This window comes from Prionailurus viverrinus, chromosome A1 (genome assembly GCF_022837055.1).
Source record: "Prionailurus viverrinus isolate Anna chromosome A1, UM_Priviv_1.0, whole genome shotgun sequence".
Lineage (NCBI taxonomy): Eukaryota > Metazoa > Chordata > Mammalia > Carnivora > Felidae > Prionailurus > Prionailurus viverrinus.
This window is the reverse complement of record NC_062561.1, coordinates 76379846-76451934: the sequence shown is the minus strand read 5'-3', so window position 1 is coordinate 76451934 and position 72089 is coordinate 76379846.

The window sequence follows — 72089 nt, the reverse complement described above, 5'->3', positions numbered from 1 at the left end:
TTTTTTTAATGTCTTGGGGTGCTTGGGTGGCTCAGTCAGCTGAGCATCTGACTCTTGGTTTCAACTCAGGTCATGATCTCATGGTTTGTGAGTTCAACCCCTGTGTCAGGCTCTACAATGACTGCAGAGAGCCTGCTTGGGATTCTCTCTCTCTCCCTCTGTCTGCCTCTCCCCTGCTTGTGAGCTCTCTTTCTCTCTCTCTCTCAAAATAAATAAATAAACTTTAAAAAAGTAATTAAAAAACTGTCTTAATTAGTTGACTAGGGGTATAAAAAGTCATTTAAGAAATGTCACTGAGAACTTACAGCTTTATGTCATTCTTCAACAAATATTGCCATGATAATGCTGCATAATCATCTATCAAACAACTGCATGACTCAAAATAACAAGCGTTTATTCTCAAGCTCTCTCCATTCTGTGGTTGGCTGAGTTTTGGCTACTGTTGACTTGGCTCGGCTCCGTGGGTGAATTCGCTTCAGGCTGCAAGTTGGCTGAGTTTGGCTCATCATGTTTGGGACACAATCTGAACTGATGGGAGCAACCCAGCCCGTGGTTTGTTCTCAGACAGTGACGGAAGCTCAGGGCAAATGGACGATGTGCACACTTGACTGAGTCCGAAGGGGAGGATGGAGGAAATCAACACCACCCGTCATGAAGCTAGAACAAGGCTGTTGATGTATAATACTACTGTAGGGGGATGGAGTATCGGAAACTGTTGTTATTCATATGGAATCATACATACAAAGGTCTACCTAAAACGTAAACTAGGTCATTGGAAAAGTGTCTTCCAGTTAAAAGAGAATAAAAGAACAGTGATTCCAAGCTGGACCCATATCTCCCAAGAGAGGCTGGTGAGAGAAAATTCTACTAACAGAAAACACAGAGCACTGTGACTTGAGATAGGGACACTGGCCTGGCTCCTCCTGGCTGAGAGCTTTTCTGATCTCCAGTGGAAATACAACCACTGATCATCACAGAGACCACGCACTCTGAATTCATTGGGATTTGATATACGATTCATTCGTAACTGTTCTGTGTTTATCTAGCACTTTGTTTAGATCGTATCACTTCTCTGCATGTATCATAGGCCTTGTTAAATGATCGGTTTTCTCACTAATTTAGAAAGAGTAGGGTTTGTTGTTGTTGTTCTTAGGCAGAGTCAATATTTAGTGTTTATTTGGTGATGAAATCATGTTTGGTTTACTGTTAGTGCCTTAGGAAGTACTAAGCTAAAAGATTCCCTTTATGTTTTGCCACGATGTCTTTGTTGACATAATAGGATCGACTGGCATTTTTCTTAAATGGCTGACAAAGAGCTCCACTCGCTGATGGCACCGGGCTATAAGAAATTTAGAAAACCATTTACTTTTGGAAAGATGGGACAAAACTTGTAAGAAATTTAGATAACTCTTTACTTTTATACAGATGGCAGAATCTTGAGCTATATTTTCCCAGATTGTGAATTCGACTATTTAAATAGCATAAAAGTGTGTAAATTGTATTTTTTCTCAATATTGTTATTTTTGCAACATTAGAATATTTCCCCCCTTCTTTAGACTCTTCAATTCCATTGTAAATAATTAATCTTCAACTCATGAAATACTTTTTATAAATATTAGATTCTTATACCCATTTCCTTGTCTGGAAAACTGAGCCCTTATTTATAGAATCCGGGTGTTCCCAATAGCTGGTTCAAAAGAATGATTCAGTAATAATAATCACATCTTTTGCATAATTAACATGTGAGGCCGACTCACTGAAGAGTTAGGTTACTTGGTTTGTCCAATCTAGTTTATAAAGTTATCATCAAAGGGTTCTATCTTTAGAAAGCATGTCAAAGGGATTCCATTGCAACCCAACATTCCCATTAGGTATGTAGATTAGAAAGCAGTCTTTGAATGACATTTGTAAGGAACAATGTTAAATGTGAAAAAGGATGTGACTTAACATAGGAAAAGAAAGTTATGTAATGGAAAGTGCAAAACAGTTCCGAGGAGAAATTTACCAGAGCAAAAGTCACAAGTAAAATGAAGAGTAAATATGGCACAAAACAGAACAAATAAATGCAATAAGAGAGGGTGATGCTAACAATGGTGGGAGAATTAAGCCCAGACAGTTTTATTAGTTTGTTCCTAAATTTGATAATAATCATTGATTATCTGAGTAGTATGATCAGTTAAATAATTCTAGGTTAAAAAAAAATTCAGTGACTTAACGCAGAAAAGGGCATAAGGTATATATGAAATGCACGTGTAACTTCTATTATCAAGGAGCCATTAAATAAAATTGTCAGGAAGGGTAATTCAGTTGTTCATGGAAAGCATAGATGTATCCTGGGCACTCGACTTCTCAACTTCTGGTTTCTTTTTGTTTTTACCAGATCTTAAATTGAGAGAAAATGATTTATTATTTACTATTTTTTTCTGAGATGTCAATATAAAACTGTGATCTTTAAAAAAATATATGTATGTGTTTATTCATTCATTTTTAATTTTATATAGAGTATGAGCAGGGGAGAGGGACAGAGGTGGAGAGAGAGAGAGAGAGAGAGAGAGAGAGAGAGAGAGAGAGTTTTTTTAAATTCTTTAATGTTTGATTTTTAGAGAGAGAGAGAGCATGAGCAGGGGAGGGGCAGAGAGAGAGGGAGACACAGAATCCCAATAAGGCTCTGGGGTGTGAGCTGTCAGCACAGAGCTCCATGTGGGGCTCGAACCCATGAGCTATGAGATCATGACCTGAACCAAAGTTGGACACTTAACCAGCTGAGCGACCCAGGTGCCTCAAGAGAGAGAATCTTAAGCAGGCACCATACTCAGTGCAGAGCCTGACACAGGGCTCAATCCCATGACCCTGGGATTATGACCTGAGCTGAAATCAAGAGTTAGACATTCAACCAACTGAGCCACCCCAGTGCCCCAAAACTGTGATTTTATTAAACAATAAGTAAATTTTGCTTTGATTTATGCAACTACAATGCTTGGTCAAATTACCTTAATGACGGAATTGAGTTTTTTTGATCTGGTGGGGTTCTCTTACTAAGAAAGATATTTGCCTTTTCGGTATTCATTCTAACCACTGTTACTCTGATTATTTTCATATTGCCTTGTTCCCACCAGTAGAACACTTATATAATGAGAAACAGGATTCAAGGGAAATGTAATATTCTGTAGTTTTCTTGTGTAAATTTCCTCTTCAGGCAGTGCATGCTCAGCTGGAAGAAATAATTTGTCAAGGATTCTTCCCCACCAAACAGTGGTGATATGCCTTCAAAGAATTTTCACACTAAAAACATCCATTAGTTTTGTGTTGACAGCACAAGTCAATCCCATTGTCATTGGACCCTGAATTACTCTAAGGACTACAGTCAGAAGGAACAAGACAAACTTAGTTTTGCAATGTCATCCATCAATCTAATGGTAAAGCAGGTGTATCAGTTTTAATGCATACTTTCTGTCCACCTATCTGCTCTCTTTTTGATATTGGTATTGTAGTGAGACTGGCTTTCCTCATGCATCTGAAATGGTTGCGAGCACCTTCTAAGGGAATGTGCTTCTTCACTGGCATCTACTCTGAGAGCATGAATATATATTTTTTTTTAAATTTTTTTTTCAATGTTTTTTATTTATTTTTGGAACAGAGAGAGACAGAGCATGAATGGGGGAGGGGCAGAGAGAGAGGGAGACACAGAATCGGAAACAGGCTCCAGGCTCTGAGCCATCAGCCCAGAGCCCGACGCGGGGCTCGAACTCACGGACCGCGAGATCGTGACCTGGCTGAAGTCGGACGCTGAACCGACTGCGCCACCCAGGCGCCCCTATTTTTTCTTAATGTTGTTAACTCTGAAGATTTCTGACTGGACAGCTTAGGTCAGAGGCACACCCCTGAACCAATCACTGTGGCCGAGGGAAAACAGTATGATGATTGGCTCACCTAGAATCCCATGATTGGCTCACCTAGAATCCCATGATTGGAGATAGTTTCACCTAAGACACAAAGATTTCAAGTGAATATTTGTTCTCTGAGCAAAATTAACCCAGTGCTGCTACAGGATTGGGGGAGGCATGCTGAAAGGCAAACGACGGAAACATCGTGATTACAAACCAGATCTGCTCACCCCAGATAGTCTACTTGTTGTTTCATTGTATCAGAAAGTCTGCTGCGATTCAGAGCTCATCCTTTCCATGAAAGTAATGGGCGACATAACTGACATAGCAGCCATAGTCAAGTTGTTCTCCTTTGAGCCTTTAGCCATAATTTTTCTAAAGCTAAAGAGTTAGCGTTGTATATATATTTCTTTGCCTCGCTATGTGTCATCACAGTCGAACATGTTCCGAGAGCCTGCCATGTGTTACAAAATACAGACATGAACATATTTGTAGAATGTGGTTCCCATAGTGCATTAATATCCTCACTAACTCTTGAAGGATGAATGGGAATCATCCCTGCAGACAATGGGAGAAAGCTTCAAAGGAGGGCGAGAAGCAATGCCAACAAGAAAAATAAAACATCATGACACTTTCAAAGAAATGCAAGTCACTGGACCGCTTAACTCAAGAGCGTGGGAGTGTGAGAGGTCATCGTTGTTAGGAATGAGATCTTGGAGGGTCTTGTGTAACACAAGTAAAAGCTGGAGGTATATTTTATCATGAGTGGAGTACTACTAAAATAATTTTCGTAGGTGACCAGCATTATTGTTTTCACCTATATGAGACTCATTTTGGCAACAGTGTGGAGCATCCCTTGGGAATAGAAGGAACATCAGTGAGACAGTATGGAGGCCATTTCTGAGTTCCAAATGACAAAGTTCAAATCAAGTAGGCAAAGTTAGATAGGGTGAGGTGTGAAAGGATGCAGGGGCTCTACTAGATTGTAGGGGAGAAAATTAAAAATAATGGACAAGTAAGTGAGAAGCAGGAGATCATGTCATTTTCTCATTTAGTATGTTGATTAGGTAGTGTAGTGCATTAAGAGAAGCATTATACTTGAAGGAAAAAGCTTGGCAAGGGAATGAGTTTCATTTTAAATACACTGAGTTTGAAGTATGTGAAGCATTTATGTTGGGATGTCTAAAAAGGAGCTTAATACATTTGCCTAGAACCCCACAGAAAAATCTACATGTAATGTCTCTACATGGATGTGATCAGTATGTATGTGGCAGTCAAAGCAATGAGAATGAGTGAGGTCATCAAGGGGAGGGCACATTTTGAATGAGAAGTAAGCCAATAGAAGACATTTGGATCATACTCAATATTTGAGGAATGAATCAAAGATCAGGAGCAGGGTAGGGAGCTGGAGAATAAAACGATGTCAGGAAAAGAGGAGAGAAAGAAGGAGAGAAATATAGGTGGAAGCTAAAAGAAGAGCATATTTGAGGAGAAGGAAGTGGTCAGCAGTAGAATAGCTTAATAGACATCAAAGAACATAAGCAATCATATATTTGCTAGATTTGACCATTCCCAGTCATTACATAGAACAGCTCCGTATTTGGAGTTAGGATTTCTTTTGAAAGTAGATCTCTTAACATTTTCTTTCTTTTTTTTTTCTTTGAAGGCGATTTGTTGATTCTTAGAATCACACAATGTTGCAACTGAGATGTCTTCAGAGATCTCTAAGCCTCATGCGGACCTATTCCAGGTTACACAGGGAGCTGACTGCTGGGTCAGGACTAGAAACCCATTCTTTTGATTTCAGTTTATTTCTTGAATCTTGAGTAACTTACCCTCCAAGCATAAACTGTAATATTTTTTTTTTTTGAGCAGATACACTCTTTTATATCAAGTTCTCCATGTTTTGGATCCTTTCATTGCTAGGAGCTATCAATTCTTCCAGATAGCCTTCCTTTGTTCTCAGCCTTTATACCAGGAATTCCAGTCACTTCTCTCTTGCCAGTATAATTGATCCCATCACCTTTGTCCTTCACCTCCACCTGACCCTGAAGCCTGCACCTCAAGAATGATCCTAGGGTTCTCTCCTTTTGATCTCCACCCCTATGTTGCTGCGCACAGTGCTGAAATGAACATAAATCAATTCTAATTTGAATTCTCACCCTTCTAAGCCTTTCTTGAGTACACAGTGCTGTGCAGAAAATGTTTTGCTATGATTTTCCTATGGGATCATACGTTCCCTAATTTTGAAAGTCTATTTCCAAACTCACCTTCCTTGAGATTTAGAATAAATTTCGCTGGCTACTTCACAGAGATAGTTAAACACATGTGGGTAGAAATACTTTCAACTGTGTTCCTGTCACCTACAAACTTGCCTAGAATTACACCAATTTATATCTTTTCCCCTTTTTTCCTTTTGATTGCCCTTTGCATTGTCAATGTCAATCCATGTCAACTTCTCCCACTTCTTTAAGAATCTTGCTTCATCAACCATTGTTCTGCCCTCCTCCATCACCATCATCTTATACTCTACTGGGTCTTGTCCCTTGGTAACCATAATCAAGTTTTTTTTATATATATAATATAAATTTCTACAATTTTATCTTGTCTCTGGTGTATCACTCTTTCCTTCTTCTTCTTCTCTCCTTCTTCTTTTCAAAGGCAACACTTTTCAAAGGCATCTTTTTTCATTGCCTCAGTGTTCTCACTTCCAGGTCATTCCTCAATTCATTAAAATCCACTATAAATGACTTTCCATGAAAGTAATGGGTGACATAACTGACATAAATTGTTCAGCCAAAATTGACATAAATTCACATATGCTGTCTTGGAAATGTGGTTTTGATCTGTGGCTATCAGATAATATTATGATAGCAGTGACATCAGGCAAAATCAGTAGTTCTTAATTCTGTACATTAAAATGATGTGGGAGTTAGAAATATTTACTTATGCTTAGGCCCAGCAAGACCAATTCAATGGTTATTTGGGAGGGGGTAGAGTCCAAGCTTTAGTGTTTTTAGAAATCTCTCCCTATGCCATTCTACTGTGTAATAAAGTCAATGATCCTATGATCTAAACATTGACACAGGATAAAGAAAGGAGAGAAAATATAACCTTTTTTTAAAGTTTATTTTACTTAGAGAGAGAGAATAGGAAGGGCAGAGGGAGAGAGAGAGAGAAAGAGAGAATCCCAAGCAGGCTTCACGCTGTCAGTGCAGAGACTGATGTGGGGCTCAAACTCACCAACCAGGAGATCATGACCTGAGCCGAAACCAAGAGTCAGACACTTAAAACTGACTGGGCCACCCAGGTGCTCCAAACTGTAACCATTCTTAAGGAAAAGATTACACGAGATTCAATAAATGACCCCAGTGAGATAAGGGATGACAACTCAAAGAGAAAGGGTAGTGCATCAAAATACACTGACACGGAATTTGGAAGTAAGAATGGGGAGAAGAGACCGTATAATATTTTCTTCTGGCTCAAAAATGATGGGACTCTACAGGAACTAAAATGTTCTTGAAGAACCACATCTCAGTCAGTGTAGAGTGGTAGGGATATTTCTGTAAAATTTGAAAGTGCAAAACAGTTCCTTCACAGTGGGACAGATTCTAGAAGTCACAAATAAAAGTAGTGGTCGGAAGCTAACCTGTAGTGGAAAGATTGTCACAAAAGAGAAAACATAGGTGAATATGGTGATCCAAGTAGCAAAGCACAGATAAGTGATGCGTAGAGACCGTTTTGACCTTCACATTTTTGTTCTGTGGGGCACTGTTGCTTAGATTCTAACCCAGAGACCACTCTATCATGGAAGTTTAAAGACATGGAGATGTCCTCTTCCATCAGGGAAAAAAGATCCCCAAAGGGAAAGTGGGGATGGTCTGGGGCACTCCAGCGAAAGTGGGAAAGAGAACAATGAAGGCTATGAATAATTGACTGTGGAAATCTCATATTCCTTATCAAGAGGAAACCTCCGTAAAAAAAATAATTTGGGCAGATGCCCGCTACAAAAAATAGAATTTAGGCACCTATGTAAGTATGAACTAAGAATTTTGAGCAAACCACACTGATATTTCAATGTGTGTGTGCACACCAGTTTTTGACAAGAATGGAAGGTCAAAGATAAAGTGTAGGCAGAATTTGGAATGCACTAGTTGGAATCAGTTTAGAATGCACCAGTGTAGGGCTTTTCTTCCCTGTACCTTCCAAAGTGTTTTTCCAGAGTTCTTGGTGAGATATCCCTCAAGGTTGTGGGCATAAGTGTACCAGGAAGTGTTCACCATGCATGTACATAGATTTGGCCTAAATAATAATAGCAGCTGGTATTTATAGAGTCTTTACAGCAGGTAATGTGCTAAGGGCTTTATGAGGAATTGTTCATAAATTAGTATTATAATAATATGCTTCAGGCTTTCATTTCACAGTAAGATAACTCATTCTTATTTAATGTCTTTATTCTTTTAGTTAATCCTGAATTAAAGACACTTTTGAGAAGTCATGACTGATACTTATTTTTACTGAGGATCATTAACCGCCGGAGCCTCTCAGTCAAAAGGCTTATGCTCAAAATTGGCTAAAACCCGTTAGTAACACGGTTTTCTGACTGTTATTTTAACAGCATTTATTTTGGGACAAGATGTGCTGTATATTACAGTGGTGTTTTGAAAAGTGACGAGGGTGACAAGAATTAATTGGCAACAAGCCTCCAAATGGAATTTTTTATGTTGGAGATTAAGAAATCAAAATTCATGAAACACAACTGTAGGTCCAAAGGCACAGTATCACTTCACACTGAAATTCTCCAGGAAGCTTCATGATAGAGTGAGGTTTTTGAGCTGTATCTTAATAGATCAGTAATTTTATTTTATTTTGTTTTATTATTTTTTTAACATTTTTACTTACTTGTGAGAGACAGAGAGAGAGCGTGAGCAGGAGAGGGGCAGAGAGCGAAGGAGACACAGAATCTGAAGCAGGCTCCGAGCTCTGAGCTACTAGCACAGACCCCTACGTGGGGCTTGAATCCACCAATTGTGAGATCAGGGCCTGAGCCCAAGTCGGACGCTCAACAGACTGAGCCACCCAGGCGCCCCACAATGGGAATAATAAGAGGAAAGAAATCTTAGGTGGAGTCTAAGAATTAACACATATTTACGATAGCCCCATAAGCTTGGATTTGTTGGCATGGGGCAAGGGTGAACATTAAGTTCAGAAAGTGGTTAAACAATGAATTGCAGTGTCTCTAAAATAAGATGGACGAGTTTGACTTTGTGGGCACTCAGAAACCTCTGAAAAACGTCTACGTCTTGTGCTCTAGTGTGGAGTATCGACATTAGGGATGGGAGGAAGGTAAGGAAGCTTGAATGGATGGTTCTGAGCAGTTCCATGACCAGGGAGAGGAGCAGAAGAGAAAATCAAAGGTGACTCTAAGATTTTCATTCTGAGTAAGTGACAGAAACCTCCTGCCAAATACCAGATGAGGAGGGGAATGATGGCGCTTAGTGTAGCCGAATTCTCCTATGAGGTGGGAGAAACAGTTTTAGTAATTTATCAGGTACTCAACGTATAAAGAGGCTTCTCTGAGTGTTCTGGAGTCTCATGTTCTTGCACTTATCGATTTTACCGTTGGGAAAGATGACACAAATCAATATAGAACTTCACTGGATTGTATATGTGATAGGTTTTATTTTTCGAATGGCTGATGAAAACCTAAAATGGTTTTGAGATTGAGGGGACTTGACAGGTGGTTCTTAATATTTAAGGGCACACACTGGTATAGCTTCTCAGCTCATCTGAATATTTTGTGACATTTCGCATGTGCTGTAGCACATCTATAGTCCTGATGTTTCATGTAACTCAGCCTTAGTTTTGAATACTGTGATTTATATACTCATAAATATCACTGAAGAAACCTTGAAGTTCTAGGTAATACAATGAGTGATCAGTGTCTTCCAAGTCAAGATAATCTATGAAATAGTTTTCTACCCACTTAATTTCTCTCAGATTCTTTGAGCTCAGTTCATGTTTTTAAAATGAATCAAAATATAGCTGCTCCTTGATCTAGACTGGTTACTAGTGATTTGGAAATGCGGACAGAGGGGTGCCTGGGTGGCTCAGTTGGTTAAGCATCCAACTCTTCATTTCGGCTCCGGTCATGATCTCATGGTTCATGGGTTCAAGCCCCACATCGAGCTCTGTGCTGACGGCAGGGAGCCTATTTGGGATTCTGTCTCCCTCTCTCTCTGTCCCTCCCCTGCTTGCTCTCTATTTATCTCTCTCTCAAAAAAAAATAAATAAACATTTAAAAAAATAGTTTAAAAAAAAAGGAAATGCCGACAGATTGTGAATTGAACCTATGAAATCTGTGGAATTACTATTTTAAGTGGTTTGAGATTCTTGCGCTTACTCTGTGTCACTTGCTCAGGTAGTTTGGGATGCTTTAATGAATTGCCTTTACCTTCACTTCCGTTTTCCAAATAATTCCCTATAACAGTTCATTTTTGTTTTCTAGTTTCATTATAGGGCTAAAGTTGTCCGGAGACTGGTTAATTTTTATAGGTTTTATTCTGATTTGTGATATTAACGTAAATTAGTTTCAACAACTTTGTATCTTGAAGTTAATGCATGTTTTAACACAAGAGAGTCTGAAATCTATCTAATACATTTTCATTGGCCTGAATCTGAATGAATAAAATGCAATACATACACACATATATGGAGGAAAACAGGACCCAAAGTGAATAGTTTGGGCCATCTTGTTTTACTAAGCCTCTAACAGGGTACAAATGTAAGCTTTCTTCCTTGGAAGTCAGTATTAATTAAGGGGACACTAACTCCTTTAACAAAATAAGTGTATTTTCAGTGAACTAACATAATAAGATTTATTTCTGACTCATGTCACACGGTCAGCTATCCTTCAGGAGATTAGAATTCGGTGGTATCTTGGTTGTTTTATATTAGCTCTTTAAGACTTACATTGAATTACTTGGTGTATGTATCAGTGTGTCTCTTTAATGTTACAATTAAAAGAAAGAGAATGTGTTTTTTTTTAATTTTTTTAATGTTTATTTATTTTTGAGACAGAGAGAGACAGAGCAAGAACAGGGGAGGGTCAGAGAGAGAGGGAGACACAGAATCTGAAACAGGCTCCAGGCTCTGAGCATTCAGCACAGAGCCCAACTCAGGGCTCGAACCCACGGACCACAAGATCATGACCTGAGCTGAAGTCGGAAGCTTAACCGACTGAGCCACCCAGGCACCCCGAGAATGTTTAAGTGACATAGAGGTATACTGGAATAATCTTCAAATAAAATAGGTATCTATCAGTTTATACAGATTATCCTCTTACCTCAGTGGTTTATAAAAATAGACTCTTGGGGCACCTGGGTGGCTCAATTAAGCATCCCCTTCTTTTTTTTTTTTAAATTTTTTAATGTTTATTTTATATTTTGAGGGGGGGAGGGGCAGAGAGAGAGGGAGACACAGAATCTGAAGCAGGCTCCAGGCTCTAATCTGTCAACACAGAGCCCAATGTGGGGCTCGAACTCATGAACCATAAGATTATGACCTGAGCTGAAGTCAGACGCTTAACCGACTGAGCCACCCAGGTGCCCATGACTCTTAATTTTAGCTCAGGTCATGATCTCACAGTCCGTGGGTTCAAGCCCTGCATCGGGCTACTGATAACATGGAGACTGCTTGGTATTCTCTCTCTCCCTCTCTCTCTGCCCCTCCCTCATTCTAGAGTGCTTGCTCTCTCTCTCTCTCTCTCTCTCCCTCAACATAAATAAACTTAAAAACAATTGATACTTATTTCCTATTCATGCGATATGTTCACAAATAATCAGCTAAGACTTTGGCCCTAGTGTCTTCTTTATTCTTGGATTCAGCCTCAGGCAACCCACCCCCCTCCCCAAACTTGGGTCACTGGAATTCTTTTGGAAAAATATAGGAGAAATAGGGGAAAAGCATGATGACTCCTAAGGGACTATACATTGTTTCTGCACAGGTTGTCTAGGCCAGAGCAAGTCACATGGTCAAGTCTGATGCCAGCAGGGTAAGAAGGTTTGATCTTCCAACAGGACAGGGGGGTGAATACATTAAATCCGTCCTATAACCTACTGCAATGGATTAAGCTAGATAAGATATTTATTAAATCGGCGTTACTAAGACACACATAACTATACAATGGTTTCTTCTTGTGTTATTTGTAATGTCAATACACAAAAACATGAGGAAGAGTTTGTCATAGTCCTGTAATAACATTTTACTTTATCTTTCATCTATTATGGAAATCCCAGTAATCTTTTATGATCTTTCTTTCTTTCTTTCTTTCTTTCTTTCTTTCTTTCTTTCTTTCTATTCTTGAATAAGGGCAATGGAATCTGTTGCAGATCTACAAATGATGCCTCCAAATAAAGAGCTTTGGGGCAAATCCTGGCATAGTGTGGTTCCTGTTTTGTTGATTGTGGTGCTTGGGGAACATAAACATGTTAAAATTAAAGGAAGGTTAAAGGGACATGTGTGTTTGTTTCCTCATTAAAGAATCGTCTTTGTCAGCCCTCCCCAGGCTGTGTTCTCAGCGATGGTCATCTGAGAACCTGGTGTCATGCTAGCCATGTTTAAGGTGATATCTCAAACCTTCCTTCACAAACAAAATAAGAAGTTCTTGACTTCCCATCTTCCCCCTCACAAGTCATTCTTTCTCCATACTTCTGATACGGAGTTTTATGGAGACCCATCTAGCCCGTCTCCCAGGGGTGATTGTATTACTGGCTTAAAGATCTTTCTCACTTCTCTGCAGCTTTTCCCTTTTCCTGTGATCACGGCAATGCCACTCTTAACCCTGAACGAAGGAACAAAACCTTCCCTTGAATCTCTGTGTCAGTAAATATTTTTTGCCTCTGTGGACTGTTTGGTTTCTGTCACCCTACTCCGCTGTGTCAATAGCATGGCTATTTCCAATAAGCCTTCATAGAAGCAGGTGACCCAGTAGAGAGTCACCTAGTTGGTGACTCTTCTACATTCTTTATTTTTCTATTAATCCCCCTCCCCCCCTTTTTTTTTTCCAGTCTACTTTCTCAGAAAAGATACTAAATCTCACGGTTTCTAGCAGACCTCTGCAACTGCCTCCTGAACCCCATTTCCTGAAAGTTTCCTGGCAAGAGTGACTTTCTAATTGAGTAATTGTGGGGGTACGCTTCATCTCGGGTCTTGCCATTTTTGCCTTCCCTTTGGATTCTGGGAAACTGCATGCCCCTGATTTTCCTCTACCTTGCAGTGTTTCTTCTCAGTATCTTTGTTATGAAGAATGGCTTTAACTGTAGGTGACTAAAAAAACACCACCACAGCGAGACAAAAAAAACAACAACCGTGACTAACACAAACAAACATGATTGTTTTCCCACTGATCTCAAATCTGGAGTTAAGGAGCTCAGAGCTGGTGCAGCTCTTGACATTGTCAGGGATCCAGGTAGTTTCCATTGCTTGCTTCATGTTCCTTATCATTTTGGCTTTTGTTTTCACATGTGCTGCCTCGTGGCAACTTTGCAGGGTTGACGCACTATGGGTAGTCTCCATGCCTGGATCCAAGGCAGAGGAAGAGACAAAAGCTAGTAAAAGCTCCCTGCGTTCTCTTTTATCAGGAAAGGGGAACTATGCCTAAGAACCCTTTGCAGTACTATTTTTTTAGATGTCATTTGCCTGTATTGCAACCAGCCTGATGTGATGGGCCCAAACCTGGACACTAGGAGGTTCGTGTTTTTAGGCAGGCCTATTAACTCCTCTTTCGAGCTTTGTTTGTTTGTTTGTTTGTTTGTTTGCTTTTCAGGGCGCCTGAGTGGTTCAGTCGGTTGAGTGTCCAACTTCGGCTCAGGTCATGATCTCACAGTTCGTGACTTTGAGCCCCACATCGGGCTCACTGTTGTCAGTGTGCAGCCTGCTTCGCATCCTCGGTTCCCCTCTATCTCTGCGCCTTCTCCATTCACTCCCTCTCTCTCAAAAATAAATAAACGTTAAAAAAAAAAAGAATCTTCAAATATCTCTGGCTAAAATTTTAGTGTCTTATGTCCATCTTCTGTGGGGTTTCCCCTTCTGGTTTTCCCACATGGTTTTAAAACAAAAGCTATTCTAAATTTAATGCCTTCTCTTAAAGCTGCTATTCCTAGTGTTATCCCCGCCTTGGTTGTAACACTATCAATAAAACCAATCAACCAAGAGACTCAACTTTTACCTCCTTCAAGTTCTGTGTTGCCAAGTCCCATTTATAAAGTCTCTTAACCTTCCCCGCAGCCAATAACTCCATTTTGTTCCCACTGTCATTCTTGTGAACATTTTCTTGGTTAAGGCTTATTTCATTTTTCTGTCAGTTGAGGAATAAGTTCCCACCTATTTTAGTTTTAGTTTTTATTTTTTTACTTCCTATTTTTACTGCCATCAGAATAATCCTTCTAAAGCACCAATCCTCTCCTCGCTTAAAGCCCTACAATGGCTGGTCATAGTCAACAGTGGGCAAGCCAGACCATCCCTACATTATTATCTGTGCCGCCGTATTGCTGATGACTTCCAAATCTTTCTTTTCCAGCCAGGCCCGTTCTTAAAAGTCGATTTCGTCTACCGGCCATATTTACGTGATATCTTCCAGAACGTTCAAACTTCGGAGCCTTCACACACTCTCCAGGTCCCCTCTTTGCCCTGAGTCCCTTGCTTGAGTAGGGATTTTGCCAACCATTCAGTTTCTCACAGAAATTTCACTGCGGTCATCCCCAATTTCCCCTCTGCTTCTCCCAGCAATCCCCCACTTCTTGTCTAACCCGTCACAGCATGCTGTTGCTTCAGTCCTCCCAAGACCCCTCAAGCGAGCTCGCCCCACTCTCTTCTGACTCGCACAGCCTTATTTCAGGCCACTGTAATTTCTTGCCAGGAATACAATCATAGCATTTCAGTCTTTTCTATTTTTTTTTTTCCATTCCAGAAGTTTTCCTTTTCTTGTTTTTCTTTTTAAAGTTTATTTATTAATTTTGAGAGAGAGCGCGTGTGCACAGTCTAGCAGGGGAGGGCCAGAGAGAGAAGGAGAGAGAGAATCCCAAGCAGGTGCCGCCAGCATGGAACCCGATGCGGGGCTCCGTCCCTCGAACCGTGAAATCGTGACCTGGGCTGAAATCCAGAGTCAGATGCCTAACCGACTGAACCCCTCACGTGTCCCTAGGGTTTTTTTTTTTTTCTACAGTGGAACGAAGATCCTATCATTTACTTGTTTAAATAATGCAGTGTCTTGCCACTGCCGTCCAGACGAGGTCTACACTTCTCGCCCTCATTTACCAAATCAGACCGAACCACCCACTTCACCATGCAGTGGCGATGTCACGACGGCCAGTGTTTGTCCCACACTGAGCTCTGCATTTAGCAAATACACTCTCCGCGGATGGCCCATCTTGGTGTTGGCGCTCATTTCTCCAGTCGTAACCCCGCCTCCCAAAGTTGTTCGCTGGCATTTCCCTTCCCGGAAAAGGACATTCACTTTGTGCCTTCCGGTCTTCGCATCTTGTGTTCTCTTTGCTTGTAAACCTGTTTTTCTCGAGTGCTTGGGAAAGTGTCACTTCTCAAAAACAGAAGACACCTGCCATGTCTGATTAAAAGCTTTAGCGACCATTGGACTTTTGCATGGATTTTCTATCATACTTTTTTCCCTTTTGCCTTGAGAACCGTGTGTTTCAACTGGAGGCTGCTCTTTCAGTCTGGATTCTGGAGTGGAAAGGCCTGAGGAGCAAACTCATAGCCACCCTACAGCAGAAATGAAAAATGAACGAGGAATGAATGGTTGTTATAAGCTCTGAGATCTGGGGGTTAATAGCACACCTTAACCTAAGGAAAACTGACAAAAACAGATAGTGGTGTTATTTAAATTCAACCTCCTTCTAGTGTGTTAGCCTTCTATCAATGCACGCTAGCAGGAAATGTGAGCCTATTTCCACCGCGGGGGAAAATCCTTACCTCTCCCCCACTTAGATGTTAAGTAAATTATGAGTCTTGGTTTCCTTCCTGTATGATTTCTGTTAGTTTCAGTAGTGCAGATGTCTCTTCAAGTAAAAGAAAAATAAAAACTGAAATCCACCCAAGAATACTCTGCACTTTATTCACCTTGTGACTGTTGCTTACAAGCTGTTTATTAGCAGGTTTTACAAAAATAATTTTCTTCTCTCCATTTCCAGCTCATCAGTTCTCATGGACTCTCAACATTTTTTTTTTTTTTTTTTTTTGCTGTGTTTCTATCCAGCCACATACTGAAACAGCTCTTTCTCTTTCTTTCTTTCTTTCTTTCTTTCTTTCTTTCTTTCTTTCCCTTCCTTCCTCCCTCTCTCCCTCCCTCCTTCCTTCCTTCTTTTCTTCCTTCCTTCCTTCCTTCCTTCCTTCCTTCCTTCCTTCCAGAGAGAAAGCAAGCTGGGGAGGGGCAGAGGGAGAGGAGGAGAGAGAGAATCTTAAGCTCCACCCAGTGTGGAGCCCATTGCAGGGCTCCATTTCACAATGGCAAGAACATTCATGACCTGAACCAAAATCAAGGGTTGGATGCTTAACCAACTGAGGCACCCAGGCACCCACCTCTTAAACAGTTTTTAAAATTTTTTTTTTTCCAACGTTTATTTATTTTTGGGACAGAGAGAGACAGAGCATGAACGGGGGAGGGGCAGAGAGAGAGGGAGACACAGAATCCGAAACAGGCTCCAGGCTCTGAGCCATCAGCCCAGAGCCTGATGCGGGGCTCGAACTCACGGACCGCGAGATCGGGACCTGGCTGAAGTCGGACGCTTAACCGACTGCGCCACCCAGGCGCCCCAAACAGTTTTTAATATACTTAGCAATATACATGCCTCTAACGGCAGCAGATGCTTTTTCCAGTTCTCAGTCTGCTTGAGGACCCCTTAGCTTTGCTAGAGGGCTTTTGGATCATTCCAGCCTTCATAAAATATTTCCATCTTTGGCTTCACTGGCCAGAATTTCATTATTTTTTCCTGCTTTTGTTCCAGATTAGTCTCTATCCTAAAATGTGTTCCTTCACAAATTAATATTTAAGTGAATATTGAATATTCCCACTTGATGGTCTCAAGATACGTCTCAAGCTTCACATCTCTAGGACAGATCTCTTGACTTTTCATCCATGAATGAATGGAAATCCATCACTGTAAATTACTTTTCAGTTTCAGAACTTCATATAATCACATAGTAGATGCTCTTTTCTTTCTGACTTCTGTCACTCAACACGGTGGTTTTGAGATTTATCCATGCCGTGTCAGTTGTCTGTTCTTTTATATTGTTGAGTAGTACATTGTATACCCATTTGGGATTATATTTAATAAAGTCCTACAAAAATTAAGGTACGATTCTTTTTGTGTTCACAGTTTCATTGCTCTTAGAGAAATACTTGCCAGTGGAATTTCTAGGTCATATGGTACATGTATATTTATCTATAATAGAAAAGGCAAAACTCTGTGTAGGTGGTTGCTATCAGGGCCTGGGGTTTTACTGTGCTTACAAGCTAATAAGTTAGCCTATCCAAGTTTCATACAAGCAGACAGGAGATACTTGGGTCAGAGAAAAAAGCCTTCATTATTCACAGTACAACCAGCAACATGAACATCATGTTTGTGTTGGTTTCTTTTGTCCCCAAGCCCCACGAAAGTGACAGAGACTGATCAGACGAGTGCCTGGACATATAGTGATTCAGGGAACCTTCCACCTTAAGGGAAGCAGTATAAAACCCTGCATGTTGTCCTGAGTAAAAACATTTCTTCATCCCACAAAGTTCCCTGTTGTAAATATAACCCTGAGAGATGACTCAGGTAAAGACGAGGGTGAGGCCTACCCAGAAAATGTATAGCAATGGGAGAGATCCATGGAGGATTGTCTCCCAACAGATGTGTACTCTTACACCCCCATTAGCAGTGTAAGAAAACTAACTTGAGTCATTCTAGTAGGCGAGGATTAGTCTGGATTTCCTTGATGAATAATGATCTTGAACATCTTTTTATGTGCATATTGGCCACTCGTCTTTTTTTTACATTGTATCCATTCAAGTGATTACTTCCTATTGTTTAAATTGGGGTAAATTGGGGTTTTATCTTCATATTATTGAGTTTTAAGTGTTCCTTACATATTGTGGGTGTGAGTCCTTTATCAGATATATGCATTGGCAATATTTTTGTCCGGGTCAGTGGCTTATCTTTTCATGTTTGCTGTGTTCTCTTTTGAAGAGCAGGTTTTCATCTTGTTGAAGTGTAATTTTTCATTTGTTTTTAAGCTTAGTGCTTTCGTGTGCTAAGAAGTGTTTTTTTAGACCAAGGGTCTGCAAATTTTCTCCTACATTTTCTTTTTCTTTAAGTTGATTGATTTATTCATTTTGAGAGAGAGAGATTGTGTGAGAACAAGTGGGGGAGGGGCAAAGAAAGAAGGAGAGAGAGCATCTCAAACAGGCTCAGCACCATCAGCCCAGAGCCTGGCGAGGGGCTCGAACTCATACATTGCAAGATCACGACCTGAGCCAAAACCAAGAGTCAGACACTTGACCGACTGAGCCACCTGGGTGCCCCCCTCCTACATCTTCTATTATAAATTTTATGATATAATTTTTACATTGTCATCTATGCTTTTTTACGGCATGAAGTATGATGGAGTTCAGACTTTCCCTATGGCTATCTGTTTCTACCACCATTCATTATAAAGAGTATTTTTTTCTTGCCTTTTTCCTATTGAATTATAGAGAGATTTTGTTTGCTCTTTACCTGATTGATTTCTGATTTTGTCAAAAGTCAAATAGCAATGTTTGTCTATTTTTATCTTTGCTTTCTCTATACTGTTTCATTGATGGATATGTCTATCTTTATGTCTTAATTGCCATAGTTTTAAAATAAGTATTTTAGCCAGGTGATATGTGATGAGTTAGAATTCATTGCATCTATTATTATTATTATTGTCACGATCATAATCATAATAATAGTTATTAATGGCTGTTTGCAGCAGGAAGGCTAGTCCTAGAGCGGTTACTTTGCCATAATGAACAATGCAATTTTCTGTTTACTGACAGCTTGATAATACTTTTCTTCCCCTGGGAAACTGAAGATTACCTCCAATTGTTTGCTGTTCCTTCCATTGAAATATGACACCTAATTCTCTCATCTTGATTGTGGGCTCATTTCAGTGACTTCTTATCCAAAAGAATGTAGGATAAAATGATGTTCTGGGACTTCTGAGGCCAGATCCTAAGAAACCTGGCAGCATTTTTCTAGCTCACTTGACCATTCTCTCCATAAGACCTGAGATGCCACGTAAGAATACCGTTCTGGGGAGGACACATGGAGATGTTCTTATCTGACGTTCCAGCCAAGCCCAGAATCCCAGCTGTCCTGCTAAGATGCTGGTTATGTGAGGGTAGCCATCTTGGACTTTTCAGACCAGTCTGTCTGCCCCTGAGTGTCAGACAGATTTCCAGCAATGCCATGTGGTTCAGAAGGCTCCATGCATAAATATATCTCTGCTAATAAATAAGATAGAAGAATTACTGTGACAAGCTGTGAAATAGAAGTAGTTCTCGTGTGTCAGATTCCGCTGGACATTTTTGGTGTCTCTTGTTAGGAGCTTAATATGGCACTCCCCTGTTCCCAACAGGGGTTCCCCAACATGCTCTAAATAGCGTTGACTTTGAGGTAATACAGAACATGGTCCAAATCCAGGGATTTCCACTTAAAGCCAGTAAAATACTGGGTCTCGCTGTCAACTTTTTTGACACTCTGTACAGATGATCCTGTCATCTCTGTACCTAGGGAAAGACCTACCTAGGGTCATTTCATCTCTGCTACCTAAAGGGTATATTCATGCTAGTTACTTCCCCATGTGACATGTCATCTATAAAATAATGGAAGTATCATCCGCCCCATGGAGGATTGTGAGGCTTCAGGGAGACCATCCGTACGAAGCACCCATGTTAGGCAGTGCGGATTCATAATTAACGTTATGTATTATTAGAAGGAGGATTCAGTGAGAAAACATAAAGGCACGCATCATATAGGAGGGTCCAGTACATGCCGCATTCCTTCTTTCTTTCCCTTCTAAGACACTTGGAATATAAGGAAAACACATCTCCGCACGGCCTCATGGAACGCGCTGTTCACTAGTTAGTTGCACAATTTAAAGACAGATCGTGACTAGGTTGTAGTTCTTTTATAAAATGTAAAAATTATTGGGATAATAATTATTTGCTAAATAAGTTTACTTGTAGAGATTTTACATTCTGTCATAAAAAGACCTATGAGCCTCTCAACTACAAGGGATTTAGCATCGCCTTGTTTCCCCGTATTAGAAAAAAGGCTGTAATTTGACCACCGAATAAACCATTGACTATGTTGTAGTACCAAAAATGCTCTTATATTTCAAGGAGCTGTTCAGTCCATTATGCCACAGAGATACCCCGAAGACACAGTTTTATCACAGGTCCTAAGGGGAAAAAATGAGGTGGAGGGTTGTAATAAAGCCAAACACCGAGCACGGGATTTCTTACAAAGAATCTTGTCTAAGCAGTCTCGTTTGGAAATGCACATTTATTTGACCGTATTTGCCAATCATGATGTTTTTTTTTTTCCTCCCGAGGAATATGTGGAGTGTGGAGATGCTTTCCCACATGGGAAGGTTTTTGATTCATTTTGCTGAGCTTTAGGAAACGGAGCTTAGCATCTACCTTGCATAGAAAACACCAAGCTACAGCACGCACCCATTCCACAGAGTTTGCCATGCACAGCAAACGCTGATTCTGCCATGTACAACTGACATTTTACTGCAGTCGGCCAATTACACCCCTATCATCAATGTACAGCGTTTAGAGCAGGCTGGTGGTTCACAGCAATGAGAGGGACATCACATCGTCTGCTTGTCAGTCAGTCTGCTTTCTGATATGTTTGAAGACAGCATGGTTCTTTCCCACCGATCTGGCATTCAAACAGACAGGCCAGGGGAAGCCTGTCCCGTGACTCCACTCACCATTTCCTCTTCTACAGCTCACCACACCTCTTGCCAATGACCATCTAGTGCCAGCTGCTCCGTCGCTGTCCCAAGGGGCACAAAGGGAAAGTTGACCGATATATTGACCCACCTTCTCCGTACTTCAGTGAGTGGTAAAATTACTCGGACTGGCTGAGAACCAGAGCCCCCAGAACTTCAGAAAATAAATCTAGTGGAAATCCCTTTCCTTCCAAAGCCATCCTAGAGTGGGTCAGCTACATCTCATGTGCCATGTTGATGGTTGATGGTTCTCCCAGTGCTGGGTTCTCTGTCTTCATCCCACCTGGTGATACACTGAGATGGTCGGTTCTAACTTATATCTAAGTCATCTGACTGGAAGCCTTCCTTTGGGGTTTTCTTGCCAAACATACTCAGTAGAGCCACAACAAGTTTCTTTTCAGTGTCTCTTCCACATATTTCCTTTTCAGATGGAATCACTGGAAGGACCAGACATTCGCTGAGTCTTTTAGAACATGGCAATATCAAGCTAAGGTGCAGTGCATAGGCTTGGGAAAGTATAGCCTAGGAAGGGAAGAGACAATTAATGAGGAAACGTCTTAGTTGCTGTGAGAGTGATATGGAAAATCTAGGGATGAGGAAAAGGAAGGAGTGAAGCATTTTCAGGATTGGCTATGAAGGTGGCTTCACAGAAGAGGGGTCTGAATCTATGAAATGAGAAAATTCCTGACAGACAACAAAGACAAGGACATTCTGAGGAGCGGAGAAAACAAAGTCAAGGAATTCTGGAAGGTTTCTAATTTCTGGAAACCAGGAAGTAAGGAACAAGGGGAAGGATATGGGATATAGGTACATGACTACCTCAGTCGACGAGGGCCACCATAACAAAAGGCCATAGGCTGGGAACTTAAATACAGAGATTTATTTCATCACAGTCGTGGAGGCTGAAAGTCTAGGTCAAGGGTTAGCAGGATTGAATTTCTGGTGAGGATTCTCTTCCTGGCTTGCAGACGACCATCTCTTTTCTCTGTGTCCTCACATGGCCTTTTCTCAGTGTGTGTACACACAGAGTGAGGGAGAGGTAGTTCTCTGTCATATCCTCTTAGAAGGACACTACCACTGTTGGATGAGGGCCCACACTTCTGATCTCATTTTTTTTTTTTAATTTTTTTTTTCAACGTTTATTTATTTTTTTTGGGACAGAGAGAGACAGAGCATGAAGGGGGGAGGGGCAGAGAGAGAGGGAGACACAGAATCGGAAACAGGCTCCAGGCTCTGAGCCATCAGCCCAGAGCCTGACGCGGGGCTCGAACTCACGGACCGCGAGATCGTGACCTGGCTAAAGTCGGACGCTTAACCGACTGCGCCACCCAGGCGCCCCAACTTCTGATCTCATTTAACTGTAATGACTCACTTAGGGGGAAGTTGGGCTTCAACATAGGAATTCTAGAATGACACAGAGAGTCCACAACAGTGACCGTTTCATTTATTGTCCAAACTGGGACACATTGGGATATTGAAAGGATGCTATTCATTTTTATCCTAGAATAACATGCATAAATCAGAACTATCCCAGGGAAACTGAGATATATGGTCTTTGTAGATGTCGGGTAAGTGGGAAACCTGGAATAAGGTAAGAAGTGAATCAAAAGAGCTCTCCTTGTATGCCGTGCTAAGCAGATTGAACCTTACCCAGTGTGGTAGGCATAATTTCATTTCCTATGACATTCACCTTCTGGTGTCACGCTCATGGTTGTGGTATGTGCATGGCACGTGGGACTTTGCAGGCGTAATTAATGTCACTCACCAACAGATGATCCTGGATGCTGTGGGCAGGCCCAGTGTTATTGCATGAGCCTTTAAAAGCAGGTGAGGAATGGAGAGAGATAAAGGACAGGAGGAATACAGGAAAGTCTCAATGTGCCATTGATGCTTGGGAAATGAAGGAGCCAAAGGACAAGGAATTCAGGTGGCCTCTAAAAGCTGCTAATGACCCCTGGCTGACGGCCAGGCAGGAACTCCTCCAGGGCTCCGATCATAGATCCACATTCTGCCAACAACCTGAATGATCTTGAGAGCAGATATTTTCCAGAGTTTCTTAATGAGCATCCAGCTTCTTGACACCTTGATTTTGGCCTTTGTGAGACCCTGAGCAGAGGACCCAGTGAACATGCCCCCCACCCCCCCCCAAGACTTCTGATGCAAAGAAATGTGAGATAGTACAAGCTGGCTATCTTGAGCCATTTAGTGTGTTGTTGAACTTGTTACACAACAGTAGGAAACACATACACCGCGTATAACGAGAGTTGTTGAAAAGCCTAGACAAGGCAATGATCTAACCGGCCTTATATTTTTCAGAGGTTGCCTTTGTTGTCAATCCGGAGAACAGATAGGGAAGGTGACACCACGGTACAGTCAGAACATGACAGTGGCAATGCAGGTGGGAGGTGAAGGGAGCGCTCACACAACTGTACCCCATTTAACCCTGCACGATGGGAAGGAAGAAGGTGAATTAAGTTCTCCAGCATGAGCGACTGGGGGTATGGGTGGTGACATCCAGAGGGGAATGGACACCTGCGTGTCGGTAAGGGTGATGACCTCAGGGACGTCAGGTTGAGTTGGAAGTGTCTGCGAGACCACAGGTTGGTGGTGTCTGATGGGCAGGCCAACACGTGGGGCTTGAACTTGGGGAATGACGAAGCGTTGAAGTAAGCAAGGCATTTGGCTGTAACCTCGAGAAGAGTAGTCGTTGAAGTGATTCGGTGATGATAAAGTAGTAGTAAAACTTTGAGCGTGCCGAGAGAAGAGAGCTATAGGAGATGCCGCGGGAGAGGCTGTAAAACTGGCCAGAATAAGCAAAACGTGGAAACGAAGGGCCATGGAAACAAAGAAAGGAATTGTCAGCGGCGGGTGATGCTGGAGAGTTGTGAAGCAAAGCGGGAAACAAGAGAACTTACCGAATATGACAGCAAGGTCACTGATAGTTATTTCTCGGGTACTGTCAGCAGAGACCAGGGATGCAGAATAGCCGTGGTATTTCAAAGAAGAGCCTGGAGGCGAGTGGTGGCTACAGCTAGCGTAGCCGATGGAAATGACGTTGATCAACCACAGGCGCTGTGATAACTGCTGTTTAGAGAAGAGGCAGTAAAAGGAAGGGAAGACAAGAATTTCTTAAGATGAGATGTGCCGTGTGGATGAGATACGGAGAAGCCAGGTGAGGAGGAGTGGTTATAGACACAGCAGAAGAAAGGAAAGCAAAGCTCTGAGATGGAGGTGAAAGAGTGGGGTGGCACAGGCAGGGACGGGTCATCTGGAAGAGTGGCCATCAATCCACACAACCATAAATCCCGTTTCTCTTTGGACTGTGTCTCCCCCCAGTGAGACTCATTCCTCGGACATCCTTTCAGTTAGGTTGGCATGTGACTGAGTTCTGGCCTTGAAGGTGATGTGGGGTCCTTCAGGGCAACAGCTTTTTTTTTAATTTTTTTAATGTTTATTTATTTTTGAGAGACAGTGAGAGAGAGAGAGAGAGAGAGAGTGGGTTAGGAGCAGAGAGAGAGGGAGACACAGAATCTGAAGCAGGCTCCAGGCTCTGAGCTGTCAGCACAGAGCCCGATGTGGGGCTCGAACTCCCAGACCTCGAGATCATGACCTGAGCCGAAGTCGGATGCTCAACCGACTGAGCCACCCAGGCCGCCCCTTCAGGGCAACAGCTTTTATGAAGCAGGCGTGCTCCCCACGCTCTCTCTCTTCTTCCAGTGGACACAGAGGCTGCTGGAAGGCGAGTCATGCCGTGGAAGGAAGCAGGGTCTGTTCCCATCACTGGATGCCATTTGAGTGGAAACACACTCCCACAGCTTTCTATTTGTATTTTATTTTGTTCATCTCAGCCGTCTAGGCCACCATAACCGTTACATGCAAAGAAACGAGGTGGGCCTGGAGGAAGGGGGAGGGAGGGAAACTGCCAAGGTCTGTACATTTGTGAGTGGGAAGGTGATATGGGTTTCAGCTTCCTCAATGAAACAGGTGGAGATAGTGTCTTCGGACCCCCTCGGGGCAGAGGACTGGAAGTAGAATGTGGGTGCACTGAAGTCAGACGGGCTTTTGTGAAACAGGAATCGGGAAACCAGGCAGAGAAGCAGACGAGGGGTAAGATTGCAAAGCTGAGCGCAAATTTCTAGCCCGATGCTGAGTGCTCAGCAGAACTTGGACGTGAGAAATTTGTAGGGACTTTGTGTTAGTCTGGAGAATGCGTGCTAGGCATGTGGAAAGCTGGAATACATATGTATTCTCAAGGATTTCTGGCTAAGGCATTAGTAAATACCTGCCTGTGTTCTTGCCTCTAAAGCAAAGCTACCCAAAGGGTTGCTATTCCAAGGAAGCTCATCCTGAGTTAGTTTCAGTGACCCATGTGTAATGTCACAGGAATGGTTGTCCTCTGCAAAGGCACACCGGTGTGAGGTAGGTGTTAGCTCAAAATAAAGAACCTGATCCAGGAAAGGATCTTTTCCTTTCTCCAACTGCATTCAGCAGCCAGAAATTAAGATTAATTACACAGATTACTCAATCTGTAAACATTTATCAGTCATCAATGGCATGGATGGCCATGTTGTAGGAACTAGCTAAGTTTAATATCCGAATACTTCCTTTCCTAGGGCTTGGAGTGGCAGCATTTCTAAAGCTATGAACACTGAAAACTGCGAAGAATGGGTTCTGTATAGTGGAATCCATATAGAATGTGTCCAAAATGCCCCTAATGAAAGCAATTAGGATATTCTAATTTATAGCCAACCACATAAACTCATAAGAAAATAAAAATAAAAAAACATGCATCCCACCGCTAAAAAGTCTGTTAAATTGATAAAATGGAAATCTGCTACTTATTTGTCAAGAATTATGCAGTGTGTTTCATTATTATACACCAGCTTCTCCTCACTGTGGTACTGTTGCTGTTAAAACCTGCGTATGTCAATTATCCAGTATACTTCCAGAACATTTTTTAAGCAGTACATAAATACATAAATTATTTTCAAATCTGTGTCAAATTGCAAGTTCACAATTCAGTTAAAGAGATCTGGGAAGGAAAACAACCTATTGCTTTATTTTAATAACAAACATAAAGTAGGCGAGGGGCATTGGGCAGACAAAGACTACATTTTGTGAAGCATTTGTTCATTTGCAGGATTTCATTACATTTTTTTTTTTTCTGAATTTAAGTCCTCTCTGCACAATTTTCCACTTCTGGCAATATGGGGCACAAGGTAATTCACTGATCGTTCCACTAAGAAAAAAGCCTAAAAAGTTGTGGAAAATATATGTTTCCTGCATGAAGCAGTGTACAAGAAGGAAAGAATTCTCAGCTGACAGCCAAGTGCAGAAAGAAACCTAGAGAGGGATGTGAGACTCCAAAATAGGCTTGACCTTGAGGAAATTTGCCAAGAATGTTGTTTCAGATTGGTTTGCACAACCTCTCAGGAAGCAAGAAATAAGACAGAACCTCCAGGGCCAGTAAAAGGTGGTCGTCTATTTGGACAAGTGTGGCAATGAGCCGGAACCATCAGAAGACTAAGTCCCTGGTGTACTGGTAAACCAGAACTACCATCAACCTGTTTCTCCAGGTGATACGAAGTATGCACCCTGTCCTTAAACTTGATACCGCATGGAAGATAAATGCAGGTACACACACAGACGTACACACACGTACATGTGCACTCACACACACACACACACCTCCCAGCCATCCAGGAGAAAAAAAGACAGAAAATAAAAGAGCTACACTTGACATTCACCTTCTCTGCGTGAGAAAAATACATACATATATAAAACACAAAAACTCCCAACTTCATTGTAAAGTAAATTTAATATGCAGCAGCAATACAAATCCTTTTTTGGAGTATTTTATTCCAGAACTCCAAGATTTCCTGTAGAGAAAATGTATCCTCACTTTCAGATTTCACTAAAGAAGGAAGAAAGAAGGAACGAATGAGTGAAATTCTGCAAAAACAAGAAGTATTGAAAACCAAGCCAGTAAAAAATCAGATATTCCTGCAGTCACCAACAGAATAGAAATAAAAACATATAACTATATTTCATATGTTTAAGAATAGAAGGCTAGTTTGAAAATCGAGTTATCACTTGAACAACACAGGTTTGAATGGCGTGGGCCCACTTACGTGCGAATATTTTTGAATAAATATAGTACATATTGTAAATGTGTTTTCTCTTCCTTATGATTCTCTTAATTATATTTTCTTTTCTCTGTATTACTTTATTGTAGGGACACAGTATATAATACATGTAACATACCAAATATGTGTAAATCGACTGTTTATGTTATCACTAAGGGTCCAGGTCAACAGTGGGCTCTTGGTAGTTTTGGGGGAGCCAGAAGTTATGCACAGATTCTTGACTGTGTGGGGAGCTCGTGCTGTTCAAGGGTCAACTCTATAATCACGGAGAAAGGAAGCATGAAGAATAAACAAGCTGATTTTAAGAAGAACCAAGCGGAACTTCCGCTGTGAAACAACAGATGGAATTGCATATGGCAGCCGGAAAGTCACCACTGACACCTCCTAGACTGAAAGAGGTGGAATCTTCTAGAATGCAGCACAGACAAGCTCAGAAATGAAGATTGGGAAGGACAACCTAGCATGCACACAAGAAAGAGTGTGAAGGATTCACTGACTGCTCCCTTGAGTTCCAAACACAGTGGAGAGAGAAATTGACTGTATCTGAGAAACATCCAGAACTGGTGAATGACAGTATTCGATATCTTCAAGAAAACCTGTGAATCTTACACAGTTACAGTAAAACTTTCATACCACCAAAAAAAAAAAAAAAAGAGAGAGAGAGAGAGAAAGAATGAAAGAAAAAAAAAGGAGGGAGGAAGAGAAAGAGAGAGAGAGAGAGAGAGAGAGAGAGATCTTAAAAATCCTCCGTGAGAAGTGACAGGTGGATTTCAAGAGAGTGTCAGTTTCACCAAGTGCTGACGTGCAAAGAAGCCTCCAACCAGTGTTGCCCAATCTCCATGTACCTACGTGGAGGGTATAAAGGAAGATGCAGTCTCTCCTTGGCGAGATGGTAGATGTCCCCCGCCTCTTCCTCCCTGTCCGAGAAAACACAGTGTGTGTGATCTGTGCCTCAGGGGCCACGGAAGTGTTAGCTTTTCTCCAGAAAGCACATTAAAGGGTGAGAGACGATGAGGAGACCCGCCCCAGGAGGAGAGAAGCTGCAGCTTGGAAGGCTTGGCATTCCCACTGACAAGAGCCCAAATGGCACTTCTCTTTAGAGTCCTGTGTAAACTTTGTGTGACGGTACAGCCTGGGATCTTCTGAGTCTTGTCTACGAAGGCCCTGGCCGGTGAGGGGAGCTCTGTAGAAAGAAGCTGGAGGGACGTCACCAGAAGTCCAGGATTTTAGGGAGGAAACTCAGGAGGACAGCTGCAGTGGGTGCATTCACCCTGGCTGGGAAGGCTGCGGGGGAGGGATCACCTACCTGCACGGGAGTACTTTCAGCCCAGTGGCAGGTGCATCCCGGAAGATTCAGCAGGGAATGTCCCATTACTTTTGGGGGAATCCAACAGCAGCAGGTTTAAAGGGGGCAATTCAGCAGGATCATCAGCGCCCTCACCACCTCTCGCTCAGGCCCTGCAGCAGCCACAGTCTTGCTGGGCAGGCAGGGGGGGTGGTGACCCTCAGCTTGAAACACAGGAAAGTCTCCTGCATGTCCACTGCATTGGCAAACCGTGTGAAGGTAATTTTTATTTTATGTATTTATTTATTTTTAAATGTTTGAGAGAGAGAGAGAGAGAGAGAGAGAGCGAGAGCATGTGTAAGCAGGGGAGGGGCAGAGAGAGAGGGACAGAGGATCTGAAGCAGGCTCTTCAGCGACAGCAGTGATCTCAGTACAGGGCTCGAACTCATGAACCACGAAATCATGACCTGAGACTAAGTCAACCAACTGAGCCATCTAGGTGCCTCCTGAAGGTAATTTTAAACAAATACTGGTATCTTGATTCTTAGGGAGTACAACGAATTGTAATTAATGAAATGAGATGATTCTTGGGAATCAAAGTGACTGGTGGACTCTTCATTACCTGGGAGTGAGCCCCTCAGACGTGGGATCTACTCTGTGTTCATTCAGAAGCAGGGGTTTGCCCCTCAGAGCAGGCGGGGGCTGAGTAGGCAGTGGAGAGGAGGTAATTGATTTCCGATTGTATCTTTGCTCATTTTCCAGGTTAAATAAATATTAAGAACACTGTTGATTTAGCATTGAGTAGTTAAACCAATGTTTAAGGACTTTATTAGATGATGGTTGGGGAAATATAATTTTAAATATCCATTTATTATAATGAATACATTCCAGCTTTACTGGAAAAGGAATACTGTGAAAATAATGAAAGCTAAATAAAAATAATGCAGTCCCGACCACTTGACTGACTATACATACTTTGTAGCTTTGTGGGGAGGAGGGCAAGAAATGGAGAAGTTCAAGGCAAGAGTGTCTCACTGAGGTATAGCAAATCCTATTAATCCAGGTAATTTCCTTGGCTGGAAATAGGACCGGGCTTCTATCCTCTTGTCAGTTTTGGCTGAAATCTTTTATCTGTCCTCCTTGTCTGTTTCATTTGCGTGTATTTCTGTTCCTGTTTCCACGTTTGCCATGCTGGGTCATTTTTGTCCAATTTTTGTCCTGTGACGTTCATCGTCAATATTTAAAATTCTTAGAATCATGTTTTAGCTATTTCTACCCTTAATAGTTCTAGTTATTATTGATAGTGTTCCAGTAAGCTCTCAAAAATGCATTCCTCCACTAAAAAGTACGCTCCTTTGAAATTTGATTGCCTACAAAGCTTGACATGAGGTTTATTTTCCTTGTGAAATAAACCATTTAATCTGGAATGCATACGCATCCAGCTGAAACTTGAAGGAAATAAGTCATCTTTGGCTTAAGTTTAAATATCGCACATTTCCATTCTAATGCTGGTAGGTGAGATTGATGCAAGATTCGAGTATTCACCATTTATTATTAACGACGCTTTGCACATGCCGTGTGCTTATAGTTCATGAGAGGAAATCTAAAAGTCATCTCATGGATTCACCGCGATTATCCCAGGAAATAGGCTTGATGGGTATTAACAGTCCAGCATCATAGCTGGAAAGGGAGATGCACATTGGTGAAGGGATTTGGCCCGAATCATTCAGTCTATGACAACACCAGCCCGAAAAGATTATACTTAAAAATATTCAAAATGGGCCTCGTGCAAGGAGAGGCCAGATAGACCTTCCTCCCAAGAGACACAGGACACTCCCTGACCACATTTCCACCAAATGGTTAGGGGGCCACTTTTGTTCACCTCCTTTTGGCTCCAGGGCTATGACTCCTGAAGAAGTTCCATCATCCAGCATCTAGTTCAGGCCTTTTCCTAGTACGTCGTGTAGTGTCCCCTATTCCTGTTTGTTTCCTTGCTGTTTCTTTTGTTTTTTAAAAATAGCCCAAATCACGGTATCACCAGTTAGAATTTTTGTTTCTGTATAGCATAAAAGCTTTCAGGAAATGCATAAGAACATGGTCAGTGGGAAAATCTTACTCACAAAATCCACAAGCTTAATAACTGAGAGAATAAGGCACACGAAACAGAAGGTCACGAACGGCTGTAAGTTCGAGAGGAGTAGAACAACAATTACATATGAATATATCCTGAATTGATCAGAAATACGAAAAGACAGTGACGCTAGAGTCCTTGAAAGAATTAAAAGGAAAAGTAAACACACTCCCTTGTAAGTGAGAAATATCAAGTTCAGTTATAAACCTACCAGCCCACGGAGAAGTGGCAAAGTGTTAGTATAGAAACTTCCAGGCATGATTGTTCTGTGCTGTTCGCGTGTGTCCATCGGGTCAGATGTTTGGCCAAAAGCTCTGCTTCCTTTGGTCACCAAAGCGGCCCAGCCCATCGGCTGAGGTCAGAGAGGCCTCTGCCTTAAAATGGAAAATCTAAGGCAGATGATTGTAGACTGAGGGACAGATCAGAGGCTACATTAATTAACCCGCTAATTCGATATTGAGAGAATTGTTCCAGTCTTCAAAACTTGCATTACTTTCAGGTTCGTTTTGGTGTTTATGGAACTTTTTTATGAAGCGGCATCTTAATCCGTGATTAGGTCGAAAGAGTTTGGGAATGGGTTATGGGATTGAATACTGAATACTCTTAAATTTGTTTCAGTCATGGAATTCTATGAGAGTTTAAGAGGAACTATATCCTAAAAAGAATTGTGGAAATCCTATTTTAAAGCACTTTTTTGTTTTTGGTTTTTCAAAAGGATGATGTGCTGTACTTTAAAATGTGTAATATGATTATTGTGAAAGCAAAAGATATAAGAACTTACCGTTAAATTATTTTCCTCTCGTTTCCAAAATGCTTCCCCTTGAATTTAAGCTTATGCTCACTTTATACGTATACTATATTGTTTCATTTTCTATGAAGAAAAAAACCCAATTAATCTATAATATGTCTACTTTTTCATCCTAAAAACCTGTGGATTATTGGAAAACGAGCACTTTTAATTTACCAAGGGTAATAATAATCATATTATATATGATATAATCATATAAGCATATTATATAATCATATATAATCATATATAATCATATAATCATATTATACATATTATATATATGTATACATATTATACATACATACATACATACATATTATAAATATGTACACATATACATATTATATAATCATATATAATCATATATAATCATATAATCATATTATACCAAGGATAATAATAAATAATAAATGCATGATCATTCTAAATGTCAGATAATACATTGTTACAGTACCGGGGAAAAGGATGAAGGTGGGGAAAAAAAAAATACCAAAAATACCTTTCCATGCTTTTACCAAAACAATTATAGGAAATGCTTGTCCTGCTACAATTATTCTTGTCTCATGAAAAGTTTCCTCAGAGACCTAATGGCCACAGCCATTTCATTTTCCAACTTATTAAGCAGTCTGAGGGTGAATTGAGAGTTTCAATTCCAGGTTATGGTGATAATTACTAACTGCAAAAATCCCTGTTACCTTTCATTAAGTAGTTATAATATTTAATTGAGACTACAGGCTGTCTACATACAGCATAGTACCATGCGTAATTATCCACACACATAGAGGAACACTGAGGTAATTTTAACAATGACACATGATCAGAAAAATTACATTTTTAATTTAAGTTTTGACTTTAATCTTCCCCATGATTAAATACACATCTCTGCATTTTTCTGCCGATGAAGACATTAAGCTAAATAAATGAACCACAAAGTGGGAGAGAAAAAGAAAACTTTGCCCTGTAACATAAATGGACGCATCTAGTATGCATTAGCAAATTACGCTCTGCCTTTCTTTTCTAATAGCTGTATGAGAAAAGAGAGCAGGTGAGCGGGGCCACCCAGTCCCGCCGGCTCGGCTGGTCAGCACCCTCCCCTAGGTAAGCTTGAGCCATGGGGGGTGGATCATGGGATAAAATATCTAGATGGCTTTTGCCCCTGCCCTTTGCTCTCACAACTTTGCTTCCGGCAGAGTACTTATCTCTTTGACCACTGGGAAGCTACTAAAAAGAGAGGAACTTGAAAGGAACTGGAACTTTCTATGTGAATGTCTTTGAAAGTTGCCACCTTCCAGGTTAGCTTTTAAGGGAAGGCTAAGATATCAGGAACCTGCAAATAAAGGAAAGCTTGCGCACGGAAACATCATTTGCCAACAGTTCCCTCATGGGACACAAAAATCTGAAATCCTAGGAAAAAAAAAATGGCACGATGTGGTGAGGAATTCATCATAGGATTCCTATAAACGTTATTGTGCATGGTAGGAGAGAAGCCGCAGGAACCTCCTGAAATTATAGAAACCGGAATAAAGGGATCCCCCGTGGAGCCTCAGGCAAGTGAAACTATTGCCATAGTTTAAAAATTTTCTTCCACTTTATATTTGCAAAGTGCTTTATCATAACTTCTTCGATTATTCATCCCCAGCCTGAGAGAGAAGATGGCACACGTTTTTACTGTTTTACTTATTATCGTCACGAACAGCATTTTTGCTTTGTTGTAATTACATTTTTTCCCGCGGGGATGGAAAGATGAGGTACCAATTGTTGATGAAAAAATAGAGCCTCATTACAGCCGCTTTAGTCATATTTGGTGTTAAGAAAGCAAGAGATGGGGCGCCTGGGTGGCTCGGTCGGTTAAGCGTCCGACTTTGGCTCAGGTCACGATCTCACGGTCCGTGAGTCCGAGCCCCGCGTCGGGCTCTGTGCTGACATCTCAGAGCCTGGAGCCCGTTTCAGATTCTGTGTCTCCCTCTCTCTCTGCCCCTCCCTTGCTCATGTTCTGTCTCTCTCTGTCTCAAAAATAAATAAACGTTAAAAAAAAAAATTAAAAAAAAAGAAAGTAAGAGATGGATACTTGAGATATAAAACCAGATATTTATCAAAGGGTCAAGAATTGTAATTATGGGAACTTAGTTTGCAAAGTGGGAAGAAGTTACATAACTGAAGTTTCACGATCTATACAACTCCCTGGAAGCATTTGCAGGTACAATTCTGCAAAGGTTAGGCTATTTGCAAGTAGTCCTGGGTAACATTTAATGACCTACCTTCCAGAGACGGTGCCTGACACAGCCTGTGAAGAGGAACCACAGAGACCCCTCCATGTATCCATGTTTGCAGGAGCTCTCTGGAAAAGCAATCATTTTCTTCCTGTGACCCACCAGAATGAAAACTTTAATTCGACTTGTGCACACGTTCCAGAACGCCAAGACACAGCAAAAGGCACCCCTACCCCCACCGACTACAGTTTACTGAGGAACAATTTTAGTTCCAACGAAACATTACTTGGTTGCAGACATGAAAACCATAAATGGTTACAGACATTAAAAACTATCCCTGGCCAGTTTTCGTGGGAATATATTGAAATATATTGAAAGGATATATTGAAAGGATGCAATATATTGAATTGCATATTGAATTGAATTCAATATATTGAATACATGCAATATATTGAAAGGATATTGGGGATTTCACGGATAGAAAGCTGCACATGACAGGGAGACCAGAAGACTGGGGGCAAGAACCAGACCAAAATCCAAACTTCGGGGCAGCAAGGGTGCCAGTTGAGCCACTGAGGAACCATGGCTGGTGCCTCCACCCGAAATTTGCCATTTCCGAGGAATGGCCTCCCTGCTTTGCTAGCTGGTGGGCAGGTGATTGGCAGAGCGTGGGATGCACGCCATGGCCCTAATGGGGCATCAGTAGTGGGAGGGAGGTGTTCTAATGCTGGGATGTACTTGCCATTGATGAAGATGGGGAGGAGAGGGTTGTGGGTTTTCTTAATTTATATGCCAAATATATGCATAGGCTCAGGTGAAAGGCAAGAGTGTCACAGCTGAAGCCCAGTAATCACCCTTGCCAAAGGGAATGGCTTCTCAAGAAAAGAAGTGAGTTTGGTCTATCAGATGCATCCTCCTGTCTTGTCCATATTCCTGGAAATTTGAGTTGCTACTTTATTGCTAACCTGTCTTGCTTCAGAGGCGGTTCCTCATACTGAATTTTATGATGTCTGTGTGACCATCACACAAATCTTTTTCAACGATTTTTACTGAGTCTCCAGAGGCAGGTGTCCTGAGACTTGTCAGTTGAGTTTATTCTCCACCCGAGTCAACTTCCAGAGAGGCATTATTGAAATGAAAAAGTTCCAAGAGAATTTTGATTAGATTGGAGTAAGAACATTTTAACATGAGATCTACCCTTTCAACTAAGTTTTAAGGGAACAATACAGTATTGTTAAATATAGGGATAAAGTTGTACACCAGCTCTTTAGAACTTACTCGTCTTGCATAACAGAAGCTTGGAGCCATTGAACAGCAACTCTCCATTTCCTCTGCAGCTTCTGAATAGATGAACTTGGAGGAAACTTTGCTAGGTGAAATAAGCGGGTCACGAAACGACAGACACCTCATGATTCCACTTACGTGAAGTACCTAAAATAGGCAAGCTCCTGGAAATAGACCGTGGGATTTTTACTTGTAAAGAATCCCCCCTCTTTTTTTTTTTTTTAATTTGAGGAAGATTTGCTTTTGTGGATCAAAATTATAAGCCACTGGAAACTTCCCAATGTAGCATATCGTTAAAGTCACAGTGTGTGCACAGAAATATGAAATGCAGTCAGATGTGTGTAAAAAAGAGAAGGTGTGATGATGAAGTCATTGCAATATTTACAAACCAATTCTGTACGCTGGGTGAGATCCTTGGACCAACCTGTTTGAACTTTGAAAGGTTTAGCAAAATGTAAACATTTTTCAAAAAAAAAATTAACTTTTTTTTAATGAGAGAGAGAGGGAGAGAGATAGAGAGTGAGCAGGGGAGGGGTAGAGCGAGAGAAGGAGACACAGAATCCGAAGCAGGCTCCAGGCTCCGAGCCATCAGCACAGAGCCTGACGTGAGGCTTGAACTCACAGATCGCGAGATCATGACCTGAGCTGCAGTCTGACGCTTTACCTACTGAGCCACCCAGGTGCCCTCTCTTTGTCTATTTTAAACACATTTGAAAATACTGATGTCTAGAAGTCTGATTTCACATGTGAACCCAAGTAGCGAGGTGAATTCGGAGAGGAACTAACTGCGTCATTTGCGCAACTCTAGCAGCTAGTATCTACTTGGCTTATTTTTCAGTTGCTTTCCACGTACGATATTTTGTTAGGAAAGCTATATCAGTGGATATTCTTTTCCTTATATTGCTAGTTGGCAAATATCCTGCAGCATGTGATCCATCTGGAATGACAAAAGCGTAGAAAATATAATGCGTTTTAAAAGTCCATGTTTGATGTCTTTTATTTATCTGTTATTATTTGTGCCCTCTAAAGGGACATCTTCTTTTCTTTCTAATGGACCGTGTCCCTACAAAGCAATCGGTATCACTAACTCAGTGATAAGATTGGTAAGAATTACACTAACTTGCAAATAAGCCCAGCCTACTGGGCATGTCATTGAATGAAGAGCCATTTCAGTTGGTTGAGTGAACACTTATAAAATCACAAGTTCCCGGAATTACACTGTACTTGGTAGTGAAACCGAGGCCAGTTCTCAAATTATAAGGGGTCTCAGAATCACATGGCTGGTTTCTAGGCTTCCCTTCCAGCATTTCTTTCTCTTTCTAAAAAAAAAAAAATGTTTATTTATTTATTTTGAGAGAGAGAGAAAGACAGTGCTTGCATGCAGAGAGAGAGAGAGAGAAGGAGAGAGACAATCCCAAACAGGCTCCATGCTGTCAGCACAGAGCCTGAGGTGGGGCTCGAACTCTTGAACCACGAGATCATGACCTGAGTAGAAACCAAGAGTTGGATGCTTAACCAGCTGAGCCATCCAGGCGCTGCCCCACTTCCTGTATTTCTAATCAGATTATGTGGGGTCCCAGAATGTCCATTTCTAGCAAGTTCTCACATGATGCTGATGCTACTACCCCACGGACCACACTTCGAAAATGGCTGTTTTCATGCTTACATGTGGGAACTTGGATGTCCTGGGGCTTTGACATCCAAGTTCTACCACTTCATAGCTGTTTCACACTGAACACGTTGACACAACGTCTCAGTGGTTCATTGTCTTTGTATAATAGGGAAAATCATAGTACCCAATATGCTGATATTATTGTGAGGAATAAACAAATCACTTGTCATAATGGCTGGCATGTGGTATAACCAATAAATCATGGCTACTGTTAATACAAGTGACTCCGTGATGCTGCAGGTGAGAGAAGTATTGTCACTTCCCTAGTGTTGTCACGGCACCTGCTCTCTATGCCTTATTTACCAGCTTCTGGCAAACCTCAGTCTACCGGTGGCTGGGTTCAGCCACGGCCATGGCCGAGAGCACTTTGTGGGGGTCCTCTTATAGGCATGAAGGGGAACAATCCATAATTTATAAAAGACTACAAAACTTAAATCTCCTTAAATGTATTTAATTGGAACATTTGCTTATATCCCAGAGGCACATATGGATGAAAATGGCATTGCTTTTTTCCTTCAGTTGTTATTTATTTTAGTCTTTGCTTTTTCACTAGAGCCTTGTTGTTTTTCTTTCAAATATCCCTTAGCAGGCTTCCCTCGCTCGAACTGTACAAATAGAGTTACTCATAATGTTTGCTCTTAGGTTGATTTTTTTTCTTTAAAGTATAAAATGTAACAATACTGTTAGTTATATTTACTACTTAGAGTTATCTTCATCCTATACTTAATTTAAAATCATCCCTGGGTCAGGGATGCCTGAGTGGCTCAGTCGGTTGGGCATCCGACTGTGGCTCTGGTCATGATCTCACGGTTTGTGGGTTCAAGCCCCACGTCAGGCTCTGTGCCAAGGGCTTGGAGCCTGGAGCCTGCTTCAGATTCTGTGTCTCCCTCTCTCTCTGCCCCTCCCCTGCTGCCTTTTCTCTCCCTCTCTCAAAAATAAACAAACATTTAAAAAAAATCATTCTTGGGGCGCCTGGGTGGCTTGGTCAGTTAAGCGTCCGACTTAGGCTCAGGTCATGATCTGACGGTCCGTGAGTTCAAGCCCCGCATTGGGCTCTGTGCTGACAGCTTGGAGCCTGGAGCCTGTTTCAGATTCTGTGTCTCCCTCTCTCTCTGTCCCTCCCCTATTCATGCTCTGTCTCTCTCTGTCTCAAAAATAAATAAACGTTAAAAAAAATTAAAAAAAAATCATTCTTCGGTCACAAATGAGAAGAAAAAAACGTTTGTACTTTTTCTGTCCACCATTTGCCTTAAACCTCCTTAACCAAAACAAATCCCAAGGCAAAATTTCTGCTTGGACAGCTTGAGAAGTCTGATTCATTGTACCCTTGTCATGCAATTTAATTTGAGTTCCTTATCTGACATAGTCTAGCATATTAACTTTCTTTTAAAGGGACCACTTTGGAAAAATCCACCTAAACAAGTCAAAATCAATGGCTTCCTTACAGAAGGATCCCCCGGGAAAGAATTAGCAGGAATTGCTCCATGGGCGCGTCTGCTACTGGCTTTTTATGCTTGATTGCTTGTCAGTTGGCAGAAGTCAATGGTTCTCTTTCCCACACAGGAGCGGAGGAATGGGGGCGAACTACAAATTATCAGTACTCGGGATGTGGATTAAACATTTCGCTGCTGTCTCTCCAACATGTGCCCTGAAAGTACCACTTGGCTAGGAATTACAAAGGACTGCATTTAGCAAAGCTTTCATTTAAAATAGACACAGGTGACAGCTCTATTATTTTTGCACGTTCAGAGGCATCCACAGCTGTTTTTATTTATCTCAGCTGTATATGCTTGTATTTGTTGTAATTATTAGTCTCGGATGTAGTTGAAGATAAATATCTCAAATGCCTATCAAGGCTAAATTAAATTAAGGAAATCACACTCTTCACCATCACCCCCTTTGGCCCTGCTTTGCTGCGGGAAATTTGCAACAATTTCAAAAGTTTAAGCCTCATTTCTGCTCCTCTCAGGAGAAGTACTTTCCAAAGTAGCCCTAGGTTCCTGATCTACTGCAACTCAGTACCCTCCTGCCATTGTTTTCTCTACATTTAACATAGGGGGAAAAATGTTTCAAAGTTTCTTAGAAACGCATAAAAATAGTTTTAAACTAATGGTAATTGCTCAGAATGTGAAAAAGCGTTCTGTGCATGTGAATTGCAGCGGGACCCACTGTAACTCTTCTGGTTTCTTTCTGAAGGTTGTGGATTGCAGGTCTAACTGCTCTGTTTTGTTTATATTTCACCTGTGGTTCGTTCAGTACATGTAACATGTTGCAGAAGGGTGGGGGCGATGGTTTCACCCTTGGTAACCCAAGAGTGACCACACCGGGATTAAGTGAGGGTCCTGGAAATTTGCAAGAAAAGGAAAAGAGAATACAATGCACAGATTAAGGAGCTGGAGGGGATAGCAGGATTCTTTAAAGGGAATGTGATTAGCAAAGTGCAGGAGGAGGTCAGCGTATGAAAATGTAAGCAAGATACATTTGTCTCCCGAATTCATATAAATGGACCTTTTGGGGAAAAAAAAATACAAATCTGTTTGCAGTGGTGGCCTTGGGTTGGTCTGAGTTCAGCTGGGAAGACAGTGTTTTGTTTTGTTTTTTAAAATTTGACATGGGTCCTGATACACAACTTTGTAGAGGTTGGCCGGCTTATTAGCATAGTGGCCTTTGCAACCATGGTGACCACATTAGCTTTTGCACCTGTTGAGGTCTGAGTTCATTAATGACAAGGCAGCCTGGAAATAGACAACGCAAGGCAACTAATGCAGCCGTGTTTGAGAGAATCGGACAACTTCTTGAGAGGAAGCAGAGAAAATGCTAGTCAACATACTTGCAAAATGAAGAACTATTGAAAGAGCAAGAAGGTAATAGATGGTGGAAATTTACATGTCTCTGCCTGATAAAGACCATGGAAAGAGACTGTTAGAACCGGCAAAAGAGGGTTATATAATAGTAGAGTTCTTTTTTATTGATTATCCTGTGTATTTAACGGGTATTTTCTGTTACTTTCATTTATCACTTTAAACATGAGTTCTCTCCAGATGTATTTCTTTTAATTAAAAAAAAATAGTGTTTATTTACACTTAAGAGAGAGAGGGAGAGAGCACACGTGCGCGCACGAGTAGGGGAGGGGCAGAGAGAGAGGGAGACACAGAATCAGAAGCGGGCTCCAGGCTCGGAGCTGTCGGCACACAGCCCGACACAGGACTCAAACCCACAAACCTTGAGATCATGACCTGAGCCACCCAGGCACCTCTACATTTTTTTTAATGTTTGTTTATTTTTGAGAGAGAGAAACAGAGTGCGAGTGGGGGAGGGGCCAAGAGAGGGGGAGACAGAATGGAAGCAGGTTCTAGGCTCTCAGCTGTCAGCACAAAGCCTGACACAGGGCTCGAACTCACGAACTGTGAGATCATGACCTGAGCGGAAGTCAGATGCTCACCTGAGCCACCCAGGCACCCCCTCTCCAGGTATGTTTCTGAAGTAAATATCTAATAATGCAGCTATCAAGTAAATGGACGTGCTAATGGCGAAGTCCTTTTCGGGGAAGATAATTCCCTTGATTTTGTCTGGTTTACAGTCGTGGTTATTGTCGCCCGACTTGCTTTTTCCTAAGTCAAGTGGTTTGGGCTGTTTTTCTTCATTCGTTTTAAGGTTCTCTCTTCAGAGGGACGAGGCGTTTTCCTCAATGCAACACACTTTGCTCGGCATTCACTGCCCTCTAGTACGTCTTAAACCCTCATCCTGATAACATGCTCTTAACTGAGGAAATCAGCCTCTGTTATAAACCCGTGGAGGTGAGGTGCGTTTCTGGGTTTGGACTGCATGGCGAGTGAGCTGTTCTCTCAGCCACTAATTTATTGCCACTCATTAGTTAAAAGTACAAGGTTTTAATTCTTTTGCTTGTAAATTTTGGGGGTGGGGCCCATGACAGGTGATAATAGAAGTTGTTAGCTGCAATGCTTCTTGAAATATTTGAAAATATACTTTAACACATTTTAATAATTATTGAGGGTGCCACTTGATAACACTAAATCTTTTCAATGAAAGCTTTCAAAATTACATGAAAGTCAAAACAAGGGATTAGTTTTCCTCCATCTTATTAGAGAATCTGCCCAGTGTTTTCAAACATGTACTAACTTTCAATTTTGATTCAAGATAAGCCTTTTACAACTTAATGGACTGAGTAAATGTCTGTGTTGAATTCTGACCCTTTATGAAGGATCCAGGGAATGAACTAGTTTCTTTTCTCCTATAAGCCTTGACCTTTCCTTCTCCCCACCCTCACCCCCACCCTCGCCCTCTGTCCAGAAATGCGTTGAGTTCCAAAAGGGAAGGGAAGCCTGTGTTTCATTCTTTCTTTTGCCTCTACTCCCACCTGCCCCCAAATGGGATGTCTCAGCGTAAATGACCAAACCTATCCATTGCTTAATCTTGTAGCTCACTGCAAATCTTCCAAATCCTACCATAACCTACCGGGTAGCAATGACGGTCTTTCAAATGATGTCTAGTAAATCATAGTCTCTTTCTTTTAGTATCTCCCTGCAGTTGATGTTATTTGTAAGAACTTAGTTTTCAGTCTGATGTGTGAGGCATTATTGATAGTAAGGCTATCTTCTACATCGTACAGACCTTTCTTCTGCCAAAACCAAGCATTCCTAAAAAAATTTTCTTTGGACCAAATCCTTTATGGTAAAGATCACAATCTGACAGAGAAGTATCTCCTTTGAAAGGATTAGAGCCTCCAGATAGATACAAATAAGATAAGAAAAAGTAGACACATGTTAAATCATGGAACAGCAAAGGGAATACTTTATGGAAATGAACTCACAAGATAATAATTTGAATTTGACAAGGTGATAATTAAAGTCCCCAGATAGATTTCTTCCACATCTGTATGCCTTTCAGTAAAGTTGGTTAGCATATTAACTACTGCGGGAGAATACTAAAAAATATTCATGGGATGTAAAACTGCAAATTATTATTCATTTCAATTTGTATAATAAGTGTAACAAAATGCAATGCATACAGTATTACACAAGAGGTACTAAACTCTATTATAGACATTTCTAGAGCACAGGCAGGACCCTTAGATGACAGTTTTTGAATGTTCAAGTCATTTATATGAATTACGACTTCTCACAGTTTGGAAGAAATTTTGTGTATCTTCAGTGCTCTTTGGGACTAGTAACTTCTTATTTCCAATGACTAGACTAAATTTTTAACATTATGTATTTGGATATGTGTGCATAAACATACACACATATATACATCTTCATATAGTGTATATGCATATAGTTTTAACGTATATATTTGATTTTGTTACATTTTTCTTCTAAGGACACTGGGATTTAGTGACCAGAAAAGGGCATAGATGTGTGATAAAAAAAAATCAGTAACTACCAGAAGTTCTAATTTCAAATAGCACTCTAACGTATTCTCTTCTTCATAGTTGAATTTGATTGTATATACCTTTTAATTAAACATTCATTTGAAAAACCATTTAAAAAAATTTTTTTAATGTTTTATTTATTTTTGAGACAGAGAGAGATAGAGCATGAGCAGGGGAGGGTCAGAGAGAGAGGGAGACACAGAATCGGAAGCAGGCTCCAGGCTCTGAGCTGTCAGCCCAGAGCCTGACGCGGGGCTCGAACTCACGAACTGTGAGATCATGACCTGAGCTGAAGTCGGATGCCCAACCGACTGAGCCACCCAGGCGCCCCTGAAAAACCATTTTTAATAGGATATTAGACACTGTGTTAAATGTGGGAGAAGAACTGTTAAGTGTGGCCACACTGGGTAGTAGATGTCACACTCGAGAATTTCTTTAGATGTGGGTGATCTATATATACAAAGAATATTTTCTGTCCTAAAGAATTTAAATGGAAGACACGAATCACTATGCTGTGAGATGTGTTGTCATTTTCCACCTATAAAAAAGCATACAAAGAACAGTGAGAAAGACTTTCTGCAACGCATTTTCACTTACATTGATGACATTTTTATAGAAATAAAATATTCTCGGGGCGCCTGGGTGGCTCAGTCAGTTGAGTGTCCGACTTCAGCTCAGGTCATGACCTGGCGGTTCATGAGTTCGAGCCCCGCGTCGGGCTCTGTGCTGACAGCTCAGAACCTGGAACCTACTTCAGATTCTGTGTGTCTCTCTCTCTGCCCCTCCCCTGCTCATGCCTCTGTCTCTCTCTCTCTCTCTCTCTCAAAAGTAAATAAGCATTAAAAAAAATAAAAATAAAAAAAAAGAAATAAAATATTCTTATGGCTTTGAATAAAAGGACTAGTTTCAAGTATCCCAGGGGACAACGCAGGGACCCTTGGGTCCACAGTCAATGGCAATCACCAATGAAACCTGATGTTCTCCAGCAGGAATGCTAGCTAGAATAGGAGGGAAAAGAGACGTGATTGCAAAAAGAGGATCATTTGAGAAACCAACTTCAATGTGAAGTTGTGTTAGAATGGGGAAAAATGATTTTGGAAATTCTTGACAGGTCCGCGTGAGGAAATAGAATCCCGCCTGCAGAAACGAAATGAAGGGGAGAAAACAATCAGAAGCAAGAGTGTGGGGGAGGAAATGAAAGTGACCGAAAGATGCGTTCGTCAAACAGGCGTATTTTGACAAATCAGGAGGAACAGGAACAGAAAGTCCAATGACACAATTTAGAAGAGACTGCTCTTACACGTTACATGACATCTCCAGACACCCTCAACAACACAAATTAGATGTGCATCTGTGTAGACAGGCCAGATCACACATAGTCGGCCCTGCCTCTGGAAGGGAGGGGAACGTAGCTTGGCCTCTGCAGGTGACTGGAAAAATCCCACCAGCCTGCTAGACTCCGGGCCGTGTTGAGGATTCTGGCATATGGAAATGCACTTTGCGTATCCCCTTGGGGAACCCATGGGAAATCAGCCTCTTTGCTTCTGGGTTTTGCAGTTCATACTTTATGTCTTTTCATTTTCCTATGCAGTTTTACTTTTTTTCATGATGCCAGGCAGGACTAGTTGTTGATTTCCACTAAATTACCACTGCCCTCCACTAGCCGGCTTCTCAAAACAGCCAGCCCACTAAGGTTTCCCCAGCAGAAGGGAGGGAAAATCCTTAACCATTGTCATGGCCACCCAACTCCCTTAGAGCCCTGAGTGTTCTGTTGGTACAGCCAAACCAAGGCATGTGGTCTATTCTATGAATATATATATATTTTTAAATTTTTTAATGTTTATTTAATTTTGAGAGAGAGAGAGAGACAGAGCATGAGCAGGAGAGGGGCACAAAGAAAGGGAGACACAGAATCCGAAGCAGGCTCCAGGCTCTGAGCTGTCAGCACAGCCCGATGTGGGGCTCAAACTCATGAACCGTGAAACCATGACCTGAGCTGAAGTCAGACCCTTAACTGACTGAGCCACCCAGACGCCCCTGAATGGGTATTATTTTTGAAGAAGGTATGTTTTTGGAGAAACACACAAAGAAACACAACATGGATTTTTTGTTGTTGTTGTTGTTCTTTCCTACTTAAAAACTCTTCATTTTTCTTTACCTCCATTGCCACTTTTTCTACTGCAGACATCCTTTCCCTCAACTACACTGTTAGGGAAAAGTGCGATCTCTGTGCCTTTGTAAAATAAAATCTGAGGTTATTTCTTTGCCTCAGTCCTACCCTCCCTCCTCAGTGCCACTTGAAGGATCTTTTCAGGGCCCAGCCTTGCTTCCTGCTCAGCCTCCCTCTGCCCTTGCCCCTCCAGCCTGGTCCCGAGCAGTGTTTCTGGCAGATCTGAACCACATGGCAGGGGAGACTTTTAGGAACAAATTTTGTAAGGGCTCCTGTGTTTGGAAGCCAAGAACTATTTACTTATTTCCCAAGAAGTATGGCAGCCTCTTAGGAAATCACTGCGGAGTTTACTCTTACCGTATGATCTCAGGATCCATTTTTTTCTGCTTTTGTTGTTTTGTTGCGAGTGGGAAAAGACAATATAAATATAACTGTATGGGTAATGTAAATGCTTTTCTCAGAAAAATTTAAATTAAGCTTTGCTGAGAGTATTTTTTGATAATTTCATTTGCGTGGAGTATTCAACTTTTAGGTTTCACATTCTCATTTTTAGTCCATTGATATTTTCAAATCTTAAATATTATTCTTATTCACTCCTGACTTTGTCTCCAGTGCATATGTGTATAAGCATAAATCTTTTCACCTTTATCTGTCTATCAAAATGAAAATAAAACTTAAACGTTAAAAAAAAGTTTAAAAAAAAGGGGGAGGGGGCACCTGGGTGGCTCAGTCAGTTGAGCGTCCGACTTAGGCTCAGGTCATGCTCTCAGTTTGTGAGTTCGAGACCCGCTTCGGGCTCTGTGCTGACAGCTCAGAGCCTGGAGCCTGCTTCACATTCTGTGTCTCCCTGTCTCAGCCCCTTCCCCTGCTCATTCTCTGTCTCTCAATAATAAATAAATGTTAAAAAAATTTTTTTAAATGAAAATAAAACTATCTTCTTTTATTCCAACCTTTGGGTATTTCATATCCTGTTTTTTTTTTTTCCCCCAATTTGGCTTGTTTGAATATCTTTTAGTATACACTACTGATGAGGAAAACAAAAGCAAGAGAAATGTAGCTTAAATCTTGCAGCTTTCAGCCCGCTGATAGACACCCGAAACATGTACAATGTGACCTTCCTCATGCAACTCATGGCTGCCTTACTTCCTTCATGTTTTTGTTTTATTAAAGACTAAAACGTAACCTCATATTAACAGCAGCTAGTCCCTCAAGGTCCTGAAAGCCTTGCTTCCAAATTCCTTAGAGACTTTTGCTTTCCCTAACCCCCACTAACTTAAAAGTATACAGTGACTCCTCACAATCCCAGTGCAGCTCCTACCTGTGCTTCAATAAAATCACCCATTTGGCACCAAAGACATCTCAAGAATTCTTCGCCATTTGCTCAAGAAACCCATCAATACAAATTATGCTTTACTGCAAACGTGGGTGTGGCTCATGCGATCCTCTGCTAAAGGCGACCTGGTGATCACCCAAGGGGTTCAGGTACGGTTGAGAGTATCTGGAGAGACAAACCCCCAGGCACCATGAGTTGGCTAATCTGGAAACCCATAAGCTGCCAGGAGCGCAACTTGGTACTTTTGAACATGTTCTCGGGAAGTGTATTCACCTTTGGCTCTCTGTGTTTAATGGAGAATACCTCTCCATCTCCTCTGGAAACAACCTCTTCTAATCTTTGCAGGATTGTCCGTTCTAGCGCAACCCTTCTTTGCTTATCCACCCGTGTCTCTGTTTACATGTCTGTGCCGGCAACGTGTCCGTGAAAGTAACTTTGCCGTGCAAGGGCTCATTTCCTGAAGAACCCAGGAAAGCAAAGATCCTCCCATCACTGGAGGAGGGTCGGCAATTATCATCCATAGAGCAGGTATGTTATTTCCACCGAACTTTGCTGGCTTCTGGCAGCCTATTTGCCCCCAAGGTTTTATTAAACCCTCAGATCTATTACTGGAAGCATTTTGCAGGAGAGAATCCTGACAGAGACTAGATCTCTCAATCTTTCTCAGACATGAGAATGGAATGAGAATGGAAGGAAAGAAAGAATGAATGGAAGGCAAGAAAGACTGCCAATTCAGGCAGCCAACAAGGTGCCTCTTCCCATGGAATTCGCTTGAATTCACCACTGTGTGTTCACTGTTCCTTTGTTGGAGAGGGGGGCAAAGAGAAAACAAAACAGATGAGTTATTTGGTTCTACAAAAACAAAGCGAACATTTTTTTTTTTCCCAGAAACATGCCAGTGTTTAAAAAAAAAAATAGGGATGGAACATGGGCCACGATCTGTTAACACTGTGGAAGATTTCCTTTATTGTCGGTACTGTTCCACCTTGGCACACTATTTCTTCTGGGAAACAATCTACCCAGCAACCCATATGCCCTTCTCTGGACACTACAAATAGCTTTCTGGCAATAAATCTGTCAAAGGCACTTGCACTGGTAATTGGGCCTATGTAATATGCCAAAAGAAGTTGGGGTAGGGAGGGAGAATGACCATTATTAAGACCTCTGTGGGTGGGGCTTAACCCAATAAATCTTAGCGCAGCCATATGTGACGTCCGGCTCACAGTCTGGCTCCTCATTTCTTCATTATTAGGATGCCGTTTCCACTCACTTTGTCGTGTGACTGTGCACAAGCTCCGGGAGGGTATGTTGGTTGCAGAGCCCTCGGCCGTTGCTTCTGGTCCTGATTGACTTGCTTTGGCCAATGGAAATTTTGCAGACAAGATGTGAGCAGACAAGGGAACTCCTGTGATGTGTCTTGACCTCCCATTCTTCTGCCATTTGTCAGGAGAAGAACATGCTCCCCGTGGCGCCATAAGTCCCGGAAGGAGGAGATACAGGCAGCTGAGCTAGACCTAAGTCATACCCTAGAGCCACATTTAGCCAATCCCAGCAGCCTCTGGCCGAGCCACCCCTGACCGGCAGGGCCGGGAGCAAGGACGGACTGTTGTTGAGAGCCTGCAAGCTTTGGGGTGGTTTATAAAGCAACGTTAGACGGTAGAAAGTTGACTAATGCAGTGCTTTCTGTATGGACATCTGTTGTGTGTCCCGAAAGCTTCTAGTAAAGTCATGCTTTGTGAAAGCTTGATTTTAGCTGTGCTGTTGGGGGCTAAAGGACAAGGTCCAAACTTGAACTGAGGCCGTGTAGTGGGAGGGAGCAGTATCTACCCAAGGAAGCCAGAACAAAGAAAATGAAGGATGAGTGTCGAAGAGCACCACGGGCTTCTGGAATCAGATGGTTTGCTGAGGGGCAAGCAGCAAGGATGGCAGAGAAAGTTGTGGGATATGTCAGCATTTTCTAAGGATTCTCAGAAATACTTGGGGAGAGAAACCCCATAAAAGACTCGATTTTTCTTCCATAATACACAAAGGGACACGGGCTATTGCTCTTTAGGCATTAAAGGCAAGCATGACCCACCCCTGAAGGCTGAATAAGTGTGAGACACCTGGTTCACATTTATACAAATCTTTGCACAAGACAATTCAACCTTCCAAGCACAATGCAAAGTAGCATGTCTAATCTATTAAGCATAGTGCCTCTAAACTCATAATATGTAGTGTGTAGAAATCCCTCCACAGCCGCTAACATTTATTGAGCTTTTTCTATGTACCAGGCCGGGCCAAAAGATTTTTCAGGTTTTAACTCATTTACAGACTTGTGAGGTAAATCATTTTATTATCTGTATTTCATAACTGAGTAAATTGTGGCTTAGAACGGTTTAGTAACTGGTCCAAAATCCGGCAGCAAAAAAATGACTGTGTACTTTATTCTGTGTATAAAATGCCTTTGCTCCTTTTTCTTTTATCCTTGCTTCTTACATCTGTGACTCCTTACACGTTGTTCTGTCTTGAAACCAGAGAGAACCTGGGATCTGTAAAATCTTTCTAATATAATATAATATAATATAATATAATATAATATAATATAATATAGGTGTTAAATATGGTTACATATATAAAAATTATGTACATTATAAACATATAAAAATTACATACATATGATTCCAATAAAAACTTGTATATTGTTAGAAATGACAGTCAATAAGGCATCCCATCTTTGTAGGGAGATCTACCATTGATAATTTTTCTCTGAGGACCAAGTACGTGATCTACAAGGTATGATCCCTTGAGGGCACAAGACTTCCTTTGTAGCTATCCAGTAGACGCATCATTCTTTTCTTTTTATTTACTTATTTATTTCTAGGAGAAGTATTTACCAAAGATCAACTCAAGAGGAAGCAGCTTTGCTGAGGTGAGATATGCAAATTGTCTGTTTTGCCAGACACAGGCAGATTAATCATATCTTTAACAAAAGTCAGTTGTTAACCTTGAGGGCACATTTAAAAAAAAAATGAAAATCCACAGGCCAGGTGGGTGCATAGAAATGGCATTTTATCACTTACTGACCAGATAATTGCAATATAATCTTATCACCTTAATTTTTTTTTTTTAGTAATAAATTCATTTGAATCTGAATAGGCATTTATAAATTAATTCTTTCTACTTTTTTGGCTTACTTAATCAGATGCAAAATTACTATTCTTTTGGAGGAAAGTGAGTCATAATTCAGAAGTAATTGTTTCATCTTATACAGGAAATAGTAAACAAATATTTCCAGAGTAATTTATAAAATCAGTAAGTAATATTTTAATGATTAACAATCTCCCTAAAACAATAGCTTGAATTCGTACAAGTAGGGAAGGGTCAATCAGTCGTGTAAATTGACCATGTGAAGGTCAATGTACCACATTAGAGATCTGTAACAACGGTGAAGGGAGATATTCATTACTATGGAAGATACATTAACCTTTGAATTTTTCTCTATGTAAGTTCACTTACAATTCAAACACTTCACAAGATTCTTGCATTTCTATTGTTTGTTTATTTTACTGATGAAAATATTTCATAAAGAGTATGTGTGTGACCATGTAACTCTGAACAATTATTTAGAGATGGAATGTTATCAAGCAAAAGGAAACATGTTGATTACCTACTCTATTCATTTCTGTTGGGGTGTAACAAAATCACAAGGAAACTTAATGACTTAAAATAAAATGCGTGTGTTAGCTCATAACCTCCGTTGGTCTTGGGCATGGCTTTGTGGGTTTCTACGTCCTGGTTCTCATCTAGAAGTTTGGGGAAGATTCTGCTTCCAAACTCTTTTGGCATTGGCAGAATTCATTTCCTTGTGGCTGTATGATCAACCCTTTCACTGGTTGGAGGTTTTCATTAGATTCAGAATCTATCTGCCTGCAGTCCCTAGAAGGTGCCCAGAGTTCATTGCCATGAGGACTTTTCCCACATGACGATTTGCTTCATCAAACCTGCAAGGAAGTCTTGCCTCAGTTGGCTAGGATAGAGTCTTCATGACAAGGAGACTCTAGATAAACTTGTTCTGGGTAAATCTGAGCTAGATCTGATAGAGACAAAGGTTTATAAGAATTAGGGGGATGGCCTGAGAATTTTGGTTACTTAATTGTAATGTCTGTGAAGCTTATATCAGAAAAGTCTAGCTTACTTGAAAAGTCAAAAAAAAAAAAAGCTGCTCTGTTTATATGGCCTTACTAAGTAGAAAAACTCTCTGACTTGTTTTTAGGGAAAAAAGCATTTTTTTTTTCTTATTTTTAGAGAGAGGGTGTGAGCAGGGGAGAGGGGACGAGGAAGAGAGAGAGAATCTTAATCTTAAGCAGGTTCCATGCTCAGTGAGGAGCCTGATAATGGGGGCTTGATCTCACGATCCTGGGATCATGACCAGAGCCAAAGTCAAGAGCCAGACAGTTAACCTACTGAGCCACTCAGGTGCCTGTAGGGAAAAAAGAATCTTTAAAAAAAAAATTTATGTTTTTATTTATTTTTGAAGGAGAGAGAGAGAGACAGAGCATGAGCAGGGGAGGAGCAGAGAGAGAAGGAGACGCAGAATTTGAAGCAGGCTCCAGGCTCTGAGCTGTCAGCACAGAGCCCTACACGGGGCTCGAACTCACAAACTGTGAGATCATGACCTGAGGTGAAGTCGCTTAACTGATAGAGCCACCCAGGTGCCCCAGGAAAAAAGCATTTTTAAAAACATTACAGATAGTAAAGATTCTCGCTCCAAAATAATATTTGGAATATTATCCAGTAGAAAAAGTCCAGAAGACCTGATTCAAACCTAATGTAAACACTCATTATTTTATAAGACTTGAAAAATCAATTATTAATCTTTGTTTTCTGGATGAGAAAACAGGTATTGGGGTTAAATATCTTTCCCAGAGTCACATAGTTAGCAAATGTTGGAGCAGAGATTCAAATTCAGGCAGCTTGACATCAGAACTTAGGCTATTAAACTTGACTTTCAACTTTACCTATTTATATGTAAATCTTGCTGTCTCTATGCAGAAAAAGTTGAATTTTTCAGAATAAACTCAGTATTCCCTTCCACCAAAAAAGTCCTAGACACAGCAAGTATAGAGTTAACCACATGGTCCTGTGGTCCTGCCCACAATACCCAGGTCCGGTCACATCCTAACGCAAGTGCACTTACACTGTTAGGCTCTCGTGGTGAACAGTTAATTCATTAGAGCATGACTGTGTCTTAAGTGTTGCATTATCCCTTGCAAACAACATTGTGCATCGATGCGATGCATAGGAGGACATTTATCCCGATGCCTTTTAAGTGCTCCCAAAAAAGGTTGAGCTATGTTAATGGAAAAGTGCCCTCTCAGTTTGAGAGGACCATTGCAGTATTTGAATCAGGCTTGTAGCCTTGGGGGTTCCATGTGAGGACATTTTTTTTTTTCATAATATTCTAAGGCCTAATGACTTGGCCCCATCCTAATCCCTTAGAGAATAAAATTAAATGTTTTCCACTTTTCCAGTGGCGTAAGCAGGGTTTCATTGTGCTTCCTCAATCATTGTCACACTAGCGAACCCTTCTAAAATGAATTTGTTCTGGAAAAGAATGGGCCAGGCGCCTCTGCGGAGGAATACAATAGTAGCATGTTTTGAAATAATTGTAAAGCAAAACAGATAATCGTGTTTTCAAGCTCTTTGAAATCTATATGTAAAATGTTATGTGCCTGAGGTTGAATAAAAAGATAGTTATAGTCATTACCCAGTAATGTACCAATTATAGATAGCATTGTGTGTATAAGTTCTCCATTATACAATCAGAAAGGGAAGAAAATGGATTATCATCATTTAAATAATTTGATTTGCTTCGTTCATCTTTTGAGTTATCTTTTCATAAAATTAGATGCTGTGTTATTCCTTTCTGGAAAGTGGCACGGTATGGGTAAAGAGAATGTTTTCCTGTTAATCAATGCTGACAAGAATATTATACTGAGTAAAAAAAAGAAGGTGGGCAGGTGGGGTGCTGGGGGGAGAGACAAACGAGGAAGACCTGATTGAAATTATTAGTTGCCAGAAAACTACCTCTTGCCTTTTTATGTTTTTAGAAGTACCTCTATTACCTTCCAAAAATACAGCTGTTTACAGTGATTGATAAGTTCTCTTGCTTTTAAGCTTATTCACATCCATTAGTTCTGCCTTTTTCCCCTGTTAAAAATCTGAAGCTGTCAGATTGAGTAGCACGATCAGCTAATGTTCTTGCCAGATTTAAAGCATGTCCCCGGGGGTGGCGAAAGTATTCTAAATCGCAAAGAAATGGCTTTTTAAATGCTGCCTGTTGACACTGGTCACTCCGCTTACTTGATTGGAAATGTTGAAGTAGATCTCAGGCAATTATAGAAACTGTGTTTAACCGGGCTGTGATGATCAGTTTCCTCTAAATGTTTCATTTTTAGACCAAAACCAGATATTTGAAGTCCACTGTAGTTTGTAAGGACTTTTATGGAAAATAGTACATAGCTTTATTTTCAAAATTGGTTAAATCATTTTCTGGTTTTCGCTTCAGATTTATCGACGACCATGTACTTCGTTCCCTCTAGTCTTTGATGACTATCTTGCAAACTGTCGTTTCCCGCTATAATAGCTTCACGGTTTCTGTTTATCACATTAGATATGTTTTGTATGAACAAAGGGCAAAGGTTTGAAAGGGAGTGAATGGTTTCTGAAATGTAAATTTCAAAAATACCGAGTGTTAGAGCGATTGCCAGTATGTCTCTTACAGGGTACAGAACTCAGAAGCTCTTATAAAAACAATAGAGCAAATCATATAATCCCCTGTCTTCATTAAAGTATTTTCATATAAATGACATCAGGTTAAAAGACAAACAGACCAGCCAGATAGCTTTAATAAGGAATGACAACACCAGAAGTCCCAAGGAGAGAAGAGGTGGAACCCCATGAGAGCATAGATATAAAGATACTTAGATCGTGGAGGCTGAGAGCTCAGCCAAATAGATGATAGTGCCTCCAAGGAGACTTTGCACTATATCTCATCCATTATACAAATCAAATTAGTAAGCACAGTGAGAATGGAAGAGAATTAAATACACAATTTTGTTACCTGGTACCTTGAGAGGTTTCTCTGAGGAAGTGGTGTCTCTGTAGAACCCTAAAGAACATGTACAAGTTGGCCAGAGAAAAAGAGTGTTGCGAGCAGAGGGAATGGTATTTGTGAAAGCTCAGAAACAAAAAAAACAAAAAAAACAAAAAAAACAAAAAAAAAAAAGGAGGACTCTTGTGAGGAAAAGAAAAGGCTCAAAGCAGAGAAGAGAGTATTTCACAAATAAGGCTGGAGAGGTAACTTTGAGGTACCTTTAGACCGTATTGAAAACCCCCAACTGTATTCTTAAAATAAGAAGAAGCCACTGCAAGTTTTTCTTTAAGTGTTTATTTACTTTGGGGGAGAGAGAGAGAGAGAGAGAGAGAGAGAGAGAGAACGGGAGAGGGGCAGAGAGAAAGGGAGAGAGAGAATCCCAAGCTGGCTCCAACGTGTCCCAGGCACGACACGGGGCTTGATCTCATGACTGGGAGATCAGAACCTGAGCGGATATCAAGAGTTGGACGCTCAACGGACTGAGGCATGCAGGTGTCCCGAAGCTGCTGCAAGATTTAAGAAGAGCAATGATGTGATTGGAGTTGCTTTTTTAAAAGCCCATTTGGACTTCTGTGTGGAGAGTGGCATATACCGAGGTTAAGATTAATTCCAGGGACACGTAAGGAGACTGTCTAGGTGGGCTTTGTTGAAATGATGTGGTGGAGAGTTTATTAGTTTCTTTGGGTGCTGCAAACTGGGTGGCTTCCACAACATGATGTTGTTCAGAGTCTAGAAATCTGAAATCAAGGTGTCAGCAGGGTGGTGCTCTCTCTGGAGGTTCTAGAGGCAAGTCATTCTGTGACTTTCTCTTCACTTGTAGGGTTGCCGGAAATCCTTGGCATTCTTTGGCTTATATGTGTATCACTCCTATCTGTCTCCATCATCACATAGGGTTTTACTTGTGTGTCTTCACATTATCTTCCTCATGTGTGTCTGCCTCGGCATCTTCTCTCTTCCTACAAGGACACCAGTCGTATTGGATTGGGGCCCACCGAATGACCTCATCTTAACTAGTTACATCTGCAGAATTCCTATTCCAAATAAGGTCACGTTCACAGGTATCAGGGGCTAGGACTTGAACATATCTTTTGGGGGGGGACATAATTTACCCATAACAGAGGGCTTTGCAAGGAAATGAGATGATAGGTAGTTGAAAGGAACCATGAACAGATTTTTAAATATATTTATGGAGGTAGACTCAACAGGACTTGGTGATTGAGTGGGATTTGAAAGATTGGGTAGAGTTACGGTTGACTTCCAAGTTTCTGACATGTATAATAGATGATGATGCCATTTGTTGAGACAGGAAATTCAATAGATCAAATGAGTAGTGGGGTGACCAAGGGTTCATTTTTGACATGCCATGTTTGACCCATCTGTGAAATTTTCTCGTGGAGCTGTATGTAGACTTGGTGACTGAAAAATGCCTTTTGGCATTCAAAATGAGAGATGTGGGCTGGAGATATAAACGTGAGAGTCATGTGTATATAAATGCTAATTAGAACTCTGAAAGTAGATAACATTCTCCATCAAGACAATATTTAATCAGCAGGAAAGAAATCCTAATATCAATGTTAAACATTTAAAAGGCCAAAACAAACTAGTATTTCTGGCCAAGATGGATGAATAGGGACCAGTTTACCCTGACATATGAAATAATGAACAAACAGAAAACTGACAGAATATTTGAAACGATGGTTTGCAACACGTGGGACACCTGGCAATTAAGGACAGTAATCTTTGAAAGTCAAGAAAAAAAGTGAGCAAAGAAACTGAGCCATACTACAACTGCTTCTCAGATCAGGAGCAAGATATAGATGATTGCTCTTCCAAAGTCTGTTTAACATGGTACTGAAGATTCCAGCAAGAGCAGTAAGGTAAGAAAAATAAAAGCCATAGAGGTTTGAAAGGAAGATGTAAATTGAGTTTAGCTTGGGACAATATAATGGTCTAAATGAACAGCTTAATAGCATGGAATCTTCAAGAGCTACTAGAACTAATATGTGATTTTAGCAAGGTTGCAAGATATAAACTCAATATACAAAAGTCAATTATATTTTTAAGCAAATGTGAACAATCTGCGATTCTGAAAAAAATACTATTTATAATAGCATCAAATATGAAATCCTTGGGAGTAAATCTGAGAAAATATGTGATAGACTTGTGTTAGAATTATAAAACACAACAGAAAAATTCGAGTATGGAAAAAATTGCAGAGAGAGACAACTTTTAGGGTCAGAAGATTATACATGTATATATATATATACATATACACACACATATGTTTTTAAGTTTATTCGTTTTGAGGGAGAGAATATGTGTGTGAGTGGAAGAGAGGCAGAGAGAGAGAGAATGAGAGAGAATCCCAAGTTAGCTCTGGGCTCTCTGTACAGAGCCTGACACAGAGCTCGAATTTACTAACTGAACCATGAAATCGTGACATAAGCTGAAACCAAGAGGCAGGCGGTCAATCACCTGAGCCCTCAGGCACCCCAGAAGATTCAGCATTTTTAAGATAAAAACTTGGGGCGCCTGGGTGGCGCAGTCATTTGAGCGTCCGACTTCAGCCAGGTCACGATCTTGCGGTCTGTGAGTTCGAGCCCCGCGTCAGGCTCTGGGCTGATGGCTCGGAGCCTGGAGCCTGTTTCCGATTCTGTGTCTCCCTCTCTCTGTGCCCCTACCCCGTTCATGCTCTGTCTCTCTCTGTCCCAAAAATAAATAAAAACGTTAAAAAAAAAATTTAAAAAAAAAAAAAGATAAAAACTACTTCCAGGGCACCTGGGTGGTTCAGTCAGTTAAGCATCTGACTTTGGCTCAGGTCATGATCTCACGGTTTGTGAGTTCCAGCCCCGCTTGAGGCTCTGTGCTGACAGCCTGCTTCGGATTCTGTGTCTCCCTCTCTCTCTGCCCCTACCTCACTTTCTCTCTCTCTCTCTTTATCTCACTCTCAAAAATAAATAAATGTTAAAAAAAACACAAAAACTACCCCCACATTGATCTATAGATTTCTTGTAACCCCAGTAAGCTGTATGTAGAAATTGACAAGCTGAATTTAAAATGCTGCAGAAATACAAAGCACGTATTATAGTCAGAATAATTTTCTTAAAAGAAGGGCAAAGAATAATTTTAAGACAGTTAGGAATTGGCATTAAGATAGAAAAATAGATCAAGGGACTAAAATAAGGAGTCCAAAAACAAACCCATGCATATATGCACAACTGATTTTAGATCAAGAGGTAAAGAGAATTTGGTTGGAAGGTGTCATCCTTTCAACAAATGGTGCTGGAACAATTTGATTATTTGTCACAAAATAATTGAGTATTCATCCATATCTACACCTCTCCTTATCGATAACTGTAAATTAAGGTAGATCATAAACCTAAATAGAAGATCTTAAACTATAAAATATTTAGAGGAAATAATAGAAGACCATATTGAAAATCCCCAACTTCATCCATAAAATAATAAGGAGCCACTGCAAGTTTTAAGAAGAGCAACTCTAGGGGTGCCTGGGCGGCTCAGTCAGTTGAGCGTCTGACTTCGGCTCAGGTCATGATCTCATGGTTTGTGAGTTCAAGCCCCGGGTCGGGCTCTGTGCTGACAGCTCAGAGCCTGCAGCCTTCTTCAGATTCTGTGTCTCCCTCTGTCTGCTCCTCCCCTGCTCACGCTCTGCCAATCTCTCTCTCTCTCTCTCTCTCTCTCTCTCTCTCTCAAAAATAAATAAAAACATTATTTTTTTAAAAAAAAGAAGAAGAGGGGCGCCTGGGTGGCGCAGTCGGTTAAGCGTCCGACTTCAGCCAGGTCACGATCTCGCGGTCCGTGAGTTCGAGCCCCGCGTCGGGCTCTGGGCTGATGGCTCAGAGCCTGGAGCCTGTTTCCGATTCTGTGTCTCCTTCTCTCTCTGCCCCTCCCCCGTTCATGCTCTGTCTCTCTCTGTCCCAAAAATAAATAAACGTTTAAAAAAAAAAAAAAGAAGAAGAAGAAAAATGTGATCAGGTTTGCCTGCTCTGCTGGAAAGATACTTATCCCCAATACTTCAGTTTCCTCATCTGAAAAATAAAGATGAAGAATTGATTTTAATTCTTTCAAAACTCCTAGCATTGACATTAGGCTTAAATCAGGTCTGCGTGTCTTTTTTTTTTATTGGGTGATTTTTCAACAATTGTTTTGGAGAGAGAATCTTTAATATCTGTAATGCCTTTAAAAATGCTTATTCAGTTGCAGTAGTAACACAGGAGACAGCACTCAGTGCAAATTGATTATCGAACACATACCAAAGTAAAGCCTCCATGGACGGGATGAAGCTACTAAACAATGAAACCCGGTAGAAATTCTGTAATGAAAGCTGCCCACTGTGATCCCCTACTGAATCTGAAGAAAGGAGCTGTTTGAAAAAGGCGTTTGTATAAGATACTTTTGTGTAAAAAATAAGTCCTTACAAGTAGAAGTGCGGCTGTCTGGTTCGATGTGGTTCTGAGATAGTTCAACTTCGAGCTGAGCTTTTCATCAGCTGCGTTTGGCTTAATTGGTCAGAAGTGACCACAAAACCAAATGCGTTTCGTGGTATGAACTAACATTACAGACTATTAAATAGTACTGAACTGTAGCGTTCTTGTGAAAATTATTGTGAGTTATAGATTCTATTTCAGTTTGGGGCAAAGGCTGAAACAGAAGCAGTTAAATCGATTTTTAATGAAATTTGACAGGCAAAGGCACTAATATCCAAGGCACAGAATGATTCATTCTGGAAATGATTTTCATAGTTCTCTATTGTTTTAAGATCCACCTGCCTATTTTGCAAATTAAAACTGTTCTGATATTGCCATGTATTTATCTCACAAATTGGTTCTCTGTCAAATTTCATTTGTTATTAAAATATTTATGAAACTTCTTTTAAAAACAGTCTATATTCTTGAAAAAAATGCTTGCTGTTATTTATTTATTTAAAAAAAATTTTTTTAACGTTTTGTTTATTTTTGAGACAGGGAGAGAGAGAGCATGAACAGGGGAGGGTCAGAGAGAGGGAGACACAGAATCTGAAACAGGCTCCAGGCTCTGAGCTGTCAGCACAGAGCCCGACGCGGGGCTCGAACTCATGGACTGAGAGATCATGACCTGAGCCGAAGTCGGCTGCTTAACCAAGTGAGACACCCAGGTGCCCTAGTCTATTTTCTTTTATATGCTCAATGAGTACATTTTTAGGATTTTTATAGCTATATTAGTTCATTTTTATGCGAACCTTTTTAACATTTTTATTTTTATCTTCACTTGAGTAGAATTATTTGTATAATCAAAGTACTTTAAATATGCAACCCAGAAGTAAATTGCTTATCTATCTGGACTGGAGGAATTAATCATTTAGGAAAATGGTAGAAATTATACTTGATGGAGCATCTTTGTTTTGATGGGCCACAATGACCTTGGAGGAATACGAGGCACAAGATGAACACCTGCTAGATCCCAGGTCTGGGAGGAATGTCGTTTTAAAGTCCCATCAGTTGGAGGTCTGAGCTTCTGATGTAAATGTCTACTTTGTCCAAAATGCACCTGACCGGCTGGGGCGAAGGGCTGGGATTAGAAAGGAGCGCCAGGGCAGGTAGAAAACAGGAGAGAAGGACAGTGGAGTTCTTGGCCTGACTTGAAAGCACTAACAAATTTCATCAGAATGTTGCTGATGGCTTCTCGGAAGAATTTGTAGAGAAAATCGTAAGCCGTGGAGGGATAGGAAGACATTCAGAGGTGCTTACCTGGCAGGTTGGAATATTGGAGCAGTGCAATGAGATCAGGGCATTGGGCACCTAGAGGTACTGAGACAGCGATGGCTAAATGTGTCTTTGGGCCCCCGGTGTCTTCGGTGACTCCGGTGTCTTTGGGCCCCCCAGATGGTATAGATGAGTAAAAGGAGTTGAGAGTAAGAAAACTGGGAGTAACTGAGAAGCTGGCGGGGAAGTTCATGGTCCCTCTACAGCCATTTGCCAGATTCAGAAGGGAAAAAAGGAAGGCTTCTTTTTCTACACCCACTTCCTTTTCTACACCCACATCATTAATCACACAAGGGAGAATTAGGCCTCATGACCTCCCTGTTTTTGTACTTCATATGTAACTTTAAAAAAAAAAAACCTGCGTCTTTGGGACAAGTGAATTTTTGGTGGAGGGGAAGGCATCATTTTTAGTTTTGTTAAAATACCACGATGAAAGTTACTATGAATATTGAAAAGATCGGTAGCATTGGAATCATTAAGCAAGCTAATTATGATCCTCTCACAAAGGTTTAAATTTGGTCTGCAAATTCAGAACACAGACATTTGGAAATGTCTTTATCCTTTCAGTATTTAATGTTGGGAACGGGGAAGAAAGTGAGAAATTCCAGTGCCTGGATATTCCCAGGCTAATTTCTAGACAAGTGAGTTTTGATAAGTTCAAGGTTCAGATAAGAATATTTTTTCTTGTCTTGTCAGTTTCTTTCAATGGGCTTGAAATGGAACAGCCTGAAAAAATTAATACTAGCTTGCATCAATGTGGAGAATTATTGAGATAAGATTTTAGCGAGTTGGCATAAGATTAAGGATGTCCAATGATTATTACTTAGAGTTGACTTAATAAAATGTGTATGTACATACATGTGTGTGTTTCTAAAAGATTAGTTCAGAGTTCTTAGTTTTTCCTTATAGCAAATACACAAAATAAATGTGAGTAATTTAAGCCACTGTATAGGTACTTTTCCATTCAAATTTTATAAGTAGATATTCCAATAAAAACAAACTGACATCCTACCTTCAGTCTTAAACATAATAGATAGTATCTACATATTTAACTTTTTCAGAGGGAAAACATTTGGGTTTCATGTCCTAAAGGTACATGAAGCAGTATTTTTCAGCCTAAATTACCCAGCTAATTTCTAAACCAATTCTTCCCTTGACTTTGCTTCCGCAAGTGCAGCTTTTGATTAATATAATCTAGTTGTTGGTCTATCTGAGGCACTTTAACCTTCCCGCATTAGAGCGTGCCATGGAATGAAAATTTACTTTCTCGTTCTCAAATGTACCAAATACGGTTTCTGTGGTCAATTTCCTCTCTTTTGCTGAATTTGTTTGGACGACCTCATAGGACCTAAGTCCTTTGACAAGGGGACCATTTTAGCACCACCATCACAAAAGCCCTTCTGTTCATAAGGGAAATATCTCCCCCTGAATTAAATCTAACCTCTTTAGCACTCCCATTTAACCACCTGATAAATCCACTTGAGATATCTTTCGGGGAGAGAGAGGGGTACATGGGAACAATAACACTTCCTTTCTGAACAGTTTAATAAAGCTTTGTGAGATTTCAAATGAAAGATAATGTGTAATGCTGATAGTACCCTCCAAAGCTCTGCATTCAAGGATCCAATTACTTTTTTGTCATGGCAAAAGCCACAGTGGAGAAACTAAATGGGAGTGAGGCTTAAGAAGTAAGGCCCAGGAGTCTGGGTATCTGGTTTCTGAGGTTGACTCAACTTCTGCTTTCTTATCTAGCGATGGGTAGGCAGCTTAACTTCTTTGCCTCAGTGTCTCCTTCCAGAAAATGCTTCGCAAATATCTGAGAAATGCTCTTAAACTGACAGCGCAAATTGCCCCTTAGAATCACATTGGAATTGTCCAGAAAAAAAAATGAGGTGAGTGTTAGTGAAGGGAAATACTATCTTCTGCTTAATTTTAGACTTATCCGGAGTTTTGCCTTTTAAAAGTCATGAGATTTCCAGCAGGGGGATGACATTTTCAAAGCCTTTCTTCAAGCGCTTATAAAAGGATGCGCTTTCAACTGTTTTGTGTTTCTCAGAAAAGTTTTGACGCTGGCATTTCTCCAACTTCATTTCCTAGCCCCCTCCCCCCACTCCCGATTCCCAGCTGAAAAGAATCATTGCGATGTGAGCTTTACAGATTCTGGAATATTATCTCGGAGCTGATTTGTGTCATATAATTGTTATCAATTTATGCGGATCAGATTTCATTACGTCGTATTTGCTTATGTGGTTACTGACTTTAGGTATCCGATCCCCAGACTCTCAAAATGACTCATGTAACTGTGAAATAATTGGCTCGGACTCTGTGTGGAAGTATTTAATTTAATTTTACAGAATTCAAATGGATAGAACATTGTCATTTATTTATTAATCGATTCCCATTGTCCCCAGACAATGTCGATGCCTGAAAGGTGACCACACCTGTAAACTGTTAAAAGAGGAACCGAGGCCTATGTAAACATTTTAAGAGCCTACTTGAGCAAAAATTGATTCCAATCAAGCAGGACTAACCCAGAAGTGGTTAGGAGCACACCTCTACCAAGAGCCAGGAGAGCCTTTTTGAAAGAAGGGGCAGAAACAAAGTAAGGGCATTATTTGATTGGTTATAGCTTAAGTGGTTGCCTTATTTGGGAAAGCCCAGTTGGCTGTTTGTGATGGGCTGTTCTTAGGTTTTGGTTTCTTAATCTGGAGGCATTGCAGGCTTAGGTGTGAGTTTGCCCACATAGCTATTAGAGCACTGGAGCCACCTGAGTCTAATGACTCTTTGTTTAATTAATTTAAGAGCAATGAATGGTCATACTCCTAAAATATGCATACCTGTATTTGTAATTTTTCTAGTAATGAGGAGTGTTCTGGTGATACCTGTTTTGAAAGATTGTAGCAAACTGAAACAAGTACTTCTTCCTATAAGAGCCTTTGACTGTGTATTTTTGTAGGTGCTTTTGTGAAACATCATAACCTCTCTGATATCTTTGTGACCAAATCAAAGATACAGACATCAAGTAATTGGCTATGAGAAATGCATTCAGTATGATAAATAAGTTTTATTACTTATAGTAAATTAAAGAAGTTATAGAACTACTCATTAAAGGTAAATTAAATATGAACATCTTAAATTTAGACTATGTGTTCCAGAATTGAGAAGACTAAATTGAACTCTCTCGACAAATACATTTTTTTTTTAAATTTTTTAACGTTTTTTATTTATTTTTGAGACAGAGAGAGACAGAGCATGAACGGGGCGGGGGGCGGGAGGCAGAGAGAGAGGAAGACACAGAATCGGAAGCAGGCTCCAGGCTCTGAGCCATCAGCCCAGAGCCCGACATGGGGCTCGAACTCACGGACTGCGAGATGGTGACCTGAGCTGAAGTCGAACGCTTAACCGACTGAGCCACCCAGGCGCCCCATTGGCAAATACATTCCTAACATATCAATGATTTTCACAGGATTGTGCCTGCTGTTGCCTAACGTCATTTCCCAAAAGAAACTTTGGTAAGAAAATTAAATAATTTAGCTTCCTTTTAGAGATATAGGAATTTATTTAAGTAGCTTTCCTGTAGTCCAAAGATTAGGTAGCTCTGATTAGAGCTCTAGATTGAAAATTAGTGGAAATAACCTCTTGCAGAACTTGTCTAAATTTAGCTTGGCTTCAAACCAGTAAACTATAGCCTCTACAACTTTGTAGACAGATTATAGCTCATCAGTATGACTGAAAAATCACTGTGGAATTGCTCTGTAATAGTTCTGTTGCTATGCCTATAAATATAATTTTACTGAGAGACTTTTCCATTTTCTAGCTCCTCGGTATCCTTTCCTGTGTCAAACGAAAGGGCCTCAGGAATATCGTAAATGACAAATTAAAAGAGTCTCAGATAAAACACGGTATGTCAACACTAAATTATCAGTGGTTAATAAAAGAAAAAATCTGAAATCCTTGGATTTCAGAAGTAGTTTTAAAAATCATGTCTTGCAACTGACTTTAGCTTAATCTCTTGTATACAAGTCTAAAAGGTAAAATGAAATTATTTGAATTTCACTTACATTCCACTATGCCTCACATATATATGTTATGATATATATATGATATATATATGTTATGATATATATATGATATATATAATATGATATATATGATATATGTATAATGCATATAAATAAATAAATAAATAAATATATGTATATTTTTAAAAAGCATTATTTAGGCAAATGGATACTGTTACCTAAAGAAAAAATTTAAAGGCTTCTCTAAGGGGCAAGAGAAGAATGGAATCAGATGTTGTAGCTGGGCAGAGTTTGAGTTTTAGGGGAAAGGAAAAGAAAAGAATCTGGAAAACTGTCTTAATTATTTTATATCAAAACAAACAAACCAAACAGGACTAGAGCAGACTGTCTGAACTTTGTACTTTTCCTCTTCCATAGTATCTTTGTGTATATATAGCTTATTTTCTACTTACTTTCCTATTTCTCTGTAGCTTTGTTCTCAAAGTGTGATCCAGCGTCAGAATCACTCAGGGTGCTTGATAAAGACAGATACTTTACAGATGATCCAGATGTACTGCAGGTGTAGGGCCTGGCAGTCTACAAATTTAGCAAAGTTTCCAAGAAATTCTTGGAAAAAATACAATTTAAGAACAACGACTAGGAAGCGTGTAATAAGAAACTGTAAGGAACCCAAGGTCTACCTTCCTCCTGTTTCAATTAAGACTTTACCCTCTCTCTCTTTTTTTAATGTTTATTTATTTTTGAGAGAGAGAGAGACAGAGAGACAGAGAGAGAGACAGAGAGACAGAACATGAGCATGGGAGGGGCAGAGAGAGAGGGAGACACAGAACCCAAAGTAGGCTCCTGACTCTGAGCTGTCCGCACAGAGCCTGATTCAGGGCTCGAACTCATGAACCGCAAGTCAGATGACTAACCGACTGAGCCACCAAGGCGCCCCACCTGAAAAATTCTTTCAGTCTGTGCCTTATTTCTCATTTTCTTAACATTGTCTTTCACAGAGCAGATTTTTTTTTTAATTTTAATGGACTCTAGATTATCAATTACTTATTTCATGCTGCCTTTGGTGTTGTATCTAAAAAAAATCCATCAGCGTACTCAAGGTGATCTGGGTTTGCACCTGTGTTGTCTTCTAAGCGTTTTATAATCTTGTGTTTTATGTTTAGGTGTGTGATATTTTTGAGTTAATTTTTGTGGAGAGTGTAAGGTATATATGTGGATGACGATGAGTGTTATTTTGCATATGGATGTCTAGTGGTTCCAACGCCATTTGTTGAGAGACTGACTTTTCTTCATTATATGGCCTTTGCTCCTTTATCAATGATCAGCTGACTAAATGTGTGTGTGTGTGTGTGTGTGTGTGTGTGTGTGTGTGTGTGTGGCTCTATTTCTGGGCTTTGTATTCTGTTCCATTGATTTATTTGTCTGTTATTCCATCAGTATTATGCTGTCTTGGTTATGATAGTTTCATATCAGCCCTCCAAATTTATTCTTTTTCTTCAATATCATGTTGTATATTCTGGGTCTTTTGCCTCTTAATATAGACTTCAGAATCAATTTTTCTTAAAATTTTTTTTTTCAACGTTTATTTATTTTTGGGACAGAGAGAGACAGAGCATGAACAGGGGAGGGGCAGAGAGAGAGAGAGACACAGAATCAGAAACAGGCTCCAGGCTCTGAGCCATCAGCCCAGAGCCTGACGCGGGGCTCGAACTCACGGACCGTGAGATCGTGACCTGGCTGAAGTCGGACGCTTAACCGACTGCGCCACCCAGGCGCCCCAAGAATCAATTTTTCAATATTCACAAAATAACTTACTGGGATTTTGATTGGGTTTGCATTGAATCTATAGATCAAGTTAGGAGAACTGACATCTTAATAAAATTCAATCTTCATATCCATGATTATGGGACATCTTTCCACTTACTTAGTTCTTTTATTTTATTCATCATTGTTTTACAAATGCTTATTTTTAAAACATTTTAGAAATAGATACTGTATTATAGGGTAATAAAGATTTTTTGATCTAGAAGAAAATTAAAAATAGAATTTTACCTGATATAAAAAATCCTGAAAGTTTGTTTTCATAAAGTTCAGCATAAGCGCTTAGTTTTCTTATGCTTCAAAGTTTAAAATGAAGTAGATTTCTTTCCTGCTTAAATAAACGGGCTGGTGTGAGGAGTAAGTGGTTCAAATACGTAATCATCTCTATAAATGTCTCTGTGGCAGTTGAAAATAAACATCTCAATGTGCTTCCTTTCCTTTCCTTTCCTTTCCTTTCCTTTCCTTTCCTTTCCTTTCCCCGCTTCCCTTCTCTTTCCTCCCCTTCCCTTTCCTTCCCTCCCCTCCCCTCCCCTCCCCTCCCCTCCCCTCCCCTCCCCTCCCCTCCTTCTCTTCCCTTCCCTTCCCTTCCCTTCCCTTCCCTTCCCTTCCCTTCCCTTCCCTCCCCTCCCCTTCCCTCCCCTCCCCTCCCCTCCCCTCCCCTCCCCTCCCCTCCCCTCCCCTCCTTCCTTCCTCCCCTCCTTCCTTCCTTTCATTTTCCTTTCTATATCTTCCCTGTCTCCTTTCTAGCAGCAGCACTTAAATTGACAAATACAGAGATTAACTATATCACATCTTGTAATGTACATGCTATTTTAATGGTTGTGCAAAGATTATAAGAATTCTCCAGTTTACCTAATTTTACATAAGCTGTTAGGACTAAATTTCTATTAAAAAAACTATAATAAATACAGTGTGTGGCTTGAAATTCATGCAGTATGCTTTGAGAGCTACCCCAAAATTAAGAGTGACTCCTTTGTCTGGATAAGACTACACTTTGAATCATTTAATTACAACAAAACAAAATATTAAGATGCCGAGAAACAAAAATTAATGTATTGCATCACCCTTTGTTTTACATGATGTGGATAGCCCCTCAAAATACTTAAGTAACACATGCGTAGCCTTTTTAAAGTTCAATGTCTTATGCTTGAACGGTCCATCACCCCTTCCCCATGTGAGTCCTGTGAGGGTTACTCTTCCCTATGACACGGCCTTTCTTCACTTGCTGACCATAAGGCAGTTTTTGGAGGGGATCTTAGGTCAGCTGGGCATAAATTGTTCCTTTAATTTTGATGTATAAAGGAAATGGACTGTGAAGGTGGGTGTCAGGGAAATATGAAAGAATTGAAATAGATTAAAAGATGAGTAAATGAACTGTCCAGCATAATCGCCCAGGATGTCTCTGGCTTTCATTGTTTTTGAGCTATTTTACAACTTTATAAATTGTGAGACGATATTCACGCAAATGAGTTTCTTTAAAAATTATGCAGTTGTGTGCAGTGAAATGCAATTGATTGTTACTCTGTCAATAGACCTGTTTTGCCTGTATGTGGCTTTAAATGTTCCTCCTTTGAAATGGTTGTAATATCTTGCTGTTTCTCTTATTAATTAATGATTTAAGCAAAATGTTTGAAATGTGGTCATTTTATAGCTGTATGAACTTATGATTAAACAGTTTTAACACATTATTATTTAACACCATTTAATTTACTATCTAGTTCGTAAGTACTCCCCTCTTTCTCCTAAATCACAAAAACTTAGTTGAAATTCTTAGCCCATTGACTTAGGTTAAGTACTAAAGCATGAACTCTTCCTAAAAGTCCCCTTGAAAACATCATAGTCTAGGTAATTTTTATCACATCAAACCTATGCTAGTATTCTTTGCTCTAGAACTGGCACCTACTCCAGATTCAGTACCATTTTCCAGTCTCATATCCTTCATCTTGGTAAATATGAAATACGTTTGCTGCATATTTGATATGACCACTATTATTTTGATATAATTGCTCTAATTCACATATCACATGGTATTTTTGTAACAGAAGGGATTCTGGCTGACCTTACAGCTATGTGCTGCTTTATTTTATCCATATAGGTAGGATTTCTTAATGAATTTTGTTTTAACAAACCTAGCCTCTATAATGCATAAATATCCAGTATATAATAGAGAGTCGGTATTAATGAATGTGCCGGTTGTTATTTTGCTGTGGTTGATTTAAAAATGAGAAAAAAAAAAAGCAGGCATAAAATCAAAAGCATGATTTACTTGTTAGTCATGGTGATAAATAAAAGAAAAAAAGGAAGGAAACTGAAAACTGGTTCCAGAGTTGTTACACATAGAAATTTTAAATCGCTAAAAACTGGGAAGTAAAAGCATTATGCTCTTTTTATTAGGTAACACAGATAGCTGCTTTGTATTAAAAATCATTTTTGGTAATCCTTAAGAGATTATTTTTCCTGTCGATAGTTTGTTGTGATTATAGACAAACCCAGCCTCTCTCCCCCTCCAAGCCCACCCCTACTACAGAAAATTCTAAATGAGCAAGGCGATTAATTCAGTAAAGAAAGATGTCAAGCCTACAGGCAAGAAAAAAAAAAAAAGATTGAATTATGGGTAGGCAGATGAACCAGGTAGAAATCCAGCAGTTGGAATTTATTTTAAAAGCAAATAATAAGAAATCACTCAAGAAATAGAAAACTTAAAAATGTTTCTCAGTATGGTATAAAAGGGAGATGGAGAGTTTCTCTTTGCATCAACAGGAATTGGGAAAACACAACTGTCAGAAGATTAAGTGTTACTTGTGAGTGTTTAGAAATATGATGAAAATAGATTAGGTAATTACAGAAAATGTCCTTGAGTTGCTTCCCCTGTGTATCACAAAAATCAGTTTGATACTCCTTTTTTTTCTTTTTTTAGTTTTACAAATTCAGGGCCTTCTTCTCTCAGAGCTGTGATGGCCAAAGAAGGGATGCTACCAGAAGGTCAGTTTGAATCTACTTTAATTATGTTTTGGTAGTGAAACCATAGTTGGAAAGCAGTGTATAACCTTGAGTTTGTAAGATCTGTTACTTTTCACTCATTGTCATCATCAGAACATAAGGCCCTCGTAAGCCTAGGAGAATTCATTTTAAAGCAGGGAAGTTTTGTAACATGAAGTGGAGAGATTTAGCCAGGGTCCAACGTGATGCATCGAGGAGGTTAAGACTGGAGGGATCATAAGGGAATTTCCGAGAAAATTCTGCCCTTCAGCTGTTTTGCCTTTACAATTCTGTCCAGCACTGATATTATTGAACCATTTGGTATAGTCCTTAAGTACCTGAACTGGATGACGAATCTCTGCTCCCTATAGAAAAATTTAGATACCTTACCAACTTCTGCCTATATATGCTAAAGCATATTGCCTTTTGGTGCCTTTTCTCATTTTATGCTTGTTTTTATTTTTTTTAAATATAATTTATTGACAAATTGGCTTCCACACAACACCCAGCGCTCATCCCAACAAGTACCCTCCTCAGTGCCCATCACCCACTTTCCCCTCTCCCCCATCCCCCATCAGCCCTCAGTTTGTTCTCGGTATCCAAGAGTCTCTCATGATTTGCCTCCCTCCCTCTCTACAACTTCTTTTTTTTCTCCTTCACCTCCTCCCATGATCTTCTGTTAAGTTTCTCAAGATCCACCTATGAGTGAAAACATATGGTATCTGTCTTTCTCTGATGTTTCACTTAGCATAATACCTTCCAGTTCCATCCACGTTGCTACAAATGGCCAGCTTTCATTCTTTCTCATTGCCAAGTAGTATTTCATTGTATACATAAACCACATCTTTTTTATCCATTCGTCAGTTGATGGACATTTAGGCTCTTTCCATGATTTGGCTATTGTTGAAAGTGCTGCTATAAACACTGGGGTACAAGTGCCCCTATGCATCAGCACTCCTGTATCCCTTGGGTAAATTCCTAGCAGTGCTATTGCTGAGTCATAGGGTAGATCTATTTTTCATTTTTTGAGGAACCTCCACACTGTTTTCCAGAGTGGCTGCACCAGTTTGCATTCCCACCAATAGTGCAAGAGGGTTCCTGTTTCTCCACATCCTCCCCAGCATCTATAGTCTCCTGATTTGTTCATGTTAGCCACTCTGACTGGCGTGAAGTGGTATTTCAGTGTGGTTTTGATTTTTATTTCCCTGATGAGGAGTGACGTTGAGCATCGTTTCATGTTTACACTTGTTTTTAAATTGAGGCTTGATCTGATGGAAATATACATTTGGAAAAATTTTCTCTGCTGTCTCAACATTCCTCATTCATGTATTTGTACAGCTATCAGGATTAGCATGAAAGAGATATTTATTCCAAGATCCCTCTCCTTTTGATGTTGTTACACTCTGTTTATCCACAGTTATTTTCATAACAATTTATTGTGTTGCCACAAACTAGGGACAAGTCTCTGGAGGAAATAGTGTTCCAAGGCATGGCCATCATTAGGAGACAATAAACTTGTTTTCATTCCAACATTCTTAGCTTTGTTAAAGGCTAAGTGGAAGAAATTAACATACTGCACGCTTTACAAAGAAAATTGTTTCTAATTATTTTGCTTCTCGAATTATTCCGTGAGGCATTGATTGGACTTTAAATCTGTTTCATATCAGTTACCCTCAGCTAACATAATTTTTCAGTGTTGTGAAAGACAGTCTATTAATTCAAATAAGATTATCCTACTAAATAAAAGTAAATAAAATTACTTGGGTAGCCAGAATATTCAAGTAGCCATTAATATTGGTCAGAAGTTAAAAGTAGGATGAGCCAAGTATCTAAATATCTACAATTTAGCATGCAAATTCTGATTGTCTGCACCTTTTGGGCAAAACAAAATTCAACTTAGAAAAATGTTAGGGAAAGTGTTTATTAAGCTATCATGGGCTGTGGAAGGCAGAATGATAATGTCCCAAAGATGTCTAAGTCTTAATACTTGTGCATATTTTACCTCACGTAGCGAAAGGGAATTTGCACATGTGATGAATGTTAAGGATCTTGAAATGGGGAGAGTATCCTGGATTATTATTCTGGTGAGTCCAACCTAATCACATGAGTCCTTAAAAGCAGAGAATTTTCCCAGCTGTTGTCAGAGGGAGGGATAATGATGCAAGGTCTGTTAGAGAAAACATTGCTGGCTTTCAAGATGGAGGAAGGGACTCTAAAGCCAAGGAACCCAAGAAGCTTCCAGAAGCTATGTCTCTCCTGGAGCCTCCAGCAGGAATGCCACCCTGTTGACACCTTCGTTTTAATTAGATGAGACCTGTGTTGAACTTGTGATGTACAGAATTGTAAGATAATGAATAAGTGTGCTTTTTTTTTTTTTTTTTAATTTTTTTTTTTTTTTTTTTAACGTTTATTTATTTTTGGGACAGAGAGAGACAGAGCATGAACGGGCGAGGGGCAGAGAGAGAGGGAGACACAGAATCGGAAACAGGCTCCAGGCTCTGAGCCATCAGCCCAGAGCCCGACGCGGGGCTCGAACTCACGGACCGCGAGATCGTGACCTGGCTGAAGTCGGACGCTTAACCGACTGCGCCACCCAGGCGCCCCTAAGTGTGCTTTTTAACCACTTAAATACGTGGTAGTTTGCTGTGGCAGCGATAGTAAATTAACATAAGGCCATATCTTGGCATGTGATATTTTAAGTTAATTATGATAGTTTAGAAAAGCTCTATGAGATAGCTATAATTAACTTATTCCTTTTTTTAAAAAAAAAATCACAACTCTCTAGAGATTTAACAAAATTAACATTGACAGATAATTATTAAGTTAGGAGTGATAGACCCAGATTGGGTTGTGCATGTAGGTATTGACAAGGTGCTGTTTTCCAGATTTTCACGTGAAAGCACAAACACCACCTCACATTCCTGCCTCACACAAATAGAGCATGAAATTGAAGGAAGGGATTTAATTTTTGGCTTTTCATGGAAAGATATCTCTGTTTATAAACTTTAAAAAATCTATATGTTTCACATGGTTGCATTTTCTGAACTATAAGTGTGAACGTTTATTGACACTCCAGCAACCAAAAGTTATATTTTAATTGGAAAAATCAGAGTCCTATATCTTGCAAATTAGTTGAAGTCTCTCTACTCTTAAAAACATGTCCAAAGCATTATGCTGTTTTACCACAGTTCAATCTAGCTTCTGGAAGAATCTAAATAGAAAAGCTAAAAGTCACATAGCAATAGAGATTAAAGACTTTTTAGACTTTCTCAGAGACAATGGCATTGGAAAACTATGAAGTATTTAACCCAGTTTACATTTGAATTAAAGATTAAAGAAATTGTTGGTAACGTTCAGATTACTAGATGGCCCACATAAGGGCGTAAAAATAGCCAACATTAATGGAGCACGTAATGTGTATTTAAGAAAAGAAAATTTATCTATGGCTTCAGCTTCTATTCTTTGTTCAAACTGACATTCATTCAAATGTCTATGGTCTGAATACTTGGAATGTATTGAGCCAAACGTGGGTCACTTAGGAATTGCCCAGAATTAATTGTTTTCATTTTCATCCCAGTGACTTGCAGTCTGTGACACAGGTTTTAGGATGAATTCAGGCACACCAGCTGTCACTTTGGCAGACGTGATGCTGTGTTTGATGTATCCCAAATCCTTCAAAACTGTGAATCCGACTCAAGATCCATACCACTGTGGTTAATCCATTTGCACACACTAAGCTATTAAATAAATGTTCATTATTCTCATTGGAAGTAGTTTGGCTATTTTACTAAGGCCCTGCATGTAGACATTCAAGATGATAGTGATTTGTCTTGCCCAGGTTTCCCCATTTTTAAAAGTGATAGTTTGCCACACCTGATGCCAATTTGTAGGATGCAATTGTGAGAAATATGGAAAACATCAGGAATGAATAAGCCTATAGACTTTGGCAGGAGAGATTGTTTGTATAGCGGACTGTTTATATTGTTCACACATTAGAGTTTGCGGTTCCCAAGTGATCCTCTGGCTGAGCCAGAGGATATCTGTTTGGAGTTCCATTTCTGGTATGGTCCGATGACAAACCCCTGACTTAGGTGTCTTGCTAGACTCAACAGGGCAGCTATAGGTAGCATCAGTTAGGAGCTGGCTCCAGGCCAGAAATAAGAACACGGGCGTATTCTTCTAGCAGGCGCCCTGCCCGGATACTCAGGAGGGATTAGGGTGATTTGGGACTCCAAGGGCTTGGCCTGCGCTTCATTAGTTGGAAAGGTGGGAGCTCATTCCATCTCTAGAGACTTCCCACAGTTGACTCCACGCACAACGCTGTGTGCAAACATCACAGCACTGGCAAGCGAAAGAGGACGAGGGAAAGCATCACGGGGAGACAGACTCTAAATTAAGGGAGGTAGATGTGGGGAAAACCCAGGTATCCTCATGGACTGGAACCTTATTCAGTGAAAGTAGGATTTTGCTCTAAGTATCATAAAATGTGGAAATGGCTCCTATAACATCTTTTATAGGATATAGCTGTCATGGTAGGAACCATGGCCAGATCTGACTATGAGGGAGAACGATACACTCTAGAACAACACTGTCCAATATGGGAGCCCCTAGCAGTATATGGCTATTTAAATTAATGTTAAAAATTCAGTTCCTGAGTGGCCCTCGCCATAGGCTCGACAGCCCTGTCCACCTGCTACCATATTGGCGGGTACAGATACAGACCACTTCCATTGCTGCAGAAAGTTGTTTCACAGATTCCTCTAGAACCAAGCCAGGCTCTTCTGTGAGCTGGAGGGCTGAAATGTTGAATCTCAGCATGACACTCTGCTTGCTGCTCTTAGTTAAAAGGCTTGCCAATCTTTGCAGTTGAGCCGGAGAAGTCCGTAAGCCACGAGTTCCTAGAGATGTTGCTGGACCCTTAGACTGGATAGCAGAAAATTTGAGAGCATCCTTGCGATAATCGCTTATTCATCCACTTTGTTCACACTACTCCTAGGACTCATTTCACCATTTAGCGAATATTTTCTGAG